Consider the following 72089-nt stretch of genomic DNA (forward strand, 5'->3'; position numbering starts at 1 on the left):
AGGCTGCGGACAGGAGCAGGCTGTGTGAGCGGAGACCTCTTCCTTATGCCTCCTCCCAGCAGCAGGGGTGGTGGTGATGAGATCTCGTCTCCTTCCTCCTACACGGTTATTGCCTTTCCCCGAACACCACGTGACTCACAGGCACTAGCTGGGCGTCCGGAACCAGGCTGCCTAGGTTTCAATTACAATGTGCCATTTTCAGCCATGGGGCCGTCTGCAAGCTCCACGTCTCAGTTTTCCCATCTATGAAAGGATCAAAACCAATACAATCTTTTGGAATGTTTGATTGTTTTTGTGGAGAACGACACTAATAAGTATACAGTTATACTCCCCACAGCTATTGGTCGGGATATTTTCACAAACACCCAGCACCCAGGCCAAGCATCAGAGCTGTCTTATACTGGATGTGTTGTATAGCTTGTAACCCTAGAATCCTGGAGATCAGGGCAGGAGGTGAGTGTTTAAGGCCAGCCTATACTAGAGAGCAAGACCCTGTTTCCCCCTAAAGTCCTCAGCCATCTCCTGCAGCGTGGAGCTGTGCTGAGAATTAGCGAGTTAATATTGGTAATATTAGGACAGTACCTGGCATGCACTCCTCACTTCTCAGCCTGTGCCAGGAAGCTCGGCGGCTTGCTAGCATCTGGGAGAGCACAGCTTCCATACAAGATAGGGTTTCCCCAGCTCTGTGTGTGCAGCGGGCAGGATGAGCTTCCGAATGATCAATGACTTCCTTCCCCCTGAGCGCCAGGTGCAGCATTACAGGGCAAATGGCTCCTGTGGAATGCGACGATTCTCTTTAGAAGAGAAAGAAATACTCAATCAAGCTCCTGTTATCACCTCACAAAGAAGCAGATGCTGCTCAGCCTGGCAGCCAGTGCCATCCGCAAAGGACCGGCATGCCATGACTTTATAAGCTGGGCTAGAAACCAGGCGTCTGGGCTGAGGGTTAGCCGTCCTAGATGTAGCTTCCTGAATCAATTGCGCAGAGCACAGCTGTGCTGAGGAAAGTTAATAGCGAAAGGGGAGCAGGACTGGAAGGGTTAAAATGCATGGACTAACTTTACATGATATGAACAGGGTCTGGAGCGGTGGCTCAGTGGTTGAGAGCATTGGGTGCTCCTTCCGAGGGCCTGGGTTTGGTCAACCAAGTCTGTAACTCTAGTACCAGGACATACATACCCTTTTGCCTCCTCTGGAACCAAGAACCATTTATACATATCCAGGAAAAACACACAAACATAGAATAAAGAAAAATAAAGTTTTTTAAAAAGTCAGGTGGTGTGGGGATGTGGACTTCAACCTTCTGAAGGAAAATGTGAGATGGAGAAGGAGGTGCCACAGGTTCCTGATCTGAAGAGAACTGGTCTATTGCGCTCGGCATTTGATCTAAGATGGCTACCATAACATCACCGAGACAGCAAAAAGGAACGGCCGCCAGGGCAGTGGCTGCTTCCTGCATCTTCATGGAAGTCCTAACAGGTGAGGATGCTTTCCCTACCCTCAGCTCCTTCTGAGTTACCTCATCAGGCAGGGCTTTCACTGGAGCATGGTGACAGCGTGGCAAGATACGATTGGCTGAAGATTTAGGGATTTGGGATTGGCTCAAACACTGTAAATAAGCTTATGTCTTGGGCAATAAACTCAGATCTGTACCCTGATGTCTGTTTCCCAGGATTCCCAGGAGACAGAGACAGAGAGACAGAGATAGAGAGACAGAGACAGAGACACAGAGACAGAGACACAGAGACACAGACAGAGACACAGAGACACAGACAGAGACAGAGACACAGAGACAGAGAAAGGCTGTTCTCCTGGTGTTTGAAACCATCATCCATCTGGATGGAGAAGAACAGACCTGGGTAAAATGTCTCCAGTTAGAGTGCACCAGGGGGTAGGAAGCAGTCCATAGGGCTGTTGGCCATCATATTTTGCCAAAAGACATTCATTCCACTCTCAAACTTTGGAGAGAAATTCTACATGGTAATGTATTAAAGAAAACCACCAAGGGACAGATGTAGAAATCTGTAGCATTCTTTTGATTGCAATGAGATTTTTAAAATTCTTAAGTCATGATGGCTGTAAAGATAGATAAGATTATTTTTTAATCTTTAAAGAAATTTTTTATTTAGTGTGTGTGTTCAGAGGGGAATCCAGGGGAGATGCAACAGCTGGTCCAGCAAGTTGTTGTGGAGTTAAATTAAAATTACTTTATTTAAAAACCACTTCAAAAATTTTAATTTAAACGACAGTTTTGTGACTCTCTCTCTCTCTCTCTCTGTGTGTGTGTGTGTGTGTGAGAGAGAGAGAGAGAGAGAGAGAGAGAGAACCACTAAATGCTTGTGTATATTTAAATTTTAACAGTGCAGGTTTGCTGGGTGATATTGGGATATTGCTCACTGGTAAACTATATGTTTCACATGTATGAGGCTTTGAGTTTGATATCCCCCATCTCCAGGACTGATATTGGCTGGATGTGGTGGTATTTAATGTCAACACTCAGGAGGCAAAAACAGGCAGGCCTGTCTATCCATCTAAACAATCTAAAAACAAACAAAAAAAAAAAAACAAACAACAAAAACAAAAAAACAAAACAAAACCCAGCATCAACAAATCTCAAAATGCACATTTGTGGGTTCAACAATCCACATAGAAAGTTCAAAAATAGTTTCATGAAACCAAGACACCGCCCTGACACTGTTTGTGGGCACTGTCCTTTCAGATCTTGTAGGAATGGACAGCAGGTACAGTGGGTAGCAGGGAAGTTTATGTCACATAAACAGCATAAGGGCTGAAGTCCTTACTGGCTGAAGGGACACCATCCCAAACTGTCCTGCAGACATTGTTAACCTCTCAGTCAGCAGAAATAGCAAATTATTGCATAAACAAACTCACGAAAGTTCACGTTAACTTTGAACTTGTACAAGTTCACTGATTTCTCCAGGTTCCAGTTGGGTTTCAGACACAGGAAAAGCAGTTGAGATGCCTCTTTAACTTATCAAAGTAGACCTGGCTTCCAGTTCTCCCAGGATCCCTCAGTCCCTATGTGTCGCAAGGTGTGGCTGGCATAACCTGCCCTCTACTTTGAACTTTCCAGTCCCAGGGGCTGGGCTTCCCCTACCTCAAAGGCACCCCCCACCTCACGCCCACCCTACCTCCACCCCATTTGATGGTGATTTCACTGGCCCAGTTCCTTGGGACAGTTAATGTATGTAATTTCTCAAGGGGACATCTTGGCCTGGGCCCACAAGGCCCTTGCCCCATTTTATTTCACACAAGGCCCTTGCCCCATTTTATTTCACACTAGGAGGGATTGTATTTGGGTTAAAGCCCCTTACTTGTTAGGTATATTGTATGTAACTGTAGTCTAGAATGGGCAAGCCGGTTACCACACGGCAATTTTACTAGTCGTGAGGGTTCAATGTTCTGTACAGGTATCAGAGAGTCAATAATGTCGCCTGGAAAACAGAGAACACATTAAATTCTCTCCTTGTGGCTACTCAGACCCTTGGTGGCTTTTAGAACCGCTCTCACCCAAACTGAACCTTCTTTGCAGCAGGCTTAGGGTGTAACTTCCTACTCAGAAAGCGTCGTCAGCCATCTGATTGCGGCGTACAGAACAGTTCATGCTATTAACCCTCCACTGTTGAAATTGAGGTCATTTCCTCCCCATACATCCATCTCCAACATTTGGGGGTGGGAAAGGCAGCTATTTTCACAGTCATCCTCCACTCAGTGCTCCTAAGACAACAAAAGAAGTAAGGTTTAAGAAAAAAAATCTATTAGCGAGAAATTGATTAGATGAGAATTTAGACCAACTGTGGGGGTTCATATGCATATGTAGCTGTGATTTTATTTTTTTCCAACTGTATTGCAGCCTCAAAGAACAGTCATGAGTATTCAGCTCGCCGTGGTGAGTGGCCTTTTGCAGCCAGATGGGGTAGGGGAGGCTTCTGAACTATGGTCAGAGAAGGGAGAAAGGCGGGACAGTGGACAGTGCCTTCAGTGGAACAGCTCTCCACACCTCCATACCCTCCATTTCGGGGTATAGTCTTGAGGGTGTTTTGGGGACCCAGTTAGTCCTGATGTTTAGCTGGAGATCAAAATCACACGGTACAGTCCAAGGTCAGCTTCCCGAGATGCAAACAGATCCCAGTGTAGACGTGTGGGTTCTGGAAACAGATACAGCATTGAAGTCCACCCTCTGCCACTGACCGTGGTCTTGCATTGGTTAATTGATGTCTCTGTGTTTGTTATGAATTCCACATCTAAATTTTTTAAAAATTCATTCACTCACTATCTGTTAACTTTTAATTCTTATTTCTTTTACAGAAGAGTTTCTTTGGGCTTATGGTTCCAGAGGGCTAAGAGTTTCTGAGGGCAGGGGCGCATGGAGTGAGTGGCAGGCACAGCTGCAGGAGGCTCATCTAGAAGCGCAAGCACGAAGCAGAGGGAGTGAACTGTAAATGGTATGAGTGCTAAGGCTCTCAAAGCTGCCGTCAGCGGCATGCTTCCTTTTTTATTATGCTATGTGTGTGACTATTTTCCCCTGCCTGCCTGTCTGTGTATGTGCACGCCCGCGCGCGCACGTGTGTGTGTGTGTGTGCCTAGTGCCCACGGAGGTCAGAAGAGGGTGTAAGATCTCCAGGAATGGGAGTTACAGACAGTTCTGACCCACCGAATGGGTGCTGGGAACTGAAGCCAGATCTTGGCGAGAGCAACCACTGCTCTTAAAACCCTTGAGTGAATTAATTTTTTAAGGGTTTATTTATTTTATGTGTACACTGTAGCTGTCTTTAGCCACACCAGAAGAGGGCATCAGACCCCATTTCAGATGGTTGTGAGCCACCATGTGGTTGCTGGGAATTGAACTCAGGACCTCTGGAAGAGTCGTCAGTGCTCTTAACCGCTGAGCCATCTCTCTAGCCTGAATGAATTAATTTTTAACCAAGCTTAGAAACCAAGAGAAAAAAACCAGGAGGAAACAAGTTGCTCTAGACGAGAACAAATGTGAGTAAGGAAAGCTGGTTAGTTTTACTGTTGATGATTTTGTTGTTATTGCTGCCTTGGATTTTTGTTTTGGAGACCAGATCTCAGACTGTAGCACTACTCGGTCTAGAATTCACCACGTTAGCCCAGGCTGGCCTTGACTTCATGACACTCACCTTGCTTCTCTCAAGGGCTGAGACTATAGGCCCGAGCCACCACGCCTGGGCTGAAAATCTGCTTTGAAGAGCATAAATAAAATCAAAAGTGCTAGATAATTGGTCAGAAACAGGGAGAGACGTCAATATTAGAGAGAATACAATATTAGAGACGTCAAAGGGAAGAATCATCAAAACAAGAAACTTTAAAAAAAATCACCGGCGCACTTTGAATAACTCTACGTAAACACATCAGATAGTCTTGATGAAATAATGTGTTTATACAAAAATACGGTTCACCACTTGACTCCAGTGGAGAAGGCTGTATGCATAATCCTTTATGGTAACTGGTTACGCAGAGAGAGTTATTTAAATAAATTGCAGTGTCGAACATCAGAGAGAAATCTTCCCCAAAGCATAATCCATCAGGATTGAGGAAATGCCATCAGCAGCCAACTGAGCAAGAAAGGCTGCTGCAGCTTTATTAATAATCCAAGCAGCGATCAGTCATCTGATGGATGACCCCAGCCTGGAACGAGCATGAGTCAGGTCCAGAATTAATCCTCACTCTGTAGTCACCCAAGTCCACAGGGACTTTATCCCGGCGTTGACAGCTGGCTTTGAGCCTGTTAGGAGCAGTGTCAGAGAATGTCAGTGACGGTCGTGTCTGCGAGGTGTCCAGGCAGGCACTGTGCAGCTGCCCAAGTTACTCAGTGCTGTCCTGTTCCCCTTGGGTTACACCTCCAATCCTAGTGTAACCCACCCACCATACTAAGATTCCCAGTCGCTTTGTGGCTCCTAGCATTAGATCCAGAACTGCTTTGGCTTTGGGTGGGGGAGGGCTTCTCTGTATACCTTGGCTGTTTTGGAATTCGCTCTGTAGATGAGGCTAGCCTCAAACTCAAGATCTGCCTGCCTCTGGCTCTGCCTCTAGAGTGCTGGGATTAAAAGTGTTTACCACCACCACCCAGCTTGTCGCCTGCTTTAAAAAACCCACCTTATAAAACTTTTTGGCACAAACCCAAATGCTATAAGTTTCTTTCGATTCCCTCCACTGGGGTGCCTTTGGTGTGGCCCATCTTCGCTTTTTATCTTCTTCCAGTAGTCTTCGATGGGCAGGCATGGGCAGCTATAGCTGCACCAATGACACATAGTATGAACCTCAAAATCAATTCTCTAACAATGCCCCAGTCACCTAGTACCTTGCCCGAGTATTCAGTGATAGTTACAAAACCACCACCTTCCCTGATGTGTCCCTACTGTGCACCAGGCTAACACTATATGCTTTGTCCAGGACCTCCACAGCTGTGGTACACATGCCAATCGTCACTATATAGCACAGATCATGATTCGTTGTGTTTGGAGAGGACACAGCAGTCCACATTTCAAGCAAACAACTTCTTGGTTAACGCCAGTGCTGCAGATCCAAGGACTACACATGGGGTTCTAAGGCTTCCTGTGTACAACTAATAGCATTTCTCAGCCCAGACTACATGGGAGGATTGAAGCATCTGAGCTCTAGGTGTCATCTGTAACACTAGCGTCCCTGGCAGTGAGACCCAAGTGGCCCACACATGAAGCTAAAATTTACGGTACAGCCTTATTCTATAGTGAAGAAATTTAACATAGAGGGAAATAAGTACCTGTCCCAACCCTACAGCCAGTGTTGGAGGCTGATTTTAAACCAGAGGTACCTAGCTGTGGAACCTATGGTCCGTTCTCCTAGCCACTCTTCTTGAAGCATCCTAAGGAGAAGACAGACCTTATACTCTGTCATTAACTAGGGAAAGCAGACCTTTAACATGCAAGCCATTAGAAAGCAGCCTGGGCCTACAGGTTCTCTCTCCAGCAGCAAGCTTCTCAGCATGGTTTTGCCACCATCACAACTGGAGGTCAGAATGTTGTCTTTGGGGGCACAGATGACTCTTGCTCTGTGAGACTCGATGCCTTTCCCAGGGCTTAAACATCATTGGTTTCCAGACTTTCCTATAAATGCTGACCAGTATTTTTCCAGTCACTGAGGTTTTAAGTGTAAGGGAAAGCCAGGTGCATTAAATCAGTGTAATTACCTCTGAAATGCTGGTGATTGAGGAAGTGGGTTCCGAGAGAAATTCTCCAAGCTTTATCAAGGGAACTGTGAAGCCCCAGGCTGGACAGCAGCCAACCGTCTGCCCCTTTCTGATGGGAAGCAGAGGATTCTCTGAGGAAGGGGCTTGCTGGCAATGGCGGGTTCATCTCCCATCTGGGAATTCATTAATTAGGGCTTAGCTCTGAAGGCAGATAACAAGCTAATCAAAAGGGGAAGTGAAGCCCCACAGATCTCAATGTCTAATGAGTACCGCTGGGGCGAGCAGGCGGAGGGCATCAGACCAGGTGGGGTGTTGGATGGCGGACCATCCTGAAGCCATGGTGCTGGCGGCACATCTCCAGTTTTGAGCAATCCCAAGATAAGAGAGGCATTTAAACCTGTCTGCACCCACCGACCACCTCTCTCAGTCTCTGATATATTGTCACCTCATTGTTCCAGAGAGGAGACAGCACAGTCCCTGCCTAACAGCACAGAGTGAGGAGGCTGGAGTCAGGTCTCCTGCTGCTACACATGGAACCTCACAGAGAACACAGCTCAAAATGCAGGATTGTCCCAGGCACCGCTTGTGTGCAAGGCTTAAAGTCTGGCTTTAAGCCTTAAAACGGGCATTTGGAGGATGTAAGATTGAAGGAAACATTAAACACACAAAGAAAATCACTGGATTTGTTAGCTTTTGCTTTTCCCCGCCATGAAATCCTGGGTTGAAGGTCTGGGTTCCTCTTAGAGCCTTGCTTCCATTCTCAAAACCAGCTGGAACTTACCCTCAGATGCTGTCTTGTGCATTTTCTCTACAAGGGACACTCATGAAGAAGTTAGTTTGGGATCACTTTGGATAGTGGCCTGTCATTTATCTGCATACTTTCCTTGAGCCAATTTTCTCTTTTCTACTCTTTGATTAATAATAATAATGATGATGATGATCATAAATAAATAAATAAATAAATAAATAAATAAATAAATAAATAAATAAGATTCAATACATTCTCTCCCATCCATCAGGGGATAAAGTCCCACTTTTTAAAAACAACCATACTGGACAAATATAGTGGTTCACACCTTTATTTTTTATTTTTATTTTTTAGATTTATTTTTTTATTATATATAAGTACACTGTAACTGTCTTCAGACACACCAGAAGAGGGCTTCAGATCTCATTACAGATGGTTGTGAGCCACTATGTGGTTTCTGGGATTTGAACTAAGGACCTCTGGAAGAGCAGTCAGTGCTCTTAACCAGTGAGCCATCTCTCCAGCCCCCATTGTGGTTTTCTTGACTCTGCAGCTTCCGGTGTGAGCTGGAGCCACCCGGTCTCAGCCAGGTAAATAATCTGGTCATTCTATGTGAAGAGGAAGGCTGGAGAGTGTATGACACCTCTGGGACAGGTAGCAGCCTTCAGTCCCTTGAGGTTCTAACACTCAGATGCAGACTACACTGCTACAGTGGGTCTCAGTAGAAACCCTCAGATCTGCATGACAGGCGTCTGTTCCCAGCTCCCAGCATCACCTCAAAGCCTCTCACTAGACAGATAAAGAAACATCTTATGTTCAGCCACTTCTCTGAACAGACTGCTGTGTTATAAGGCAGGGGAGAGAACGGGTAGAGAAGATGGATAAGAAGGTGAACTTTCCGTGGCTAAACTACATTTGCATTTTATATAATATTGCTTTGCTCTCTCCTTATTAAACCAGTGGCTACCAATCCTGCTACACAACTGGGATCCTGGGGAGCTTACTTGGCTCCTGGTACCCAGGCTGTATCCCAATCCTTTTGCCACTGAATATTTGTGACCGCATTCAGACCTCAGAAGCTGCTCAATGACCATTGCGTAAAATGTGGCTGCAAATTTAGAATTTCTTTAGAGGCTTAAAAAAATACTGATGCCTATTTTGGTCCCCAGAAATTGTAATTAATAAAAGTATGGCATGCATCTTGGCTACCTGGAATTAAAAAACCTCTTCCCAATGCACAGTTGAGGATCCACTCTAACTATCTTCCTCTCCAAACTGATTCACTGCACAAGTCCACACCCAGCATGGACTCTGAGGAGCAGAAAGTGTGTAACTTATTTTACCCTGCTACTCAATCCTTCTAGAGAGTCCCTGCCCAGGAGGCAAAACTCAACAGTAAACAAAGAATACAAACAGTAGGAGGATCTGAGCCACCCCCACCACACTGTTATTGTTTAGAGATTCCTTTCTAAAAATGGTGCTGGAACCAAACAAGACAGGTAATCTACGTCCTTAGCCCCAAATCTCCATCCTTTTTTAAAAATATTTCTTTTTTTATTGAATATTATTTTATTTACATTCCAAATGTTATCCCCTTTCCTGGTTTCCCATCCATAAACTCCCTATCCCACCCCCCTCCCCTTCTTCTATGACGGTGTTCCCCCACCCACCCACATCTTCCTGCCTCCCTGCCCTGACATTCCCTTACACTAGGGGTTCTAGCCTTGCCAGGACCAAGGACTTCTCCTTCCACTGGTGCCTAAAAAGGCCATCCTTGGCTACATGCAGCTGGAGCCATGAGTCTGTCCATGTGTTCTCTTTGGGTAGTGGTTTAGTCCCTGGGAGCTCTGGTTAGTTGGTATTGTTGTTCTTATGAGGTTGCAAACCCCTTCAGCTCCTTCAATCCTTTCTCTAACTCCTCCAATGGGGACCCTGTTCTCAGTTCAATGGTTTGCTGCTAGCATTCTCTTCTGTGTTTGTCCTGCTCTGGCTGAGCCTCTCAGGAGATAGCTATATCAGGCTCCTGTCAGCAATGCGCTTCTTGGCATCAGCAATTTTGTCTGGATTTGGTGACTGTCTATACATGGGCTGGATCCCCAGGTTGGGGCAGGCTCTGAATAGCCACTCCTTTAGTCTCTGCTCCAAACTTTGTCTCCATATTTCCTCCTACGAATATTTTTGTTCCCCCTTTTAAGAAGGACTGAAGCATCCACACTTTAGTCATCCTTCTTGAGCTTCATATGGTCTGTGGATTGTATCTTGAGTAATTCGAGCTTTTGGGCTAATATCCACTTATCAGTGAGTGCATTCCATGTGTGTTCTTTTGTGATTGGGTTACCTCACTCAAGATGATATTTTCCAGTTCCTTCCATTTGCCTATGAATTTCATGAAGTCATTGTTTTTGATAGCTGAGTAATATACCATTGTGTAGATGTACCACATTTTCTGTATCCATTCCTCTGTTGAAGGGCATCTGGGTTCTTTCCAGCTTCTGGCTATTATAAATAAGGCTGCTATGAACATAGTGTAGCATGTGTCCTTATTATATGTAGAGCATCTTTTGGGTATATGCCCAGGAGTGGTATAGCTGGGTCCTCAGGTAGTGCAATGTCCAATTTTCTGAGGAACCTCCAGACTGATTTCCAGAGTGGTTCCAACAATGGAGGAGTGTTCCTCTTTCTCCACATCCTCACCAGCATTGCTGTCACCTGAGTTTTTGATCTTAGCCATTCTCACTGGTGTGAGATAGAATCTCAGGGTTGCTTTGATTTGCATTTCCCTGATGACTAAGGATGTTGAACATTTCTTTAGGTGCTTCTTAGCCATTCGGCATTCCTCAGCTGAGAATTCTTTGTTTAGCTCTGTACCCCATTTTAATAGGGTTATTTGACTCTCTGGAGTCTAACTTCTTGAGTTCTTTATATATATTGGATATTAGCCCTCTATTGGATGTAGGATTGGTAAAAATCTTATCCCAATCTGTTGGTTGCTGCCAAACCTCCATCTTTATTTGACTTCAAATAACTAACTTATCCGAGGAACTCAGTGCAATTTTTAATGGATTTCCACAGAAGAATCCAGTATCTATCACAAATGCTTATGGAAAAATCCACCTGAAACCTGGGATTGCCTGGGTCAGTGACAGAATAGCATCCTTTTGGTACCACGGAGGCATTGTAAACTCACCTCACTATCCCCGAATCCAAGCCAAGAAACAGAAACCACAACTCACATGGCTGTAGCTAATTATGAAAGTACAGGGTAAGTCTTGCAATCCTTCTCATCTCAGGAGTCTCTGTTAGAAACATAACAGTTCGTGTGATTGTCATGTTCGTAGTGAGAGGAAATATTGGAGCCAGGAGGTTTACAAATTCAACCCAGCAGCATACTTATGCATATAACACAGTGCATTCAAGAATGCCTACGTGTGTAGAAAAACATCCAGAGGGATGAGCACGAATCCTTACCCCATCTCTAACCACATGCTATAAAGATAGGTTATTAAGAAAGGATATTTTAGAGGCTGGGTAGATAGATGGCTCAATGTTTAAGAGCATTAGCTGCTCTTCCCGAGGACCCAGGTTCAATTCCAAGCACCCACATGGCAAATCATAACTGTCTATAACTCCAGATCTAGAGGACCCAACATCCTCACACAGACATACATGTAGGCCAAACACCAAACGTACATAAAAATAAAATAAATAAATTATATAAAAAAGAAAGGATATTTTAAATTTAAAGTGATGGATTTAGGTCTCGGATTGCTGACACCTACATTTAGTGGTTTGCTTAGACAATTCTAGGAGACATCATTACTGTCTCAACATTACTACAATATTTGGTTATTACTGAAGCAAGACATTGGTTATGCAGTAAATAAACATATATAGTATAATGTCTGCCTTAATATTCTGTGGTTGAGTCATGTTGAGAAGCTACATAGTTAGTAAGCCAGCCTGGGAATTGTAGTCAGAAGGATTTGGTCAAGGAGCCACCAAACCTGCTAGAGTAGATAACATGGCTTCCTCTCCTTCACAGTCCTCGGTCCTCACAGGTGAGTGTGCCAATTAGGTTGCTAAAAATTAGAAGGTAGGAAACAGAGCTGAGTTCCAAAGGCTTGGAGAATCCCGGAGGATCAATTGTTATCTTCTGCGTAATTGCCACTAACAAGGAGGGAATCCCAAATGTCCAGTCTTCTTTCAGCAGGACATCAGGTAAGTCTGTGAACCAATCAGCTGAGATGGTGTCTTAGGGTTATTATTGCTGTGATAAAACGCTATGATCAAAAACAACGTGGGAGGAAAGGGTTTATTTCAGCTTTAGCTTGAAGTCCATCATCCAAGTCAAGGCAAGAACTCAAGGCAGGAGCTGGAGGTAGGAGGTAATGCAAGGGCCATGGAGTAGTACTGCTCGCTGGGTGGCTACCTGTGGCTTGCTCAGGCTCCTCCCTCCCTCCCTCCCTCCCTCCCTCCCTCCTTCCCTCCCTCCTTTCCTTCTTTCCTTCTTTCCTTCTTTCCTTCCTTCCTTCCTTCCTCTTTTTAAAATTAATTTATTTTTCCTTATTCACTGTAGATCCTGCTCACTCCTGGTCACCCCCCTCCTACAATCCTTCCCTCTCCTCCTTCCCTTCTCCTCTGAGCAGGTACAGCAGAGACTGAGGGACTGCCCAACCAATAACCAGCCCAGCTTGAGACCCATCCGGTGAGCAAGAACCAATTCCTAACACTATTAATAACACTCTGTTATGCTTGCAGACAGGAGCATGCTGTCCTCTGAGAGGCTCCACCTGGCAGCTGACTCAGACAGATACAGACACCCACGGCCAAGCAGTAGATGGGGGCTGGAGACTTGAATGGAAGAATAGGTGTAAGGATTGCAAACCCTGAAGGGGATAGGAACTCCACAGGAAGATCAACAGAGTCCACTAACCTGAACCCTTGGGGCTCTCAGAGTCTGAACCACCAACCAAAGAACATACAAGGGCTGGACTTAGGCCTTTCAGGCTGTTTCCTTATGTCATCCGGGATGACAGGGCCAGAGATGGTACCACCCACAGGGGCTGGGCCTTCCCACATCAATCACCATTAAGGAAACTCCCTGAAGGCTTGCTTGCCTCCAGACCAATCTGGTGGGGTGTTTTCTCTCCTTCCAAATGACCCTAGCCTGTGTCAAGTTGACATAAAAACTAGCCAGCACAGATGGCTTCATGGTACATCAAGCCAATTAAAGCACAGAAAATGAGACTCTTTGGGTTAGTCACGACAAGTTAGTTTATTGCAAAGACCAATGTAGGAAGAGGGGTAACTAACTGGCTCCCGCGACTACCCCATATTCCAGCAACAGAGGGCACACACTGTGTAGAGCAGTTTTCCCGTTCTTCTGCAGTTAGAACCCAGATGAGGAGAGGCTGAACTGGACTCTGTGAAGTCAGGACCACACATTTGCCATTCACAGTTAAACTTCAGCACCTAGCACAACAGACACTGAACAAGCGTATGATTTATTACAGTTACCACTTTTAGGAACAACCACCACTTATGCTCACGATTACTTGTGAGACTTAGAGTCCATTGCACTCAAGAGAGAAAAAAAGATACCCCAGTGGTCTTACAAGCATTGTTCCTAAACAACGATGTGGCCTTAGTCAAGCTGTCTGAACTTTGAGAGCTCAGTGCCACTTGTGCATCTTGAATCCTACATACAATTGTCTCTCTGTGGTCTATCTTACAAAAGACAAAGGAAATGCCAGAGCACCGTTTTTTTGTATTGTTTCCATAATTTTCCTTTTTTCATTCATTCATTCATTCATTCATTCATTCATTCATTCATTCATTCATTAATATACTTTACATCCTGATCACAGCTTCCTCTCCCAGTCCTTCCCTCTCACCTTCTCTCCTCCCATATTCCCGTCTCTTTCTCTTCAGAGAAGGGGAGGCCTCCCATGGATAACGACCCTATTTGGCATTCCAAGATGCAGTAAGACTAGATGCATCTTCTCCTACTGAGGCTAGACAAGGCAGCCCAGTTAGGGGAAAGGGATTCAGAGCTAGGCAGCAGAGTCAGAGACAGCCCCTACTCCTACTGCTCGGACCCCACATGAAGACCAAGCTGCCAAGCATGCTCTTCGGTAGGTGGTTCAGTTTCTGTGGGCCCCTGTGGGCCTGGGTTAGTTGATTCTGTGCACTTCTCGTCACAGATGAAGCTGTCACCTGTGCGGTATAATATACCAGTATTTCTCTGTTAAAAGCTCTACCCTGCTCTGACTGTGGCCACTGGCCTAAATGGACTGGGTCCATAGGCTTCCCCAATGCCTGGCTTTGCATTTAGTTCATGAGAACACGGACAAGAGATCAAAGAGAGATGAGAAGGGCATTGGTTGATGGTTTTGTTTGGCTCTGTGCTGGCTGATCTGGTGCTCTGGATTTTCTCCCTGACTTCTGTAGGACTCCTCCTCTGGCTTCCACTGCCACCCTTTCTTGATTATTGTGGTGAGAGGTAGTGAGGTAGAACCAGGTCACTGCCCTCTCCCAGGCTCTCCAATTTGAATGTGCCATCTGCTTCTTCTGAGCTCAGGATCGGGGACTAATATCGCTATGCATTCACATCCTCATTTCCTTGCTCCAGTAGCATCATAACCCCACCTTGTCCTATTTAGAAATTGCCTTACACCCAAGCCCATCTACACGGGAAGAGCATGCTGGTCATGTTTCTATGAGCTTCCTGTTCTGCCTGATGTTTGGAGTTTTCATTGTTAATTAAGAGGCTCTCATTCTTAATTTATTCCTTTTAAAATTGAAATCAGCTTTGTTAGAGCTACTTGGTCTGCCTGGGATTAATGAATTAGAGGTCTGGGCTGAATTTTCTCAGATGTTATTGCTTGTGGCAGTCTCTAGTGTCCATCTGCTCTCCCCTGGACCCCTCCCCTTCCAAGATACCTGGTACTCACAGCCAACAATTTCTGTCTCATAGACCTGATAGCCCCCCACCCTGTGCCATGCTTCTGAGATTTTTAATCAAAGCCATAGTCTGTCTGTCTCTGTCTGTCTCTGTCTGTCTGTCTCTCTCTCTCACACACACATATGTCTCTGTCTGTCTGTCTGTCTGTCTGTCTAGCTACCTACCATGGATCTTTCTATTGATCTAGATCCTCCTGTATATCCTCCAGTCTTTCTTTCTCCCACTCTTTCAGGGCAACTATTCAGACAACACTTCCTCTATGGAGTTATCTTTTCCACCTTAACAGAGACATGCAAAGGATACCATGGGAACACAAGGATGGCGGAGTGACCAGATAGGTATCAGGGGAGGAGGGTAAGTAAAAGAGATGGCATGTGACTTGAGTGACAGGAAAAGAAGATGATGCAGAAGAAAGAAGCCCGTGTTTTCACAGCAAGGACCCTGTCTGGGTCTGCCAAGTTCAGAGGCACCTTTGGTAGTTGCTCATACACGAGAGACCATGTTCACCCGCTGTGGCTTCAGAACCTGAAACGGAGCTCGCTATAAGATCAGATGGCAACCACTGCATGACGGTATCCTGATATCTCGAGTTAGAGAACCTCGCTGTGGTTTTACCTCTTGATTGTTTCTTCAAAATAGTCTGAGACTTGCTAGCTCAAATCTCTATGGGTATTACATAAATGATAATAATAAATCATATATAAGTGTTATGCATGAAAGCCCCCAAAGTACATTGCTAACCAAGAGTAACCACCTTTGCAGCCCCCATGAAGCTATACTTAGATATGCTCATGTGGGCAACACAAAGCTTTGTAATTGTAAGATCTCAAGCCATTTCTTTTTTTTCTTTTTTCTTTTTTTTCTTTCTCAGTCCTTTTTTTTAAACGAATAATGGTATTTTTCCATCTTTATTAAGTTGGGTATTTCTTATTTACATTTCGATTGTTAATCCCTTTCCCGGTTTCTGGGCCAACATCCTCCTAATCCTTCCCCCTCCCCTTCTCTATGGGTGTTCCCTTCTCCATCCTCCCCCCATTACCGTCCTCCCCCCAACTGGGGGTTCAGTCTTGGCAGGACCAAGGGCTTCCCCTTCCACTGGTGCTCTTACTAGGCTATTCATTGCTACTTATTAGGTTGGAGCCCAGGGTCAGTCCATGTATAGTCTTTCTCAAGCCATTTCTAACCTCTGGAGATCTCTGACCCCGGGACTCCATTGTGCTACTGGGATGTGTTGTTGGCTTAGATGCTTAAGCTTCCTCTTCAGTCTTCTACCCTCTTCCGCTTCTGGAAGCCTCAGACAGGGTCTTATTATGAGAGACTGCCCTTCTTATCTAGCTTTGTTCAAGAGCTGACCAAGAAATGTTTAGAGTTATTGGCTCTTTTTCTTGGTCTCCCTCCACATCTCATACCCGCTCCAAGTCAACATGCTGACTTTTAGGGGACAGTGTGTATGTGTTTGTGTCTGTCTATCTATCTATGTATGTGTGCATGATCCTGTAGATGCATGTGATGTGTGTGTGTGTGTGTCTGTCTGTCTGTCTGTCTGTCTGTGTACGTGTACATGATTTTGTGGATGCATTGTTTGGTGGTGTATGCATGTGTCTGTCTGTCTGAATGATGCATCTGTGTAAATGTATGAGTAAAAGTCAGAGGATATTGTTGGGTATCTCTCCTTAGGTTTTTGTTGTTATGAGAGAAAGACTCTGTCACAGGTCTGAAGCTTGTTGCTTAGGAGAGTAAACCCCAGGAATCTTTCTGTTTCCCCTCCTCTTCATCCCTAAGATTAAAAGTATAAACCACGGTGCCTAGGTTGTTATTTTTTTTTAACTTGCCTCTAGGCATTGAAATAGGTCTTCATTCTTGTGTATATGCAAAGGACTTTACCAACTGAACTCTCCTGAACTCTTTGGGAGATTTTTAATTCTCAGCAACAAAATAATGAGCCGTTGACAGCAGAGAACATCAGACAAAGATTGTGCAGGAAAACGGGGACAACAGAAGCTGGGAGCAGTGAGAAAGAGGCAGTGTGTGTGTGCTAAGTAATTGTGCCCCGAGAAGATTCTCTGGGGGTAGCCAGGTGGCTTTTCAGCTCCTGAACACCGTGCTAGATCTACAAGGCCATCCTGGATCCCACGGGGACCCATGAGGCCACGGTGAGCTCCTTAAGACCATGCTAGGTCCCACAGGCCATTCTAGATTCTGGTTTCCATTTGGCCCCGAGGACCAGCCGCTCAGGGTAAAATCCATTCGGATAAACAAGGCAAACCCAGCATGTCTCTGAATCTAAAGGAGTTGCAGGAATCCAGGCCAAGTCTGTAGTGTGGTGTTTGGGAGAATCATAGGGAACAACAAGTTGGAGAGTTAAGTGGAAATGAGACCGGAAGGTGAGTGGGGTCAAGTGGCAGGGGCCTTGTAAAAGCTCTGCTGAGTGCCCAGGGAGCCAGAGAGGCTTTAAAGGTAAAAGCAATGAGTCAAGTGTCAGTCACAGTGTGGAGGAGTTTGCAACGGTAAAGTAAAGTCTGGGCAAGAATAATGGGGACGCAGGAGAAATGGAGAGGAAGGATGTAGTCAATAAGAGACAGCAACAGGCGTTGGTGACATAGCTTTTTCAGTGACTCCATTTGTCACCTTTGTACTCTGGATGAACGGGATGTCACAGCCTGAGATGTGGGTTGGCATGAGGTACGTACCATAGGACATTCAGGTGGACAACTGCAACAAGCAGTGGGCTCAGTGCCTCTGACCCTAAGTCACCTCAGTACCTCATTGTCACTCAGATTCATTTTTATACTGTCATGTCTGTCCCTAATAAGGACAAGTTTCTCCTCCTTAAGCCTTCCTATGTGTGCTGGAGATACTGCCAAATTCCTGATGTCATCAATGCCTTCCCAGGATGCTCCTCTCCCTTCTGGACTTAAGTGGACCCCCTCCCCCGTAGGATACTCTGAGACAGGTCTCTCAGGGGACCCTCCTCTAAGATACCTCATGACAGCCCTCTCAAGGAACCCTCCTGTATGAATAATGCCTCGTGATAACCCTCTTGGGTGGCAGCTAGTTTTCCTGTCTTTTCTCCTTTAAAAGAACACGGTCTTAAAGATCCAGAAAGTGAGTTTGGTGTTCTTTTTGTCCCCACCGACACATTCCAATCTTTTCTTCTAGAAAGCTCCTATTCCACTGAGAGTCACTTCCTTTCTTCCCTCTCCCTCATTGCCGTTTGCCAATATCTTCACCAGAACATTTCACCCACAGTTCTGTTCTGTCCCCCAAACGTGTGCTGCAGTCTGGGTGATTCCCACACCCTATGGGTAGGCCATCAACCACTCCTTATTTTATTGACAGAATCACCTCCAGTGGCTTCAGCTCTGATGTTCATTCCCAGGGTCAAGCCCTACACCATGACTTTGGAAGCAGAAACTCCGAACAGCCCATTCTCCTGCGGCCACTTCTTAATAACTGAGATGACCTTTTGCCTTATTGAAGCCTTTGACCTCAGCTTTTGAACTTCATGATTATCCCTAGTCAGACCAAGGATGTCAGACTAACCTATGAGGAAGGTTAAAATGATGCTGAAACACCATTTTAAAGGCTGAATCTTTTCTGGTGTGGTGGTACACACCTACACATCCAGGAGCCTGAGACCAAATTACTCTACATAGGGAGCTCTTGTCCAGGGGTACAGATGAGAATTTCAAAACAAATAAATAAGCACCAACAAAACCTAACCAAACCAAACAAATACAAAATGGAATCCAAATTCTAGAGTTCATCTTTCAGACTGGGACATGAACTTGTCTGTGGTTACCACCGTAAGCATAGAGAAATGCAGGAGAAATTCTGGAATTACCCTTCACACTATTCCCCCCCCCTTTTTTGTCTGTCTACAATGCTGTTCAGCTTAGCCACATATCGCTTAATTACATTCTCTTTAATTTTTCACATCTGGCTGTCTGAAGCCTGAAATGTGGCTCTGAAAAGCCCCCTGGGTCTGCACTCAGATACATGGATTCCAGACACAGCTTAGTTCCAAAATATGACCAGCTCGTTTAAACTCCTCTGAGTATGCAGATTTCGGTCTTGACTTCATCGGTCTGTGGCCACAAATGAGATAATAGATACAAAACATCTGTAAGCTTTAAAACTCTCAAATAACATCAGTTACATCAAAAGTTGTTAAATAACACGTTACATCATCTCTCAATTATATTTAAGAATTGAATTTTGCATTTCTTGTACGGTTCATCCAACATAGTGTTCCAAGTGGTAGTTGTTGAATGGAGGCACGAAGTAATGAATGGATAAGTAGGCAGACGCAGGGCAACCATTAAGGGGACCCCTGTGAGGAATGAAAGGAGAAAATGGCCATTGTCAAATGATAGCTTAACTATAAAACACATTTTTCTAAGCCGGGTTAAAGTCCACCAGGCTTAGTTTGAGAATGGCAATATTCTTAGACCATGTTTTCCTGAAAATCAGCTCTGAGACAAGAATTATTGCTAGAAGGTCAGCACCGAGGACAGATCAAAAAGGCAGGTTAATGATGCTGAGTGCTGATGCATTTGTAGCAGCCGATGTCTCAGCCAAAGTCCCCGAGGGAGACAACCTTCGTGGTGAGTTAAGATAAGGGGAGAGTTTTAAATCTCTGCACCTAGCAGTCTTTGGGAGTCAGATGTGCTGGAAGAGAGGATAGTGCCAGTGAAGCAGCTTTCCTAGGTGGCCTCAGTAGCTTGTTATTATTTTGGAGGTAGAGTTGTGTTTGGAATTACAGAAACCATTACAGTGCTACTAATGTTTCATGGCAGGTGTGCTCAGCCAGGCTAGAGATTTAGATGAAGACGAGGACATAGTGAAAAGCAAAACTCCAATAGGGCTGGCAGTATCCATGGGAGATGAGCCTGTCAGTATCAATGGGAGATGGGGCTGACTGATGGGGCTGGCAGTATCCATGGGAGATGGGGCTGACAGTATCCATGGGAGATGGGCCTGACAGTATCCATGGGAGATGGGGCTGACAGTATCCATGGGAGAGGGGGCTGACAGTATCCATGGGAGACGGGGCTGACAGTATCCATGGGAGATGGGCCCGACAGTATCCATGGGAGATGGGCCTGACAGTATCCATGGGAGATGGGGCTGACAGTATCCATGGGAGATGAGCCTGACAGTATCCATGGGAGATGGACCTGACAGTATCCATGGGAGATGGGCCTGACAGTATCCATGGGAGATGGGCCTGACAGTATCCATGGGAGATGAGCCTGACAGTATCCATGGGAGATGGGCCTGATAGTATCCATGGGAGATGGGCCTGACAGTATCCATGGGAGATGGGGCTGACAGTATCCATGGGAGATGGGGCTGACAGTATCCATGGGAGATGGGGCTGACAGTATCCATGGGAGATGGGCCTGACAGTATCCATGGGAGATGGGCCTGACAGTATCCATGGGAGATGGGCCTGACAGTAGCCATGGGAGATGGGCCTGACAGTATCCATGGGAGATGGCTGCAGGGGCCACTTCAACTTAGCTAGAAGGACTTCTGATTGTCTAGATCTAACTCCTGGCTCTTGGACCAAGCTCCCCAGAGGACATTTGAATCTACCATGATGCCAACTGACAACAAATACCAAGTGAATGTGGTGGCATTCCATCCTGGGAGGTCAGGCACTCTGGTCTTTGTGAGCATCGGTCCTGATGCCCTCTGAACAATGATAAAATGAAATTTCTGGGCTGAAGGCCTTGGGCCAGTCTAGTAAAATGACTGCATTGTGGAAAGCTGTTGGAGAGACCAACAGACTTAAATATACCTCTACCATGCACATGGGTATCCGCCAAGCTTCCAGGCCCTGCAATGGGCGGAACTAGGGAGAAAACAGAGATCACGGGAAAGCGCTGAGAAATAAGTGTCCACACAAAGAAATGTCCATGAAACTCCATGTGAGCTGGGGTGGCCCTGCGAGGTATGTCATCGTGGCTGAAGGCAGGCTGTTTCCATTGTGTCAGTTGGACCAGGTATGATAAAGGTGAAGGGGCTCAAGTTTTCAATGAGGAAGAATAGATAAATTTATATTGAAGAAATTAGCTCGTTTCGTCTTTCTTCTGTATTAAGGATAGCCAGGAACCAAACAGAACAAAACTCAGAAAAGTTAATTTAGTAATCTAGTAAAGAGATGATACCATCAGAAGGTGCTTGGGACTTTTTAAAAAGTCCAGAAGCAAAAGGGCCCCACCCATGAGTACTAAGAGAAGGGATGTGAAACACCTAGGGAGGTCCCATCAGAGGAGAGGGGGAATTTACAAGCCTTCCTGATAAGGAACATGTGCTTGGTCCCTCTTGCTGATACCTATGGGGACATGATGAAGCAATGGCAAGACAAGTTCACAAATACTCTTAATGAATGCTCCATTTTAGAAACTTAGGAAAGAGTCATGAACATTTCCCTCTCGCAGGCTTCTGGAGCACAGATTTTCAAATATCAAAGTGTAACAGAAAGCCGAGAAAAGCTTAACTGAAAGATGAAAACTTCACATGCATTAGTGCTATGGCAACCAGCCAGACCCTCTCCAATTATGTCCCTAATTGGGTCCATAAATAATTTATAACCCACCATTTGTGTCTGGGGCAGAGGATTCCTAACAGCAAATGCTTAAGTAGCTGTTAAGGGGACCGAATGGTTCCCATTCTGAACTCGTCAGAACTCTTGCAGACTGTGATCCCTCGGCCCTTCTTGAAGTAATTTGCTAGGGATTACTCAAGGGAGGAGAGGGACTGTCTTCAGTGTTCGTGGGGACAGATTGCAGGAGAAGCAATGAGCTCACCTGTCTGTGCTGTTAACTTTGACACCAGCTTTCAATTAAGGCCAAAGCCAAAGCTGTGAACACCCACAGTGTAAGTGGAAGCAGAGCTCTGACCAACTCTAGATTTTCTCACTTCCTCTGAAGCCACGAGTTATTTTCCTCCCTCAGATATCCTGCTCCAATTGTCTTAGTTGCCTGCATGTGCCTGCTGACTTTCTCCTCTAGGTCTTCTTATGTTTCCTTAAAAATGTAATTCAAGTGAAGTAATGTATGTTCAAAAAGAGAACCTTGAAGTGTGCCCATCATAAGACAGAACGAAAGATATTCTTGTGAGTGAGTTTAATCGTGTGGCCATGGCTAGGTTGAGACACAAGTCTTTCCGACTTCCCCCACAGGCTTTGCTCTTTCTTCCCAGGCTACTTTGCCTCTCAGTGGTGACAGCTGAAGAATGAAATAAAACCCCTCAGGCTGGTTACCAGAGGGTTCATGTAGAATCCACCTCACATGGACATGAACAAATGGAGAACTCTGAGCAATTTTTAAAACTCAATGCTCCACAGTGTGTGAGTCACGAGAAGTAAGTGAGGCCAGCGATGGGAAGGGTCTTGTCTACATCGGGTCTAGAGCATGGTTTGCAAACCTCATTCTTCTATGTCCCCACCCAGAGGACAGCAGGACTAGCCAGGGGCTCACCTGGGAATTCTGTGATCCTTGGAGGGACCCGAGGAATCATGCAGAGCAAGTGGCTACTTGAATGTTTGGTTTAGCTGAGGGACACGTGGAGGTCATCTGCCACCACTCTCTTCTGAGGAAGGATGACATTCAGGCTCTGCAAAGGATCTCCCCTGTCAAAGACGTGCATGTCCCCCAAGATTTTCATCCTTCCAGCCAGCCTCCACCCACGCCGGTACATGCCAGAGATAGCCATTTTCTCTTTTTACACAGAGGTTTTACATTGAGGGGAGGGATATTAAGTAGCATGTGCTAACTGTACCTTTATTAGGAGCTAACAAACTCATTCGAATGCAGCCATCTCAGCCACCATGGAACGGAGCAGCAGACAGAGCTAGTGAACAATAAATACAACAGACAATGTCCCTCGTAATCCTGCCCCAGGGCCTCATTAATACACAGCAAGCCCCTCCCTACTAGCAGAGAGACTGGCCCTCAGACTAGGGAAAGAAACACAGCTCACCCGAGCTGTAATTTGATGAAATCCCAGAGCCACAGCTCTAGCTCAGGTCTTCATAAACTGCCCTTCAGTTTCTGAAGACACTGAGCTAGCAGTCAGAACTCTGTCTTTGGAAATCCCTTTTGCCTCACGAAAATGTAAGACCATTGCACAAAAATAAAACAAGAGTCACACCCATTCGCAAGGGTGGTGACGTGGAAAAGAGCTAATGACATGAAGACTAAATAGACGTCATAGGTGTTAACCTTGGAGGACTCCCCCACAAGGCTGTGCCCTTTGGGCAACACGGGTTAAATGAGATTTAGAGTACAGGTGTTTCCCACACCTTGGAGTAGAAATTACCTGGGGTGAGGCTAGGCCTTCTCCCTGTTCCGAAGATGTTCGGTTGGAGCCAAAGAATCAGTGGCATCCTACTCAAATAATTTCATCACACAAAGGCACCTGAATCCTTGCTCAGTGCCACTTCACAGCCACTGTGCTAGGAAATGTTGCGGGATTTTAGGTGTGAGTTTGGTTGCCATAGCAAGGATCTCACTATGAGGCCAATGCAGCGATGGATGGGACAGATCCTGAAGTGGAAAGACAGGGGTCAGTTGATCCATCAGTTGGGTTGACACAAGGAAGCTTTGGGAACAGCCCCCTGTCCTTGTTCCTGTGAGGGCACCACCCATCATAGGTGTCATAGGATGGATGAGGGGCAGGATCTCAGGTCATAGGGTTGGGTTGGCATGGAGACTCAAGGATGGGGTGGGGTAATGAAGAGAAACAGAAGGAGTAGTTTCTAGCCTGTGAAGTTCCCCCCAATAGTCTGTCTATGATAGTTAATTCTAATTAATTTATCTGGGGTATGGAGTGCCCAGATATGGAGACATTTGGGTCAAACATTTTTCTGAGTATTTCTGTTAGATATCTATCTATCTATCTATCTATCTATCTATCTATCTATCTATCTATCCATCTATTTATCTATCTCTGGTTTTTTTTTTTTGGTTTTGTTTTGTTTTTGTTTGTTTGTTTTTGGTTTGGTTTTTTTTTTTTATGACAGGGTTTCTCTGTGCAGCCCTGGCTGTCCTGGAACTCTCTCTGTAGACCAGGCTGGTCTCTAACTCACATGCATTTAACATTTAAGTTGATAGACCGAGTGAAGAGTAGTGTCTACCGAGGGTGGTTGAGCCCCAGTCAAACCGCTGAAGCCTGACTAGAAGAAAAGAGCTGAGCCAACCACAAATGCCAAGGACTTCCTGTCCTTTCTTGAGATGGGACTTGCTTTTGATTTCTCTGACTTAGGACTCAAACTAACTGAGCATCTCAGCCCACATCTGCAAGTTTAGCACTCAGGAGACTAAGGAGGATTGTGAGTCTGAGGATAGCTTGGTTTACATAATGAGTTCCAGGACACCCAATCTCCAGAGAGATACTTTGTCTTTACACAAACAAACAAACAAACAAACAAACAAACGGCAATCAGACAAACAAAAATACTCTCAAACTAAAATGCTGTCTCTTCCCAGGACTCAAGCCCACTAGCTAGCAGACTGAGACAAGAACCACGCCGTCAGCTCTTCTGTGGCTCCAGCGTGCAGATTTTAATGTTTATTACCCTCAATAACTGCACATGCCAGTTCCCCTGAATATGTCTTCTGTATGTGCACGTCCCACCAGCTCTCTTCCTCTGGAACTCTAATAAACTGCCAAAAGCAATTGAAACTGAAAGCAATCATCGCTGGTGACCGATGCAGACATTCTCAGGGCAATCACTGGAGAGCTACTGGAGTAGCTCTTGAGTTGACAGCGAGGATGGGGTGAGGGGAGGTGCGTGGGGACCCGGGTGGTCCTATGGTTCTCTACCATTTGCAGCTTCCAGATGATGCCAGGAGCGCTGATGATACCTGGGGCACAGGGGGTGACAGATCAACAGTCCCAGAGCAGTTTGTTCTGCACAACCTTTGCCAGATAATGCTTGCTGTGGATTCCTATGCAGAAGCACTTAACCCTGGGCCAGTGGGACTTTGGCCTTGGAAACTGCATTTGGTCATAGCCAATATTTTAAGGTTTCTGTGAGCCAATATATTAGTCAATTCAATAGTGTAAGCCTCTGTGAACCAAAATAGAGTAAGGCTTTTAAACAGGGCTTTGTTGAAACCCCCAGGGTTCTGACGCAAAAAGCTTTTTCTGAAACTTTCCCCAGTCCCAATTTCCAGAAATCTCCCCCTCTCTCCATTTCATTCTTTACTCCTTGGCTACAAGGGTTTTTTTTTTTTTTTTTTTTTTTTTTTTTTTTTTTTTTTTTACAAACAAATTATTTATTCTTGATGGCTTTACTCATATAAGGGTTCATTTCTGTAACCCAGATGCTGAGCAATCCAAAGGCTTAACTACAGGGTTTTCTTCCTCATAAATTAGTTCATCTAACAAAAAGCAAGCATGTAGGCTTGAAATCAAAGAATCAACCCTTCTCAATTGGTGATATCCTTTGGGAATATTTAGTGCATGCTCCCCTGATGAAGGAAATATGTCACTGGGTGATGTGGAAACCTTTGGCTTTTCTACCTGGCCCCAAATCCTGAACAACAGCTTAGTGGCTTATTATTTATTAACAAATGCTAAGGCCTTCAGCTAGGCTTGCCCCCGGTAGCTCATAACATATTATCTCATTTGAAGTAAGTTTTTGCCACATGGCTGATGGCTGGTTCCTCTCCTCTACTTCATACCTCCAGATCCCTGGACTACAAGGGTTTTTATAACTCATGAAAGTGTCCAGGGTTCATCTGTCTCTCTTCCCCATTGTTAATTTTGAAGAGCGATCCGTGCTGGCAACTTCATGCTATTTTGGATGTGCAGGAAGTGACAAGTGGATGAGTGAGATCCACGGTGTAGATCAGACGAGGTCCTGTGGCTGGGAAACCACGCTTGAGAGAAATACGTGAGTAAGAAGCTGCAGACCACCCCTGACACTCGGCTCGGGAAGAGGTTACACACGGAGGCCCGCCAGCTGTTTGCCTAAATGCTTAATTTGTCAAACCGAAGGAAGAAGCTTCAAGTAAAACATCCTGTTTTATGCCATGACGTGGATACTTCATGATCGTGTGCAATCACCAAGTTAATTATGAACGTTCTTGCATTCCTTGCACTTGGAAGTCGGTGGTGCTAAGATCATCAGCCATTGGCTGTTACTAATGTTCTCTCCCTTTCTCTTCCATTCCTACCTGTGGTCAAGAATGAGAGGAACCTTGCCTTGAGTCTTATAACCACCATGTGTGGTTGCAGCTTCTTCTTCACACCTCCAAGCAGCCCGTGGCTACCTCTCCGGCTTAGAGGAGGCACACAGAGGCATGGTCTGTCTGCTGGGACGATGGATCAAACCCCACTTCACTCCTCAGGTGCTGCTGGATGTCAAGCCGTGAAAGAGGAAGGATGTGTTATGTTTTCATGATGAGCCATTATAAAGGGAGACCTCACCAAAGATTCAAAGCCATGGCATTGACTCTCCTGGAACACCCCACTGCCCCTGAACTGCATGGCGAGGTCTGCTTTGTGAGCTGTGCCCGACCTATTAGGCAAAATCATACACGGATCCTCCAGTTTACTCTGTAACATTGGCAATTAGATATTTAATTACTGCTGTGGCACAGATCACAGTGCAAAGTGGGGCAGGAGCCTTCCCTGTAATTTGATTCATTTTCTTTTTGAGAGAAACACCACCAAGTGCAGGCTAGAAGCAGGGGCTGATGGCATAATTGCCACATGCATCTTGTGGGAGCACTTCCTTGGCATCCCTCTGTCCCACTCCCTGGCACTGGGAAGCAGCTGACACCTGGAGGGTGAGGAGGGAGTTGAAAGGACTGGTGGCTGACACCCAACAATGAAGGAATCAGAAGAACCATTTCCCCCGTTTAAAATGTCTCTTTATTTTATTTTTAAGGACTATATAGTCTGATGACATTTTGGCTGTCATGGACTGCACTTTAAGTGACCATATAGGGTATTCTCAGTACATGGTGACTGCCTGGCATGGGCCACGGGCTCAACAATATATGGTAGGGACATCTTGGCTCCCACATGGCTCCTTTTGAATTGCCACTCATTTCCAATATATGTCCACATCCTCTCCCATGCCACTCTCTTGGTAGGTTCTGTCTATGGTGGAGGGGGTTTCCCACAACAAAGATGTTAGAGTTGGATCTTGTTGCTTACTACGGGCATAAGACATGTAAACTGCACGTACAGGCAGAGAATTTAAATGTGGTTTTGCGTAGTCTTTTTAATCCTGTTCTTGGACCTGAAAAGAATGTATTTCAGGTCACTGCTTCCTCTAGAACGAGAAGGCCCCTGAGAAGTCTGAGCTGGCTTGATCTTGAATTTGATCAAACTATCTAGTACATTTCAGTCAAATCCAGCAGCCGTGGTGTGATCTGTAAGGAGTTTAAGTGTGTGTTATTGCAGGCTTCTGAGGTGAGATGCTGTTTGTTACAGAGCATTATTACAGCAACACCCCAACAAACCGATGCATATCACCTCCCGTGGTGGACCTTGATGTCTGGTTCAGAGCAGTAGCAAAGAATGCTGGGACTATTCATGAAAACCAGCAAAAGACGGCATGGCTGATCTCATTATAATCATATGGTTTCCGGCATTAATGTAGCAGTTACAAAATACCTAACAGAAAGAATATAAAGGCATAGAGGTTTATTTTGTGGATCATACCTTCAAGGAATAGGAGTCCACACTGGCTGAGAAGGTAAGGTGTTTGGGGTGGCTCCATTCATGGTGGTGGGGACTTGCGATGTGGCTTATTATATCTCAGAGGACCAGGAAGCAGAGATCCAGGTCAGACCCAGAAGCAAATATCACCTCCAAACAGTACCTGCAAGTGACCCACTTCTGCTATGCAGGACACAGTCTCCATGGTTCTACCACATCCCAAATCACCTGGGGACCAGGTATTCCAACACATCAGCTTGTAAGAATATTCTATATCACAACATCCAGGAACTCCTGGTTCCCTAAAATCGTGCTCATTTCATGATCAAATTCAGTCTTCACAGTCTCCACGAGACAGATGAGAAGGACCCATTCACCACTGGGGCACCAAGCAGGTGTTAAGTGTGGGGAGGAGAGGAAGTCCTGACTGAATGCGATTACTGGCATGGCCATGTCGAAGACCCAGGGGAATGTCAAAGGCATCCAACTATGGATGTTGGCAAATGGTTGACCTTTTGATGATGATGATAATGATAATGATGGTGGTGGTGGTGATAAAACTGCAGAAAGTACCAACTGCCACTTCCTCCTCCCAGATACTGATGATGTTTGCAGAAACTCCTAACAGCAGTAGCAGCTCCCTTCTCCTGGATGACTGCTCCCCATCTACCTCCTGCATGGACTAGCTCACCTCGTTACTGCCATTTATAGGACGTGAGCTGAGCTTCTGGACTGTTGCCGATGTGTCTTCATCAAAAAGCACTACTCCCAGCTGTTCTCTATGTCTGACATTTTCTCATTCCGTGTTGCCCCAGTTATGTCCATCTCCAAGCTATGTCGGTCTCCACACTGCTGTCAGTCAAATAGCCAGAGGGACTAAGATAAACCAGCGTGAGTCATCTGAAACACTCCACAGATGCCTCGAGGGAACTGTACCACCGTCACAGCTGATTCTTCTAACTCCTGAGAGCCCAGCATCAACCAAGGCTGTTTAAAACACTGTGTGTCTGGTTTTGTTTGTTCTTGTTTGTTCCCTTTGTTTGCTATCTAGATGGTTCTGCAGTCGTTTCCAGTTAGACCAGAAGGGGACATTACTTCCCCTGGTAGTCTAGCAAAGAGACTGTGGATAATGCCAAAGAGGCAAGACTGTCTTCAGCTCAAGGCAAATGGCTATGATTGGCCCAAACACCCCTCCTTGGGCTGTGTAAAAATGCTGTTTGGGCTCACTTAGTTACTGGGACTGTGCCTCCCAGGGGTTAACGGTCAATAAAGGATTCTCTCAAGTGGTCTATTTTTTTCTACTTCCAGTATTGCAAGCTGAGCTGCTAACACTGAGGGAAAGACAGTAGGAGCAGTGGAGTAGCAGCTGAGGTGCTGGCAGGATGAACTATGAAAGGGATAAGGCAGCCAGTTGTTTGACAGCTGAAGCAACTGAACAGTTTGAGAGCAGCCAGGGCTGGCAGGAAGGTCGAGGAAGTAGAGAGATACTAAGAGAGCTGAGGCAAACGAACTAAGGTTATAAAGAGCCAAAGAAGGGAAACCTCAGGCTTTCGTCCTAAAAGAGTTCCAGAGAGTTGTCAAAACTTTTGAGACAAGGATCTCAGACACTCCAGGACAAGAGCTAGCTGCTATCAAGAACCGAGGAGTCCCTGCTACTCAGGTCTGCCCAGAAGTCTCAGTTAGGGGCTGAAGAACCTGTAGGGGTGTAGGTTTGGGTATCTGAGGCTTGCATGTGAACTGTAGCAACAGAGGGCCCCTCCTGCTGTAGCTCCCACTGGCCTACTGTGGCCTCTCACTAAAGCCAAACACTGAAGGAAACAAGTGGACAAGGACCCGTGCTTGAAGTGTGTCTCCTTACCTACACACGATTCTATCTGGATAAGGCAAAGGGTCCAGGCCACCAGATCGGAAGCACCCACACATTCAACATCTCCTCTGATACCTAAGGCAATCCCTTAATTTGAATCCTCTATTTTCTTTTTAAAAAAAAAGCCAAGTATTGTGGGGTATGATTATAAAACCACACTTGGAAGATAGAAGAGGCAAGAGAATGAGTCTCTCAAAGCCAGTATCAGCTAAAAAACCAATTCCATACTGACTGGGGCGACATAAGACCATGTCTCAAAAGAATAGCAACAGATATTTTTAATTAAAGATTGGAAGTGTTACATACTTCCAATGACAAGGTAGATTCTCATTCCAAAATGGAGGAATGAAAGCATATGAATGAATTATCAGACCAAAGCAAACTAGAAACCCAGCAAAGCAAAACACTAAGCCTGCAGCTTCAGGTCTAGCACTCTGGACATGTGGTGGTTTGAGGTGCTGTGACTGCACAGCTCTGGGATTGACCTGACTAGGCAGCTGGGGATGAAGAAGGAACGGATACAGAAAAACTGGGATCCGGTGGGATCTGTCCTTGAATAGAGAAGCATTGGCAGCCTGGAAACTCAGCACGTTTATTTGGCATATGGAGCTGAATGAAGAGGCAGGCTAGCTAATTACGGGAGTGTGTGTGGGTCCCTGTAGGGAAGCCGTCTCAGGCTGTATTCTTTGGGAAAGACGAAGCTGTGGTTGATGCTTTCTGCAAACACAAATCCACACCCATATTTGGACTTGGGAAAGGCCCTGCTATTCCCATGGATCTGAGGCATTGAGTCCTTGGCATGGTTGTGCTCACATCTACAAAACACATTTACTCAGGATTTCATTGTCTCCCTACAAATGTAAACTCCACTAGGCTTGATTAGCTGATGATTAGCTGATTGGAGCAGGTTCTGTGGAGGATCCCACAGCATATGGGATCTTTGTTGGGCTCCATTCACATGAGCAAGAAGAAACAAAGAAGAGAGGTGAATTCCCTCTCCGACACAGCCTCCCCAATGCAATGGGTCTACTGGGTCTGCCCTGTAGACCAGGATGGAGATAGACCAAGGTTATAGAGTGCACTGCAGCAGAACAGTGGGCAGGGAACACCACGAGGGTGATGATGTGCTGAGGAATCTCCGACTTTTAAGAGTCTTCATTTGATTAGGGTGGGCTACCCAGGGTGCCGTTTTCCAGCATCTAATTTCCATAATGTAGATTCATCCTAATTGAGCCAAATTCCACTCTAGGCAGTGTGGGTATTCCTCTATGCATGTAGTTTCCTGTTGTATAATTTCCATCCTGCAAACAAAGGCATTTCTGTGGTATTGAGTTGCATCTAATTTTGATTAGCCACTGTTCTGCCATTTGGGTAGGACAGAGCCTCTTCTGGGAGGCCTTTATGAAGGAGACTTCCACTGGAGATCCATTTATCTCCTTTGGTCTCTGAGACATGACTTTATCTCCACAGATGTCAAGGGAAAGACCTGGCTCTGGTAAGAGAGGGCAGTCCACTAGAGCACAGAAAATCACTCTCCATGAGCATCCCACTCTGCCATTTGCCTGATGGCCTTGGACAAAATAGAAAAGCTTGTCAGAGTTAAACACACACACATGCACACACACACACACACACACACACACACACACACACACACACACACACACCAGAAATGTAAGTGACATGCTCCTTAGTGTCCCTGCCTCTGTCTGAAGATTAAAGTCCCTGTACAGCAGGTCTCAGTTACTTAATCAGATCTCAGTGTTACTAATTAGCATTCCTAGGTGATAACTACCTCTCCTTGAGGGTAATTTTTTAAATTAAAGATTTAAACAGATGAGTAAACTAAAGAGAGGCAAGATAAGAAGATGATGTGGAAAAAAAGAGAAGAAATTGAGTAATTTAACAGTTTCAGAATTCAACTACAGGAGTAAAACAGCCCTGTGCCACTCCTGAAGCATAGTTTATAGTGAGTGCACAACACTGGTGTAGGTAAAAGCTTGGATCTGTCTCTGTCTCTGTTTCTCTGTCTCTCTGTGTCTGTGAGTGTGTGTGTCACCACACTGGTGTGTGTGTGTGTGTGTGTGTGTGTGTGTGTGTGTGTGTGTGTGTTCATTCACAAGCCTTATCATCCTTCTCTAGTCCTTGTTTTGGGAGGACAGGCAGAATTGGAGGCTCAGAAAACAGCACTGTATCCCTGATGCTGATATGAGAAGAGTCTTAGAGTCAAGTGCTCTCTGACCTCCCTGTGGCCCTATCCTGAGAAACACTTGGTACTCCTTCTTTCTCAGTGCAAGGAGAAACTTTCTCCCAGGTTACCTCAGGGGACAAGGGATGTTTCTTTCCCAGAAGGAATGTAACTGTTACAAAATCTCAGTCACTGGGAAATGTTAATTAGCCCTTAGAGAAGAAACAGACAGCATGCATACAGCCAGGAGGAACTATGTTTTCTCTGGATTCACCCATTGGGCCTCAAAATCATCCACTAATTAAAAAATGTCTAGAGCCACTTCCCTCCTCCTTAAAAGAATGCTACGGTTTGTATCTAGAGCAGACAGACTGACTGATCAGTGAACTCCCAGGATCCTCTTCTCTCTTTCCTCCAACAGACCCATGTGACTGTGTCTGCCTTTTTTATGTGAATACTGGGGATTCCCACTCAGGCCTTCATGCTTACAGGGAGAAGTTCTTTCCTCCTGGGCTACCTCAAAGCTCCTCCTCTGTGACTTTTTTTGATATATGTATAATCTTTCTTTTGAATTCTTTGTCTGGAATGTCAACTAAGTTACTCTCATTAGGGGGTCATTGCTATGGGACTGGTCATTTTGGGAGGAGGCACCTTTCCTGGAATTCTCATATCACTTGTATTTTTGTTTTGGGACTTTTGCATCTGGAGTCATTGGTTAAATTTTTTGAAAGTTACCTTTCTTCTTTGTTTACAATTTTTAAAAATTATTTTATTTTATGCAAATGGTGTTCTGTCAGAATGTAAGTCTGTGCACCATGTCTGTACCTTGTGCCTGGTGCCTGTGGATGCCAGAAGAGAGCATTAGATGCAGTGGAACTGGGGTTACAGACTCCAAACATAATCTTCCTTACCTCCATTGTGGAGAAGCAACCTAACTTCTCCATGGTAATCTGGACTAATCACCCCCTTCTAACACCTATTCCTTTCTTAGCCTATTGGTTTAAGAATATCAGAAACCCAAAGTAGCCAGGAAGAGTTTCCAATTCAACAGAATTTTTGTGGTATCTCCGGGCAGGAACAATTCCCCCTCTGGAATCAAACCCAGCAGATACCAGCAGAACGTAAGGTTCTAGGAACTGGAAGCAAGAAAATATGTCTAGGGGTCACTGGGGGTGATAGTAGAACCATTTCCAATTCTCTCCTCTGATTCCTGGACCCACGAATCCTGGCTCTAGGAGAAACCAAACCATACAGTGGACGCTGATTCAAAGGACATATTGATTTCTGGCAAAGCTATCACCACCTAATTGGTGCTGTAACTGTTTTTAGGAGGCCATTCCACCTGTCAGGTCAACTGCTCCACGGTTGGCACTCAGCAGCAGCTGCGGCCATGTCAGTAGCAAGAAGGAACACTTCCTAGGTCAGAGGGGAAGGGCGAAGGTGAAGATATAGATGGTCATGTAGGCAGACAGCAAGGCAATGGCTGTAAAAAGCCTTCAGAGCCTTGGTGAGCAGGTCCGGCAGATTAACTAAAGGTCTCTTCACTCACTGAAACCCAGATTCAGCTAAACGTGATAACAAAAACCTGTACTGTGAAATACTTGGCTTGATAACTCACTTGGTCATACAAAAGGGTGAATAGTTGGCCTTCGCTAATTTTACAGTTCTCCTCCCTCATCCCCTGGGGAGAGTGCCTAGACTTTCCATTAAGAAACCAGTTGTCTATGGAGAAATGATTTCCCAATCTCAGCCTTGAGGCTTAGAGGGAGATCACCACACCTCCCAGCTCCGAGGTGACTACATGGTCCAGGCATGATCTATGGGAGAATTCTGGTCTCCTGGGCTGTCGTGAAGAAGGACAGCTCCCAGTTATCATTACACTATGACAAATAGAACCTGTGACCAGACAAGGGGAAGCTCCTCTAATATCGGTAATCCTAGGCTTTTGAGTTTCTGTCCCCTAAGAAAGTTAGAGCTCTAAGGCCTGAGAGCCAGGGGTCTATTGCTCCAGATTTTAGAAACTAGTGTTACCAGAGATTTAGGTTCACAGCCTGGGCTCTAGGCTTAGTCATCTGTTCCAAATAGATCAATTAAATATACAAGTAGCAGTGAAAAACAGAGAAAGATTTATTCAATGTGGTCATACTTGAAACAGAAACAAATGAAGGGTTCAGTGATCCCCCCAGTATCCCAACTTCATCTTTGGAATATTGGGATGAAGTTTGGTAAGAGGGTCTTAAATCCAAGTAGAAAGTAGCTGGTTGCTCCTATGACATTCACACCATTATTGCACCAATGGGCCTGTCCAGTTGCATGTCCGTCATGAACCATCACCAGAAGTTATTCTTGTGGCAGGCAGCATAACGATGCTGCAAGGATGTCATCACCTAAATCGCTGGAACCTGGGACCAGGTCACCTTACTTGGCAAAGGAGGCTTTGCAGAGCTATGGATTTGCAGATGGAGATTGCCTTCTTCCAGGCCACCAGGGGATGTCCTCCCTCTCTGGCCTGAGTGGAGACAGTGACAGGATTATCTGGTAGTCCCTGAGGCTTATCTTATTTGGAGTGTCACTTTCCAAGGCCAGTGACATCCGTCTGGAGCAGGGCAGCCTAGTTGAAGTGTATCTTCAACTGTTGTAGTGTCTTCTGTAGCTACTCAGGTCTCCACGGAGTGCTAGGTAAGAGTCTAAAACACCCAGACTGCCATGAAGATGCTTGGCTGACAGTTCCCCATCAGAACAAATACAACCCTTCATTTGTTATCCTGTGATGGGTCTATAGACACCCTTCCTGGCTTTATAATTAGGGAATCCACTGGAATGTGATTGACCTACTAAGGGCCGTGTGCTTAAAGGAAACGGACCTTCCTCTTCCAGCGGCTGGCAATTGCTATTGGCCCTTCTGCCAGCTGTGGGTGGGGCTCTATGCCCACCTCCCCTCTTCATGCTGGGATCTTGTTTGGCTCGACCGTGTGCATGCTGCCACAATTGCTGGGAGTTCAAAATGTACAGCTGCCCAGTTATGCCCAGAAAACAGTTTTCCTGTAATCATCCACGTTCTCTGACTCTTACAACATTTCTGCCCCTTTATTGGCCGTGATCCCTAAGCCTTGGGAGGAGGGATGTCCCATTTAGGGCAGAGTAGTAAGAAGTCTCTTAGTCTCTGCATCCTGACCAATTGTGAGTCTCTCTATTACTATCCAGAGTAACGTTCTGGATAGCAGTAAAGAAGGTACTCTGAGAGGCTGAGAGATCTGGTAATCTATGCTTATAATGATGAGTACTTAGGACATGGTTTAATACTGTCCATCAGCAGAATAGTCATTTCTTGTCTAGAGTCTATGAACTTTGTATCCACAGGTTCCCGGCGCTGATATTAGTGATAGATATGGGTACACACATGCAATATGCTTTATTAAAGTTTAAACTGAGTTGCACCTTAACGAGGTGACAATGCCCCGGCTAGATACCACAGACTGACAAATAGAGGAACAGGAAACAGAATGTGTTGCCTTTTTTGACGTTGTCGGCCAGTGGATTCTCACAGACCCCCAAACACTACAGGTTACCACCAATACTCTTGGTTATCATCCAGAACTTGAAAGTAAAACCCTCTTGGTGAAGACATGCATAGCTTAGTCAGAGAACGAGGAGAAATCAAACTGGTACTCACCTGGAAGCTTCATCCCTATTGGATAGCTTTCATACTGTTCACGAGTCTGGCAGGAAAAAGAATAATCACCAATCACCCATGGCCAACTGCTAACATGGGGACAATCTGCACACAGAAAATGTATCTCCGAGTGTCACGTGAGAAGCAAGCCTCTGAGTAATGCATGCACACTGGTGACCATAGTAACAGCAATAGGGTCAACCCTTGGTCCTTCCAACTCTGCGTGTCCTGAAGACCTTGAGCAAGATCCTTGGAATAGACCTGTTCTCCCAGATGTTTGGGCCATAAAGAACAAAGATCAAAGGCTCAACGTCTGCCTGGGCTACCGAGCTGCCAACGGCCAGCTTGGGAAGCTGAGTGAAATAAAAAGGTGAAAAGAGGGCTGGGCCGCAGCTGGGTGGCAGTGTGTGCTGGGCATGGATAGAGCCTGGGTTAATGCACTGCAATGAAACAAAGGAAAACGAAGCAGGGATCCTCCTGGAGACGGTGTCTGTATCTGTTGGGGTCATGGCATATTTAAAAGGAGGGTGGCAACCACTGTATCAGAAAGCTTCAGGAGAGGAAAATGCCCTCACTCTGAAGCCTTTGCCATGAGCAATATTAGAAAGCAGTAACTGGCCAGGTGTGGTGGCACATGGCTGCAATCCCGTCACTCAGGAGGCATCTTAGACTACATGGGGAGACCCTGTTTGTAAACTGCCCTCTCCCACAAAAACCAAATCACAACAATGTGATTGCATGGAGCTGGGGAGATGGCTCAGCAGTTAAGAGCACTGGCTGCTCTTCTAGAGGACCTGGTTTCAATTCCTAGCACCCACGTGGTGGCTACCTTCATCTGTAACTCCAGTTCCAAGGGATTTGATGCCCTCTGCTGGCCTCTGTGGGCACTGCATGCATGTGGTATGCAGACGTACAAGGAGGCAAAACACACAAACAGGTAAAAGAAAGCAAACAACTTTTTTTGTTATTTCTAACAAAACAAAAACATGGCCTTCCACCTTAGAAGTGTTTGGTAGGGTGGCAAAGCTAGCTCTTTAGTCAGCCAGACAGGAAATGGTTAACATTTACCACAAAGAACCTCTAACTCATGGCTCCGTTTGGAAAGCATACTATTTAGGAAAATGTAGAAGGCATTTTTGCAGTTACAGAAAAACATTTTTAAAAGTGAAAAGCGGGTGTCCTTAGCACGACCTGGATGTAGAAAGTGCTGCTTTTTAAATTGTATTTTGGTATTCAGCATTTTATTTAAAGCCAGACTTTTAAAAAAAAAAACCACAAAAATCCAGATCTATTCTTAGGGTGGGGTTGTGGAAATATGATGACTGAGTATCAGACAGATCGTTTAAGAGCATCCTTGGTATAATTTCAACTGGTTTGCAAGAAGAGCACAAGAAATACAGACAGAGAAAACCCAACCTTTTATTGTAATGCACAGAAATTGAAATTGCATGTGGGTGAACGTCCAAGACGATTCCCTACTCTCCAGACTCAGCACAAAGAAGCAGTTAAGTCAATTTTAAAGACAAACATCGTATCACTCCTTTATGCTTCTATCAGCACGAACCACCTTCATGTAGGCAGAATTAATTAGAAACTTTCACTGAAGTTTACTGTCATATATACAAGTCTGCGGATTCACTCCAGACTACAGGCAGAATCCGACTTTAACCAACCCTGCTAAATGTCCAGGCCTTGTCTCATGGCGGATCTGAGCCCAGACCTGTGCTAAAGGACATGAGTTTATTGCCCGAAGTCACAGCAGCCTCCCTGTGACTATGTGACATCAGTGTCAGCAGAGGCCATGAGTGCCTTGAATGTCCTCAAGGCCCAGCTCGCCGGTGCCTAACTCATTTCTCCATGTTAGAGCCCATCCCCCAGGAGACCCACATGAACGAATGGACCTAGGGGAACAGATTTGTTATAACTTGCTAGCTTGACCCTTCCTATGGGTCCGGTGCAGTGGGCTAGCAGAAGGAGAAACTTCAGGAGAGTGAGGAGCGTAAGAAGTCCTGCGTGTGCGATCCTGGAGCTGAGCATCCTTGTATGGGGCCAAGGGGCATTGTAAATGCTGCCAGCCCTATCTCTGTCACTAGGGAAACAGGAGAGGTGGGTGGACCATTTTGGTGAATATAAAGTGGGTGATATAGAAGGGTTACAACCTGCTGGGTCACCTGAAATGTTCACTTCCATTTAAATGCTTTGAAGCAGCCTCAGCCATAAATGTAAAGTGCTAATAGTGTATTCAAAGCAGGCTGTCATGAAGTGAGTGAAATAAGACGTAGGCTGTGAATTAAGGCAGAGACATTAATGAGAGCACACTCCTACAATTTCCAACAAGGTACAGATAACCTGACCTACACCTATGTGCTTGTTAGTTTTCTGTTTGTTTGTTTGGTTGGTTGTTTGGTTGGTTTTGTTTTTTATTAACTCGACATAAGTTACAATCATCTGGGAAGAAAAAACCTCAATTGAGAAAATGCCTCCATCGAATTGATTATAGGCAAGTCTGGGGGAGCATGTCCTGGATTAATGATTAATGTGGGAAGGTCCAGCCCGCTGTGGGCGGGGCCACCCCTTGGTAGGCATAAGGTATAAGGTCCTGGGTGGTATAAGAAAGCAGACTGAGCAAGCCACGAGGAACAACTCAGTAAGGGGTGTTCCTCCGTGTTCTCTGCTTCAGTGTCTGCCTCCAGGATCCTGCCTCTGGGTCCCTGAACTTGCTTCATGACAGGCTTTAAGAAGAAACATGAGATAACTTCCTCTCGTGTGGTTATCACAGCAATAGAAGCTGATAAAGCCATGTCACCATCCTTTTTAAAGATGCTGAAGCTCCCACAGCAAAGGCCTCCCCACCCTGAAGGACTTCCCTGAGAAAACGTTCCGATGCTCCTGAAGTATTCTCCAGGAGCCCCCTCACCAGACTGCACCACAGCACTTACCATTTGGTCTTACAGTAATGTGTTTATTGACCCGCTTGGACTGAGGGATTTATTCAAACATTTCAGAATAAGTGAATGAAAGAATCGAAGTTCTGTGACATTTACTATTTCCCTCAAACGCAGGGCTTAACGAATGTGCAGAGCATATAAATTTGCTTGCCTTGTCAATCCAGCCCTTCGGTGATATATCTGAAACTATAAAATACTAATACTTGGCTGGCTGTTTGGCCTGCTTGTGCTATTAGATTTTTCATTAGAAAGAATACAAACATTTCTTCTGTCTGATAAAAAAAGAGGTCCAAGATTATCTGAGATTTTCAAGGGTAAAATGCACTGTGGATTAATTCCACAATCCTCTTCAGAAACTTTATTCCAGGCTGGTATGGACCACTGTGGCTCTCCATTGCTGTCTCCTAACAACCGGGATGCACTGGGACCCCGATTTGAGGATAACCATGCCTACAGTGGGCCGAGCTCTACAGTAAGTGTTTACCACATGATATGGCTTAAACTCATCCTACAGAGCTCACATGTTAGAACTTAGTCCCCAAATCACTAGTCATAGTATTTGGAAGCAAGGGCTGTTGTTGATGATAGGATTAGATGTGGTCACGGAGTAGAGCTGAGGCAAAAAGGCCATGAGTGTGAGCCCAGCCAGGGCTATATAGTCTCAAAAAAAAAAAATCAGAGAGAAAAAGGAACCACAAGTTCTAAAGAACAACATCATCACATTTAATAATTGATCACATGTAATCGTCACAGTGTGGAGCTCAGTCCTGAGCTACAGTCCTTTCACACTCTCAGGAGGCACTCATGACGATAACGAGCTCTTTAGAACCAAATTTAAGGAAACACAAACGCTAAAGGGCAATTAGCTGGTTTTATCAGCCTGCCCCCATCCCAGCTAATATCATGGCTTTTTCTGAATTCTCAGAAAAACAGGACATTTAAATTTATCTTACACTCTTTTAAACAAAAACCATCTGAGGACGCGGGTCGGATCAATAAGGATGCTCTGAGACTGGGGCACCACAGGTCACTTCACTCATCGTCTGCATTGTCCTTCAGGAGCCAGCGTTTAACGGATCAAGGAGAAGGAAGAAGTTAGGGTGCTGCTCTTCAAGATTGTGAGAAAAGGAAAGGAAAATGTGCCCCCTTCTGCCTTGATTCTTTTTATATGACACAGGAAAAGGTATCACATTATAGCCAGACCCTCCGATGAGAAGGAACCTCTCACTCCTGTGAAGGTGTGGTTTCCTTAGGCTCCTTCTCAGACAGCCCCCTCTCCACCCATGCTCTCTAGGGAGCAGCCCTCTATCTGCCACCAACAGGACCTTGAGTGGCAGTGGCACACACACCAATGGGACAGAAGAAAAGATCCAGACTGGACAAAGATGCCAAAAATACACACTGACACAAACAAACAAACAGACAAACAAAACCAGCCTCTTCAGCCAATGGTGCTTCAGAACCTGGATAGTCACAGAGAACAACAAGAATAGCACCTTAGCTCTCACCTGCAGGAGTCAGCTCCAAGCCATTCAAGACTTTCACTGAAGACCTGAAGGCAGGGAAAACGCTTTTAGGAAATAAGGGCAACTGGCAAATGGCCCCTGTGGGATTAAATAGACTCTGAACAGCAGAGGAAGCAGCCTCACTAGTCACCAGAGAAATGCAAACCGAGGCTACACTGAGGGGCCTAGAGAGATGGCTCAGTGGTTAAGAACATTGGCTGTCTTCCAGAGAACCTGGGTTGGATTCCCAGCACCCAGATGGCAGCTTACAACCATCTGTAACGCCTGATCCAGGGGATCTAATCCCTTCTTCTGGCCTCCTCAGGCACCAGGCACACATGTGGTACATAGACATACATGCAGGCAAAATACCCATATGTATATAAAACAACAGCTAACCTACATTGAGATTCCACCTTTCCCCAGTCACAAAGGCTGGTGAGGATGTGGATAAAAGGGAGCACCTTGTGCACGGCTCCTGGGCATGTAAACTAGTCCAGCCACCATGGAAACCAGTACGGAAATTTCTTAGAAAATTAACAGTAGATCTTCCATATGGCCCAGCTATATGACTAATGGATATTAACTTAAAGGACTTTAAAGTACACAGGGACATTTGCACATCAATGTCTGAGTCCCGCTGTTCATACCAGTGAAGCTCGGTATCCAGTAATAGAAGACTGGATAAAATGTGCCATGAATTCAATGGGAAAGTTCTCAGTCACACAAAGAATAAGTTAGGTTGTTTGCATGACAATAGGTTAAATGGTAATAATAGTATTGAGTTAATTAAACTAGTTTTAGTTGTGGTCTCATGCACATATATATAAAATGAAAACAGAAATAAAATTGTTTAGAACAATGGTGAGAGTCAGGAGTAGAGAGAAAGAGAGGGTAGGAGAGTTGGAGAAATGTTCTTGGAATCTATGAGAATGGAAAATTCAGTAACTAAGAATTAAGCCAACTGGAAAGATGGCTCAGTGGTTAAGGGCATTCGTCCTCCTCCAGAAAATACAGGGTTCAGTTCCTAGCACCCACACAGCAGTTCATAACCATCCTATACACTCTTTTAGTTTCCTCAGACATGAAGCATTCAAGTAATACACAGACTTACATGCAGGCAAAACACAAATATACACAAAATAATAAATAAGTAAATACTTTAAAAAGATGTATTTAAAGATACAACATCTACAATGTACATTCTCTTAGACAATTATTTGTATGGTGCTGAGGATAAATTTTACATTTTAATTTAGCCAACCTAGTATGGTGGTACCTTGCTGTCATGACAGCACTTGGGAAGCTGGAGTCCAGGGAATCATGAGTTCGAAGTCATCTTCAACTACAGCGTGAATTTGAGGCCAGCTTGAGCACATGAGGCTCTGTCTCAAAAATAAATAAAATAAAATAAAAATAAAGAAATTAAATTTTAACAAAACAAAGTAAGTCACAGTTTGCTTGTGGACCTGTTGGTTTTGTAGACTCTAAGGAGTAGGGGAGATTTTACTGGTATATACTCCATCTCATAAATAGAAACCCTCTGAATATTGGTGAAAAGTCTTCAAAGGGCAACAGCAGACCTTTAGCTCACAGATTGCGTTCTTCTACTGCCGTGCTAAGAATAACTCTGGAGGTGTCTAGGTCTTCCCTAGGGAGCTATGGCTCCCAAGGTGCCAATTTTCCAAGGCGAAAGAGAAGAGTGAGGTGGGCCAGCTGGGGAGAAGCTCCCCTTGATGACTATAGCCCTTCTCGGGCTTCTAGACAATGAGATCTACAAAAGGAGCCTGTTTTAGACTCATTAGACCTCACTTCACAGACACTGAGGGTCACCAAGAGTGACAGTGGTAACTGAAAAATGTGGTTATCAAGGACCAACCTACTGTGTGTGAGCTAGGGTGCAAGCACTAGGCTGGGCAGATACTTTCTTTATGATACCATGACTGTGGGAAATGAACGCTTCCAGAAATTTAATAATGCCTCAAACTAAAGAACCAGGATTCACACCTCCATCTGCAAACCCACCTCCACTGTGCTACTTCCTCAGAATCAGGAAAGGCACTGGTGTCATTTAGTTTAAGTACGGAGGTCTAACGATTAGGGCACTGATGGTGTAAGTCCCTGATCTGTGGGCCAATGGGCACAAAAATATCAGGGCTCAAAGATAAGATGGCTTCTTAGCTCAAACAGAGAGAGAGCAAATGTCCTCCTCCAGCACCATTTGTGGCAGGATATTTATTTGACTGTGAAGCCTGAGATTGGGTTATTTACTGAAACTAACAAAAAACAAACAAAAACTAAAAAACAGCAGCTTGTTCTAGCTGTGGTGGGGCTCAGCCTTAGCACAGACCTCTGGCTGGAATGTAGACATGTCCCTCGTACACAACTTTAACCCCAAACATAGTTTGTAGAAGGAATCACCACATTTGAAAGTGACAGACAAAGAGACAAATCAGAGAAAGATTTGACAGAATAGGATCTGCCCAACTCTCATAAGAGAGAGGAAAGGAAGAAGTGATGGGAAAAAAAAAAGGAAGGAGACAGTTTTACCAGGAGAGTTGTACAGAGACAGGGTGCAGAGAGAACAAGCTAGACACAGGACGAGCCAGAGAAGGAGAAGGAGCCAGAAGGTTAGAACAGGTTGACAGAGATAGTCTGCGGTCAAGCAGAGCAATTCAGGAGAAGCCCAGAGAAACCAGATTGAATCAGTCAGCATGGAGAGAAATTTAAGCCAAAACAGCTGAGCTGAAGCAGCCGGCTGGAGTCCAGAAAGAACTAGAAAGGGTGAGCTTATTCAGCAGTAAGTCTCAGAGGCAGAAAACGTTCTAGGCCTAGATAAGGTTGTAGAGAGGCTAGAAGCTTCCAGGACTAGGCCTAGGTTAGCAGACTGAAGCAGTCTGAGACAACAATTATTATAGGAGGATAAAGGCCCCCTTTACAACGGTTTTCTTCTCTTCAGGCTTTCAGTGGATTGGACGATTCCTACACTCTAGAAAATACAGAGAGCAGAGCTGGTGCATACCTTTCATCCGAGTGTTCCAGAGGCAGAGGCTGACAGATGTCTGTGTCTGAGGCCGGCCTGGACTACAGAGTGAATTCCAGGGCAACCAGGGCTACACAGATAAACTCTCCCACCAAAAAGGATGTAGACAGCCTTTACTTACTTTTCCAGTTCAAACACTGATCTCTTCTAAAAGCACAGGCACACACACTGCAGAATATCAGCTACCTAGGCACCCCTTAGCCCAATGATCTAACATAAAATTGAACCTGAGCTGCTCACGATGCTGACACGCCTTTGCCGCTTCGGAGGCTGTCGTGAGCCACACAAGAAAGCTCCCTAGCCCTTACTCTGGGCCCCAGGTCTTTTTCTCCAGTCGGCGGAAGAAAAAGAGAAAAACGTGCACCCAAATCTGAGAGAAGGCGTCGTAAGTTTCTCTCACAGGGAACTGTATCAAGAGTTCCTGTCATCCTGTCATTATTCCATATCTACGACTCCAACTTAAAACCCAGACAGAAGCCTCTGTCTGCTACATAGCCCCTCGGCTGCTACACACAGACCTTAGCCATCTGTTGGGCAGTTTGCCCGAGTCTTGTCGTGCTGTGGCAGCCTGTGTTTACTTACAATAGGACTCTGTAATGCAAGCGCCGACTTTACTGGAGACCAAAGCAACAGAATAGTCATCGAGCTTTGTCTCCCTTTTGATAAACCGAGATGCTTTCACAGAGAATCCTCATTGTCAGACACTTGATGTCTATGAGGAACTTCGCTTTTCCTTACTGTGTTTACAAACACCAGATGGGGAAGAATGGGAAGCTTGAGAAAGAGTCTCTGGTAACTGGTGGGAAGGGGGGCACTCACCCTGTCTACCCTGTGATGGTACACACTTATCACAGCCCTAAAAGCAAAAGAAAGCTCCCTCCAGACGCTGACATGCATTGCCAAAGCACGAGTAATCAACCTGTGGGTCACGATCCCTTTTGGAGGGCAAATGACCCTTTCATAAGGGTCATGTATCAGCTATCCTGCATATCAGGTATTTACACTACAATTCATAATCGTAGCAAAATTACAGTTATGATGTAGCAATAAAATCATTTCATGGTTGGGGGGTCACCACGACATGAGGAACTATATTAAAGGGTTGCAGTGCTAGGAAGGCTGAGAACCACTGTGCTAAAAGTTTAAAAGGAACTTCCATGAAATTCTCCATCTTTCCTCTTGGCATTTACTCTATTGAGACAGGATCTATAACTGGCCTGGAAAACAAAACGAACAAACAAGCAAACAAAAAGCAATGTTGGGAGCATTCACTGGGCAACATCGGGACCATTTCTGTTCTCACCAGGGTGTCACTAGAGTATTAGGGGCAGGATTTCCACTTTACCCCCCTTTCTGGACAGAGACAGACACTCCGCATGGCTGTTTCTATCTAGCCCAGCTGACTTCCCTATCCTAGGCCAACCACCGAATATCTCTTGTCCAAATGCCTCACCGTCACCAGACCTACCACTGCCTGTCCAAACGATATAAAATGAAAGAGATGGAACTTCCTGTCTCACGGCATTCTCCTGAACAACGTAGAAGAGAACTAACCCAAGGAAAAGACCTTGATGAGGTGACACGACTGTTGGACTCCAGGAAAGCTGACACTAACCATATACATTTCTTGTACTCAATGATAAAAGATCAAAACACGGAGCCCAGGAATGGCGCCTGGACACTTCTTTCCCAAACCATACAGGTACAGGGCTCATCCTTCGAGACTGTAAAAATTCAAGGACAGTTTTCTTCAATTTTGTACTCCTCCAGCCTTATCATCCCTATAGAAGGTGGAAATTGCTAACAATTTCCCTTTCTGGGGGTAGACATAAAATTGTTCAGTCTTTGAGTTTTGCCACTTGGTCTGAATGTCAGGTTTATGTTACTAAAGAGCTTTTGTCAGACTGATTCATAGACAGACTTTCCTCCCCCAGGACTGTATCTAGGAATGGCTAGGATCAGCAACTCCGTAAACCCCTACACCTTAATATAGACTCACGGAATGCTAAGACAGCAGTGAGGGAGGCTAAAAAGACAGGGAAGAGTAAGGGTCATGGGAAAAGGAGAAAACCCACTCCAGAATCTTTTACCTTACATTGTGTAAGGGTGTGTCTCTGTACATTCATTTGTTAATTCTGTACTGGGAGGAGCTAAACACTGGCAGCATCTTGGTATTGTTCCTCCCTCACTTGCCTACTGCAATCTAGAATTGTATCGAATTGGCTGTCATAAAGAGCTGACAGCCATATCTGGACAGGAAGTAGAGGGTGGAAGACAGAGAGAGAGAGAGAGAGAGAGAGAGAGAGAGAGAGAGAGAGAGAGAGAGAGAGAGAGAATGAGAAGCAGGAGATTCAGGCAGCAGACACAAGGTGAACAGGTGGACCAGAGAAGAGCAGAGGTAGCCCTGGACCTGTGGTGGGATGTAGTGTCAGGTTACTGGAGATAGAATAGTCGGGGTGGGGTGGGGGGACGGCCCAGCTAAGACCTAAGCTTTAAGATATCAGTAGCCTCTGTGTCATTATTTATATAGCTGAGAGTCCCACAATAGAATCTGGTTATATTCCCTGATGCCTAGGCATCAGAAACTTCAACACAAAGACTGTCCACAGAGAAAATGCAGTTTTCCTAAAGATGTCAAAAACAAGGATGCTAATTGCAACAACGATGATGACGATGACGACAAACCCCAATGTTTCCTAGGGCCAGAATGCTTGTGATCTTAGTTGTGCCTGTATGCCTCTCTCTCATTCCTAAATCTAAAGAATGTGCCTCATAAACCCATCTTAAAATTTCACTTACAGGAGGACATTCTTCTAGAGGAATATGTCTATCTGGTTGTGGTGGCTTGTTTGTTTTTTTGTTTTTGTTATTGTTGTTCTGTTGTTTTTTGCTTTATTTTAAAATTTGCTTAGTCTCTACTTGTAAGTTATATCCTTTGAACAGCATACCCTAGAAAACCATAGATTCATATATTAGTATACAGCCATTTTGAAGGTATCCGTGGCTCACTCTCCCTCTCTCCTTCTCCCCCTTCTCTCTTCCTAGCTTAAAGTTTTTGTACTTAAAAAAAAACAAAAACAAACCCAAGACAAACAAACAAACAAACAAAACCCCACATCACTATCTTTACTCTGACTTTTCCCTTGTCCTGAAATTCTTTTCTGAGATAAAACCAGTCAACATGGGTTGAGATGGGTGAAAGAGGCTCATGAAGCCCTACCCCTAACTGAGAAGATATTGAGGGATGCTGAAAGAGAAGTCACTTTCTTTAAGAGTGTGGTCACTGTTATGTTGCCCAAACTCTGGTAGCCCATGTGTGTGAAGGCAGCATTAAAGAGGATCTTAAGGGAGGGGGCCGTATTAGGGGACCAGAGGAAGTGGGAAGGGAGAGGTGAAGATAGATATGATCAAGGTAGATTGTATACATATATAAAATTATCAAAGAATAAATTTTAAAATCCTAAAATAACAAATAATGGGATTTTATTTTTTTATAACTAGTCAAAATACCTAAATAAAATATTTCATGTTAAAATAATTCTAAACTTTTCACTCACATTGACACACATAAAACCATTAATAAATGTAACTCAATGATCCAAGCTCGTAATTAGTTGTTGTGGGAGAGTTTTCCTAAGGAGTCACAATCAGATGCACGTTTGCTATGAATCGGACACCAAAGTAATAATTACTCCAAAATCCAACTTGGTAAACCAATGAGGTATTGGGATTATTTATAAGAGTATGGGTAAGGGATTTCTTACAGAAGCATATCAAAGACAGCTACATCCACAACTCACCCAGTGTAGACCAAGTGGTCAGAGAATCTCCTCCTTTAGCAGGAATTTATCACATCTATAACCTGGGAGTAGACTTTGTAAATCTTGATAATTTCAGGAACTTCCTGAGATTTGTGAGTTGTTCACCTCTAGAAATTCATAATCCTTCCTTCCTAGAGAAAAGTTTTCAATTAGGAGAAAAATGTTACATAACAGTAGGATGGGCACTTTTATTTTTCTATTTATAATTAAAGATTAATTATTAATTGTTAAAGAAAAAGGAAAAATACTAATATAAAATCCAATCAGTAAGCTTTCCATACCCCAAATATTAAAAAAATGATGCTTGCCCAATATTGTTCATATAATCATTCAACTGTGATCCATGTTAAGACTTATCTCCTAGGGGAATTTTTGGTTTCTGACAACTGTTTTTGCAACTTTCCATTGTTTTTTCTGGGTAAATATAACTTTGGACATTTGAACCACACTGATCATACCCTACCACCTCTAGTAATCCTCACTAAATATTTTTTTTTCTTTTTTCTTTTTTTCGGAGCTGGGGACCGCTCACTAAATATTTTCAGCTGGCTTAATCTTATCTATGTTTCTTTCTGTGTGTGTGTATTGCTTTTCGAAATTCACACATTAAACTAAAAATTTCCCACCCTTTCCCCTACATTTACATAACTACAGTAATGTCAACCACAATTCTACAAATCTCATTCAATCCAAATAGTAAGATCATTGCGGACCTTTTAATAAAATCGGATTGGAAAACACACATCATTGCGCTTGCCTGTCACCTCAACACCTGGAAGCCGTGGGCAGGAGGTTTGCTAATTCCATGCCTGGGCTCCATGGTTGGACCTTTTTTTTTTTTTTAAACAAAAGAATAAAAATTATATTGGGGAACTCCAGTATATATCAGAGCCATAAGGTCAAACTTCAGATATAGTTATCTCCGAGCTGGGTATATGCTTGCAATCCCAGCACTTGAGAGACTGAGGGAGACGGGTCTCCAATTCAAGGGTATTCCTTTTGGAAGGAAGGAAGGAAGGAAGGAAGGAAGGAAGGAAGGAAGGAAGGAAGGAAGGAGGGTAGGCAAGAAGAGGAGAGAAAGAAAGGACAGAAGGAAAGGGGGAATTTTTTTTTACGTCCTAACAGCTAAACAAAATGAAACTTTAAATGAATTGAATTTTAAAAGCCATCCCTCTGATTTCCAGGAATAATAAGGATTTTCCCTGAGAAGAGATGTTGTGAGGTTGCACGCAAGTATTCTTGAAAACATTCCTTACGTCTCTAAGACACGGACAAACCATCCTTGCAGGTTGCAAGCTACCTCTGCTCTTTGCAAGTGGATTTCTGAGGACATTTTCATGAAGTGGCAATTTTGCAGATAATAGGAGATTCAAAAACACCAAAGACGTGCTTGGTACAAACATGCCAACCACATAAAACAGCTCTGGCACTTTCCCCTTGGAGGCCTCCTGTGCCAGCGTTTCACTTAGATAAGAAAAAGGTCCCCTTTCCAGCAATCTCCTTCAACACACTAATTTGACGCTATCTGCAAGTGATACTTAAGCTGTGCTAAATCACAGTTAATTGCAGCAGCCTGCTCTCTGCCATTCGCTATCTCTTCCACTTCCCCTTAAGCTCTCAGACCCCCAAAGAAAACAAAATATTCCTTAATTCAAGTGCTTCCCTCCCCAGTGACTTTTTACCCATGTCTGTCAATTATTCTGATATATGCAAAAGCAGTAGCAGCCACGTTAAAATGTCAAGGAAAGCTAACACTGAAACTGGATTCTAAGAACTCGGCATTGGGGTGTCTGTCCTCATCGTGCCCAAGTCACTCTGCGTCCACAAGCAGCGGGATTTGGGTAATGGGTTCCTAGAGTGGCTGTGACCCATGTGGAGTTGGTCTAGTGGCTGAGGGAAAGACAGAGGAGACAGCAGACAGTTAAAAGAAAGACAGGGAGCTCACCAAGTCACAAGCAGTTGGCCAGGCTACAGGGGCTCCTGGTTTGTTGAGGGACTTTGTGCTGGAGCCTGTGTGGCTCCTGTGCATTCATTATCTACCCCACCCCTGTGTGTGTGTGTGTGCGCGCGCGCGCGCGTGCGCGCGCACGCGTTTTAGTTGGGTTAAACCCAGGTCATTGCATGGAAATAGTAATTGTTCTAAAATTGAACTATATCCTTAACCCCTTCAAAAATTGCCTTTAAAGTTTTAAGACAGGGACACACTAAGTTACCCAGTCTGGTGCCCTCCAAAATCTGATGTAGCTGTTATGAGTCTCCCTTCTCCTGGCTGTAGGATGCTTTCCCTCTGCTTAGGTATTCCAGGAGTTCCGGAGTTTCTAACATCAAGAACTTTGGAGGGAGCATGGCCTCTTACCCAGAGCACTTTTATCCCTTTACAGTCCTCGGTTCTAACCACTTTGAAAATGCAAGCAGTCTGATTTCCAGCCAAGTCCGTGGGCAGCATTTCTGAGAAAAATACACACCTTCCACAGCTACCTTATATGAGGTCCAGCTGCCTCTGGAGGGGAGAGAATTCTATCTCTGAAATTCCTAGTGCCAGGTCAGACTTGGTAAAGGGTAGATGGCCCTTTCCTTTGGCACATTTATGGATCTTCCAACTTTTCAGCCCTTACCTCACCCCCATACACACATATACACGGACCCCATTGGCACCATCTGTGTGACACTTTTCTGGTAGAAGCCCTGGGTGAGGGATGCCTTCCAGTCAGTAGAAAATCTAGCTTTTGCCTACGTGTCTGTTTCGTTTTATCATGTGCTAAGCATAACCTTTGTAAACCTTCCATTGAAACTATTTGTGTCCAAGATTGTTACCCTCTCTGGAAGAGGACTTGCTTTGCTTTGGGGAATAATTTTGGGGGAATTAGATATCTAGGATTGAATTAATCTAATTTTTCACAAGCAGCCCAGAAATATTTAACACCTGCTATAGCTGTGTAGTTTCCAAAGAGTATTGCCCCTGAGTGCGTCAGATTCCCTTGTTAATATATATATAAGACATTTTACCCCAAAATTTAGGTTTCAAAACAACGATATCAGTCTCTCATAGTTTGAGTAGGTTGGCAGTCCAGCTAGTTGGCTCAAAGGGGGCATGGGTCATTGTGGGTCATGATCCGGGTTCATCTGATGGCAAAGCTCTCATAGTGATGGAGAAGAAAGTGAGAATAATAATTGAGGCTGTAGAGGATTAACTACACTTGCTTAGGAAATATTCGGTTATGCAAAATGGAATTTAGCTGAAGAAGTGGGCCCTGGTTGGGATCTGTGGGATCACGCCAGGCAGACAGGACCACTCCGATAACAACTGCCTGAGAAGGCGAGCCCTGGTCTCTGGATAACCACGATCAGATTCTACATCATAAATCCCCCATCTGTCCAAGCAACCAAACTCTGGGATTCCTGTCTCTATGAAATGTTCAGTTGTTCCAAGTGTAACCCAGGGCTGTGAAACCACATCAGCTAATTAGGATTTCTGTTTAGAGCTGGTTCCTTTTGGCGCACCAGCCAGAACTACAAGCACGCTATCATCGAACAGCTCTTCCTTTCTGAATCTCCAAGTGGTGGAGTGATGTCTCACTGTGAAGGTGTATGAATTCTATACCAATACCACACTGAGCTCCTCTGCCTTCCAAGCCAAGCCACATTTTTTTTAATTTGGTGGTGGTTCTGAAATGTTGAGTCTGTTGGTGGCTTTGAGTAGATGAGCAGAGACACGTAAAGCCGGGACCTTTGAGCATGGTAAGAGGTGTGGAATCTGGGTCAGTGAGCAAAGGGTGGGACCAAGGTCAGCCGTGGGAGGGCCAGGTTAACTGCTACAATCATTGTGCATTTGGTTTGCTAGCCCTGGCACCAGCAACCAGAAAGTCTCAGTGGGTGAACTTCTGAGTACTCTTTTATGCTGTTAACAACCCTCCCACAAAGCTTCCATTGGACCTAGCTAGGTTTTTTCTTAGGCAGTGTGAGGTTGGGAGAATAGAAATTGACTTGTTCCTGTCCCAGAAAGGCTGCAGCCTACTGAGTTTAACCTGAAGCTCAAGTAGCTATCCAATCCTAGCGGCTCCCCCAGGGTTTGTAGAACAGAGTCTCTGTGGGAGTCTCTGCTGCGAGGAAACACTGTGCAGCTCCTTGCTTTCTCAAAGCTGATTCCGTACTGATATTTAATAAGTGCCTCTTCGCCTTGTCTTCGTGTCCATTATTTAAACCTTGAAAATAAAAGCTCTGTGTCTTCTGTGGAAAGAGCCTTTGACTCGCCATGGGAAGCCACATCAATATTGATTGACATTCCAATGGCAATGACCACAGGGGTTGCTTTTCACAAAGTTCAATTTCTATTACTTCGAAAGACTTCCCACAACTGAGGCTCTGGGAAGTGCAACTATTCTTCTGACTGCCTGCAGTCCAGTTCCTCTCTCTCTCTCTCTCTCTCTCTCTCTCTCTCTCTCTCTCTCTCTCTCTCTCTCTCTCTCTCCTCCCTCCCCTCTCTCTTTTCTGTTTATTTCCTTCCTCCCTCCCTTCCTCTCTCTCTTTCTTTCTTTCTTTCTTTTTCCTCTTCTTTATCCACCCTCCTCTTTCTTTTTGATGCTACTGATATTGCTAATAAATACTCATATCTCAACAATAACCCCTACCAATTTGCACCTTTTTGTTGTTTTTAAGCTGTTTTCTTAAATGTCGCCTAATTTGATGCAAGTTACAACTTCAAGGAGCAGACAGGATGAGCTTCTCCCCAAAGAGGAGAAAACATAGCCCCCCACCCAGAACAGTCCCCTCTCCCCTTAAGAAGTACCTTACACATATGGAGGACATTTAAATCTGCTTTATGGACACAGCCCTTTTATTTATGGAAAGCCCTGTAAATAAAGAAGCTGCTGTAAGGTCCAGTAGCAGAGTGCTGATCTAACTTGCAGAAGGCTCTAAGTTTGAACTCAGCACCAAATGGGAAAGGAGTGGGGAGGGTGGGAGGGATGAATTACCATAGACAAAACTGGTGCTGAAAAAGCCTGGCTTTTCTTTTCAATTAAATGATCAACACAATGCTCAAACACAGAGATTGCAGAAAATAACTTAGGAACCAATCAGCATGGAGAATTTGGTTGGCATGGTTGCCAACCAATCAGCATGGAGAATTTGGTTGGCATGGTTGTGGTAACACATGTATGAAGTCCATCTGTGTCTGTCCTGTGAAAAGTCACAGAAACAGTTGGGCCTCCTCTTCCTCCTCCTTTGTCTCTACAACAAGACTGTCCGCTCTGAATGACATCTCCTAGAAGGAGATAAAGAGATTTAGGGAGTGGTGCTCACAGAGCACGATTCCACCCAGCTAAGTTTATTTTCTGTGCTTACAAAGGCAGGCAGATTCTGGAGTTCAAGGACAGCCTGAGACAGAGCCAATTTAGGTCTATAAATTGTGGGAATGGTAATCTCAGACTGAGATCCCACCCAGCTAGCTTATTGTCTGTGCTTCCAAAGGCAGGCAGATCTCTGAATTCATTTGTCATGTTTTGTGTTGTTTTAAACGTACTTGCTGTCTTTTTCCCAAGAATCAAGCGGCTAAGGTCATAAAATGCTGATTTGTGGGATAATCAAAAGGGAATAAATGACTGAACTGATATGTAAATAAGACTGGGTGTTACTATGCAGGAGAGATACCCAGAGAGAACTGATGGAAGAATGAACACAGCTCTTTTAAGAATTTTCTAGCAGCCTTTCTGGCTTTGGTTGGAAAATCCAAGAATCTTTTCTAGCAGCCTTTTTGACTTTGGTCGGAAGACCGGTGTGCTATCAAGTGAGATTTTACAATTTTTTTCTAGCAAGAGAGAGCTGTCTCAACCAGAGAGGTCTGTCTTGAGCAGAGAGCTATCTCCAGCATAAAGCTATTCTCGAGCAGACTATAGAGCCAAGAGCTATCTACAGAGAGCTGTCTAGGGAGCCATCTTGAGCAGACTACAGAGCTGTCAGCTTGCACCCACAACTGACTTCAAGTCATTCTTTCACCACTCCAAACATCCCTTCCCCTTCCTGAGGAACCCTAAGTGGAGGCTGGCCCTTGGCACAGCACAAGAGAGCCCGTACTACCTTCTATTGCTGCAACAAAATGCCTGAAGAAGCAGCTTCAGTAAGGAAGGGCGTGTCTAGGCTCACAGTCCAGTCAATCATGACAAGGAAGGCATGGCAGCAGGAACGTGAGGTGGCTGGTCATACGGTCAGGAAGCCGACAGAAGGGGATGCTGGGGCTCAGTCTGCCCTCTCCTCTTATTCATCCCAGGCAATGATACCACCCACATTTAGGGGTGGGTCTTCCTACCCCAATAAACCCAAATCTAGACACATCCAAAAGTCCTAGGTGATTCTAGATCCTGTCAAGTTGACAGTCTCAACGATCACAATTGTACAGTGAAAGTACAGGTTCCCAGGGTCCACCTGTCCCAGACTGAGTTGCCTGTGTGCAGCTGGGGCCCATGAGCCTGCATTTCCAGATTCCATCTTCACTTCCTACCCCCGTGCTCCTTCCACACATGGGAACTGACTACTTAGCAGTGAGGCTAGTACTATCCCTAAGATGGCCACGGTTGCATGAAGTTGTTTCCTAGCACTAGTGTTATATCCAAAAATACTCGCTATAAATTAAAAGTATCATGGGTCAAAATGCATTTAATACACCTAATGAATGCATTAAGCATCCTGTCTCAGTAATTCATATGTCACATGGGAGTAATGACCATCACTACCCAGAGACAGGACAAAATACAAAGTATCAATCTGGCTTTTGGTATTTTATTTTATTTTATTTTTTATGACAGGGCCTCATCTGTAGCCCAGGCCAGTATCTAGCTTGTAGTAATTCTTCTTCACAGATTCTTTTTTTTTATTACTAGATATATTTCTTTACTGACATTTCAAATGTTATTCCCTTTCCCGGTTTCCTGTCCATAAGCACCCATCCTCTCCCCCTTCCCCATACAGGTGTTCCCCCTATCCATCCCCCTTACTGCCCCCTCCCCACATTTCCCTGAGCTGGGGGTTCAACCATGGCAGGATCAAGGGCTTCCCCTTCTACTGGTGCCCCAGCAAGGTTATTCTCTGCTACATATGCAGTTGGAGCCCTGGGTCAGTCCGTGTATATTCTTTCAGTAGTGGAAGCTCTGGTTGGTTGGCATTGTTGTTCTTATGGGGTTGCAAGCTCCTTCAGCTCATTCAATCCTTCTTCTAATTCCCCCAAAGGGGATCCTGTTCTCAGTTCAGTGGTTTGCTGCTATCATTGACCTTTGTATTGGACATGCTCTGGATGTATCTCTCAGGAGAGATCTACCCTTTCAGCAGGCACTGTTTAGCTTCATCAATCTTATCTACTTTTGGTATATATATATATATATATATGCACATGTGGGACAGGCTCTGAATGGCCAGTCCTTCAGTCGCTGCTCTTAACTTTGCTTGCATATCCTCTCCTATGGATATTTTTCCCCCTTTTAAGAAGGAGTGGGAACATCCGCATTTTGGTCATCCTTCTTCTTGAGCTTCCTGTGATCTGTGGATTGCATCTTGGGTAATTCAAGCTTTTGGGCTAATATCCACTTATCAATGAGTGCATACCAAGTGTGTTTTTCTGTGATTGGATTACCTTACTCAGGATGATATTTTCTAGTTTATTCCATTTGCCTATGAATTTCATGAAGTCATTGTTTTTGATAGCTGAGTAGTCCTCCATTGTGCATATGTACCACATTTTTTTTAATCCACTCCTCTGTTGAAGGGCATCTGGGTTCTTTCCAGCTTCTGGCTATTATAAATAAGGATGCTATGAACATAGTGGAGCATGTGTCTTTGTTGTATGTTGGAGCATCTTTTGGGTATCTGCCCAGGAGAAGTATAGCTGGGTCTTCAGGTAGTAGAATGTCCAATTTTCTGAGGAACCTCTGGACTGATTTCCAGAATGGTTGTACCAGTCTGCAATCCCACCAACAATGGAGGAGTGTTCCTCTTTCTCCACATGCTCGCCAGCATCTGCTGTCACCTGAGTTTTTTATCTTAGCCATTCTGACTGGTGCGAGGTGGAATCTCAGGGTTGTTTTGATTTGCATTTCCCTGATGACTAAGGATGTTGAACATTTCTTTAGGTGCTTTTTGGCCATTCGATATTCCTCAGCTGAGAATGTTTTGTTTAGCTCTGTACCCCATTTTTAATAGGGTTATTTGGCTCTCTGGAGTCTAAGTTCTTGAGTTCTTTGCATATTTTGGATATTAGCCCTCTATTGGATGTAGGATTGGTAAAGAACTTTTCCCAATCTGTTGGTTGCCGTTTTGTCCTAATGACAGTGTCTTTTGCCTAACAGAAGCTTTGCAGTTTTATGAGGTCCCATTTGTTGATTCTTGATCTTAGAGCATAAGGTGTTTTGTTCAGGAAATTTTCTCCAGTGCCCATGTGTTCAAAACTCTTCCCTACTTTTTCTTCTATTAGTTTGAGTGTATCTGGTTTTACATGGAGGTCCTTGATCCACTTTGATTTAAACTTTGTACAGGGTGATAAGAATGCATAGATTTGCATTCTTCTACATACTGACCTCCAGTTGAACCAGCACCATTTGTTGAAAATGCTATCTTTCTTCCATTGGATGGTTTTAGCTCCTTTGTCAAAGATCAAGTGACCATAGGTGTATGGGTTCATTTCTGGGTCTTCAAGTCTATTCCACTGGTCTATCTGTCTGTCTCTGTACCAATACCATACAGTTTTTATCACTATTGCTCTGTAATACTGCTTGAAGTCAGGGATGGTGATTCCCCCCAGAAGTTCTTTTATTGTTGAATATAGTTTTCGCTATCCTAGGTTTTTTGTTATTCCAAATGAATTTGCAAATTGCTCTTTCTATCTCTATAAAGAATGGAGTAGGAATTTTGATGGTGATTGCATTGAATCAGTAGATTGCTTTTGGCAAAATGGCCATCTTTACTATATTAATCCTGCCAATCCATGAGCATGAGAGATCTTTCCATCTTCTGAGATCTTCCTCAATTTCTTTCTTCAGAGACTGGAAGTTCTTGTCATACAGATCTTTCACTCGCTTGAATAAAGTCACATTGAGATATTTTATATTATTTGGGACTATTGTGAAAGGTGTCATTTCCCTAATTTCTTTCTCAGCCTATTTAACCTTTGATTGGAGGAAGGCTACTGATTTGTTTGAGTTAATTTTATACCCTGACACTTTGCTGAAGTTGTTTATCAGGTTAAATAGTTCTCTGGTGGAACTTTTGGGGTCACTTAAGTACACTATCATATCATCTGCAAATAGTGATATTTTGATTTCTTCCCTTCCAATTTGTATCCCTTTAACCTCCTTTTGTTGTCTGATTGCTCTGGCTAAGTAGGGAGAGAGTAGGCAGCCTTGTCTAGTTCCTGATTCTAGTGGGATTGCTTCAAGTTTCTCTCCATTTAGTTTGATGTTAGCTACTGGTTTGCTGTATATTGCTTTTACTATGTTTAGATATGGGCCTTGAATTCCTGATCTTTCCAGGACTTTTATCATGAAGGGGTGTTGAATTTTGTCAAATGCTTTCTCAGCATCTAATGAAATGATCACGAGGTTTTAATCTTTGAGTTTGTTTATATAGTGGATTACGTTGCTGGATTTCCATATATTAAACCATCCCTGCATGCCTGGGATGAAGCCTACTTGATCATGATGGACGATTATTTTGATGTGTTCTTGGATTTGGTTTGCAAGAATTTTATTGAGTATTTTTGCATTAATATTCTTTAGGGAAATTGGTCTTAAGTTCTCTTTCTTTGTTGGGTCTTTTGTGTGGTATTGGTATAAGCGTAATTGTGGCTTCATAGAAGGAATTTGGTAGGGCTCCGTCTGTTTCTATTTTGTGGGATAGTTTGGATAGTATTGGTATGAGGTCGTCTATGAAGGTCTGATAGAATTCTGCATTAAACCCATTTGGTTCTGGGCTCTTTTTGTTTGGGAGTCTTTTAATAATTGCTTCTATTTCTTTAGGAATTATGGGGTTGTTTATATGGTTTATTTGTTCCTGATTTAACTTTGGTACCTGGTATCTGTCTTGAAAATTGTCCATTTCCTCCAGATTTTCCAGTTTTGTTGAGTATAGGCTTTTAAAGTAGGATCTGATGATTTTTTTTAATTTCCTCAGATTCTGTTGTTATGTCTCTCTTTTCATTTCTGATTTTGTTAATTTGGGTACCCTCTCTGTGATCTCTGGTTAGTCTGGCTAAGGGTTTAACTATCTTGATGATTTTCTCAAAGAACCAGTTCTTGGTTTTGTTGATTCTTTGTATAGTCCTTTTCGTTTATACTTGGTTGATTTCAGCCCTGAGTTTGATTATTTCCTGTCTTCTACTACTCTTGAGTTTGTATATTTATTTATTTTTTGTTGTTGTTGTTGCTGCTGTTCTAGAGCTTTTAGGTGTGCTGTCAAGCTGCTGACATATGCTCTCTCCTGTTTCTTTTTGCAGGCACTCAGAGCTATGAGTTTTCATCTCTTTTCATTGTGTCCCATACATTTGGGAATGTTGTACCTTCATTTGAATTAAATTCTAAGAAGTCTTTAATTTCTTTCTTTATTTCTTCCTTTACCAAGTTGTCATTGAGTAAAGCATTGTTCAACTTCCATGTATATGTGGGCTTTCTGTCATTATTGTTTTTATTGAAAACCAGTATGGTGATCTGATAGGATGTATGGGATTATTTCTATCTTTCAGTATCTGTTGAGGCCTGTTTTGTGACCGATTATGTTGTCAGTTTTGGAGAAGGTACCATGAGGTGCTGAGAAGAAGGTATATCTTTTTGGTTTAGGATGGAATGTTCTACAAATATCTGTTAAATCCATTTGGTTCATAACTTCTGTTAGTTCCTCTGTTTAATTTCTGTTTCCATGATCTGCCCATTGATGAGAGTGGTGTGTTGAAATCTCCTACTATTATTGTGTAAGGACCAATGTGTGCTTTGAGCTTTAGTAAGTTTCTTTTATGAATGTAGGTGCCCTTGCATTTGGAGCATAGATATTTAGGATTGAGAGTTCATCTTGGTGGATTCTTCCTTGGATCAATATGAAGTGTCCTTCCTTATCTATTTTGATGACTTTTAGTTGAAAATTGATTTTATTTGATATTAGAATGGCAACTCCAGCTTGTTTCTTCAGGCCATTTGCTTGGAAAGTTGTTTTCCAGCCATTTATTCTGAGGTAGTGTCTGTCTTTATCTCTGAGGTGTGTTTTCTGCATGCAGCAAAATGCTGGGTCCTCTTTATGTATCCCGTCTGTTAGTCTATGTCTTTTTATTGGGGAATTGAGAGATATTAAGTAATAGTGATTGTCGCTTCCTGTTATTTTCATTGTTAGAGGTCGAATTATATTTGTGTGCCTTTCTTTTGGTTTCATTGCAAGGAGATTATATTCTTGCTTTCTGTACAGTGTAGTTTCTCGCCTTGTGTTGGAGTTTTCCATCTATTATCCTTTGTAGGGCTGGATTTGTGTAAAGATATTGTTTAAATTTGGTTTTGTCATGGAATATCTTGGTTTCTCCATCTATGTTAATTGAGAGTTTTGCTGGATACAGTAGCTTGGGCTGGCATTTGTGTTCTCTCAGAGTCTGTATGACATCTGTCCAGGATCTTCTGGCTTTCATAGTCTCTGGTGAGAAGTCTGATGTAATTCCTATGGGTCTGCCTTCATATGTCACTTGACTTTTTTCCTGTACTACTTTTAATATTCTTTTTTTGTTTTGTGCATTTGGTGTTTTAACTATTATGTGATGGGAGGAATTTCTCTTCTGGTCCAATCTATTTGGAGTTCTGTAGGCTTCTTGTATGTTTATGGGCGTCTCTTTCTTTAGGTTAAGGAAGTTTTCTTCTATAATTTTGTTGAATATATTTACTGGCCCTTTAAGTTGGGAGTCTTCACTTTCTTCTATACCTATTATCCTTAGGTTTGATCTTCTCATTGTGTCCTGGATTTCCTGGATATTTTGGGCTAGGAGCTTTTTGAGTTTTACATTATCTTTGACAGTTGTGTCTATGTTTTCTATGGTATCTTCTGCACCTGAGAGTCTCTCTTCTATCTCTTGTATTCTATTGGTGATGCTTGTGTCTCCAACTCCTTGTCTCTTCCTTAGGTTTTCTATATCCAGGGTTGTCTCCCTTTGTGCTTTCTTTATTGTTTCTATTTCCATTTCCTCTCTAAGGGCTTCTACTTGTTTGCTTGTATTTTCCTGCATTTCTTTAAGGGAGTTCTTTATGCCCTTCTTAAAGTTTTCCATCATTATCCTAAAATGTGATTTAAATCTAAATCTTGCTTTTCTGGTGTGTCTGTATATCCAGTGTTTTCTTTGGTGGGAGAACTGGGCTCTGATGCTGCCAAGTAGTCTTGGTTTCTGTTTCTTAGGTTCCTGCGCTTGCCTCTAGCCATTGGGCTGTCTCTGGTGTTTGCTTGTCTTGCTGTTTCTGAGAGTGACTTGACCCTGCTGTAGGCCTCTGTGTCAGCACTCCTGTAGAACTGTTTTCCTGTTTTCTTTCAGCCTTTCCTGAGAACAGGTGCTCTGATTTCAGGTTTATGGCACTCCTGGAGACTGTCTTTCAGCTCTAGGCCCAGGCAGGAATCAGAGGGTCCTGATTGTTCCTAGGTCCCTGCACCCAGGGAGCACAGTTGGCACTGGGCAATTTCCTCTTGGGTCTGGAATATGGGCAGAGGGTATTCTCCTCTGACTTCTCAGGAGTGTTCATGCTTCTAAGGGTCCAGCTTTCTCCTCCACGGGATTCAGTTTGGCCAGTTCAATTCAGTCCTGGGCGCAGACCAGAACCACAGGTACCGGTGGATGTCTGTTCCTATATTCCTGTGTCCAGAGGCACTGTGCAATTTCCCCTTGGACCAGGATGTGGGTAGAGGTGTGCAGAAGTGTCAGCCTGTCCTGCGGTCTCGGGATGTCTGCACTTCTGGGTGTTCAGCTCTCTTCCCCATGGAATTTGGATGCAAGGAACTCCTTACCACAGATTCTTGAGTGTTGAAATTATATGTGTGTTCCTCCATGCTCAACCTGCCTACCTCCACTCTATTCTGCAAAGGATGAAGTATGTCTTAGTTAGGGTCTTATTGCTGTGAACAAACACCATGAGCACTGTAAGTTTTATAAAGGACAGCATTTAATTGGGGCTGGCTTATAGGTTTAGAGGTTCAAGGTGGGAGCATGGCAGCATCAAGGCAGTCATGGTGCAGGAAGAGCTGATTTCAACATCTTCACCCAAAGGAAGCCAGGAACAGACTAAACATCCCCAGGCAGCTAGGAGGAGGGTCTCCAAGCCCACCCTCACAGTGACACACTTCCTCCAACAAGGCCATATCTTCTAATAGTGCCACTTCCTGGGTCAGGCATATGCAAACCATCACAAAGTATATGCAATATCTGGTTTTCTTTTCTCTTCTCATCTTCTATTGTTTCCCTTTCCTCTCTTTTTGTGTGCATGCAACACACACACACACACACACAAAATACACACACACACATACACACACACACACATACACACACACACACACACACACACACACACACACACGTCTAGATTCCACAGAGGAGAGAAAACTGGTGATATTGGATTCTTTAGGTGTGGATCATTTTCATGACATGGTAATCTCAGTTCATCTACTTCCCAACAAGTGACATAATCGTCGGTGAGTCTGCTTCTACTATGTCTGTTTTACATTTCTCTTTGCTATCATCTAATTTTTACTGCATTTTGCAAAACCATCAGCCCATGAGCACCAATGCAATAAATGACTGTTACAGACAAAAAAAAAAAGTCCATTGTGTGTGCATACCACATTTTTTTTGCCTAGTTATCTCTGAATAGTTGTATTGTGACACTCTGAGAAGCCTCTATGCTGATTTCAGTGACAGCTATGCTAGCTGGGGATTCCCACTGACAGGAATACCCGTCCTCACAGCATTTGTTGCTCTTTGTTTTCTTGTTGAAAGTCCTTCTGACAGGGGGAGGGGGAATCTCAAAGTACAGTTTCATTTTGTTTCAAAACAGCATCTCACTCTGTACCCCTGGCTGGTCTGGAACTGGCTTTGTAGACCAAGGTAGCCTTGAACTGAGATCTACCTGAGTGCTGTGATTAAAGGCATGCACCTCTGCTTAGAGTCACAAAGTGGTTTTACTTTGCATTTTCCCCAGGGTTAACAATGCTGACCACTTATTAAAATATCTATTGTCCATTAGCATTTCAACTCAGCTGAGGACAGACTGGTCAGTTCTTAGTTTGGGTTGTTGCAGCTCTTGATGCTGTCTTGATATTCACACTCTATCTGGGGTATAAGGGATAGAAATTTTCTCCCCTCTTGTTCATTCTGGTGATATTTTCTTTGCTGTACAGAAGCCTTTTAATTTCATATAACACTATTTCTCATTCTTGAAAGGGGGGCAATTTCCTGAGCTATTGGAGTCCTGATCGGAAACTTGTGCTATGCCTACATCTTAAAGTGTTTCAGCACGTCAGCTTCTAGATTAAGGTCTCTGATCCATTTTGAGTTGTTTTTGTGGGGCTAGGGATGTGGACATAATGTCATTCCTCAGGTCACTGCTCAGTCTTGTTGCATTTGTTGAATAGACTTTTTCTGGCATGTTTCTGACACCTTGTTTGACATTAGGTAGCCGTATCTATGCGGGTTTAATTCTGGGTCCTCTATTCTGTTCCTCTCGTGTTTGGGTCTGTCTCGTGCTAGTGCCATGATGTTTGGTCAGTGTAGCTTGGGGTGGTAGTTTGAAACCAGGCATTTAAGTGCCTGTAGGGGCAGCTCCTTCGCCTGGGATTGCTTTGTTGTTTGGGCCTTTTGTGTTTCCACAAAGTTTAGGATTGCTATTTTAATGAAGAATAGTGTCTTAGTATGGTTTACCATTACTGTGATAAAGGAAGCGGTTTGTTTGTCTCCCTCTTCCATATCATCATCACAGGAAGTCAGGACAGGAACTCAAACAGGGCAGGAACTTGGAGGCAGGAAGTGATGCAGAGGCCATGGAGGGTGCTGCTTAGTGGCTTGTTCCTTGTGACTTGCTCACCTTGCTTTCTTATAGAACTCAGGAACACCACCAGCCCAGGGATGGCACCACCCACAATGGGCTGAGCCCTCCCCCATGATCACGAATTAAGAGAGTTTCCTACAGGCTTTCATATAGCCCAGTCTTACGGAGGCATTTTCTTAATTGAGGTTCCCTTCTCTCAGATGACTTTAGCTTGTGTCAAGTTGACACATAACTGTCCAGCACAAATACTATTCACATTTGTATTCGGATTGCATGGAACCTGTAGATCGCTTGGGGATAGTACAGCTCTTGTCTCACTAATTCTACTAATCATGGGCAGTCCCCCATCTCCTTGTGTGTTCTTCGATGTCCTTCTGGCATGTCTTAAAGTTTTCATGTAAAGGCTCCTCACCTCCTTGAGTTCACTCCTACCTACTATATTTCTTTAAGCCTACCATAAATAAGATTTTTTTCTATACAGCAACCTTATTATTGGTATATTTTTTAAAACTAAGTTTTGTTTATTTTGTATCCTTTTACTATGCTGAGGGTATGTGCCACATCTAAGGCATTTCTTTCCTTTAGGAAAAAAAAATGATCTGACATTCTCTGGTCCTCATTCATTTGATCATTCAATTTTAAAGATGATATTTTCTTTTAATATTCTGTCCAAAAATACATGGTCAGATTTTAATAGAAATCTGCCAGAACACAGTATTCTAAATTATAAGACTACCTCTCTGAAGCAGCAAAAAAAAAAAAAAAAAAAAAAAATCAAAGTTTTAAAGCAAAAGGCAGTTATTTGAGAAGGTCGCTGCACTCTTTGAATTACACAATAAACTAATTTCCACAAACATGAGATCACTGTTAGCCACTAATAGACCACATTTTTCCTCAGGCACTTTCCTCACAGTGGCTGTAGGGGAGAGAAACTTGAATTTTAGCTACAAAGCAAAACATTGCACAAATCCAATTAGGGCTGCTGGGGTAAGTTTCTTAAGTTGGTAAGTGGTACCGAGGAGAATGATTTTTATTTGGTAGAAGGAGAAGATTCTTTGTTGGAACAGCAAATAACTATGACAGCAAAGAACTCTTCATCTCTGGAAAGAAAAAAGCTCATTGCTGGCCACACCCTCTAACCGCACCACACGCTCTACCATATCTTCTGACCACGAATGCCTATGCTTCTCGCCTATAAGTGTGGATCCTTTCACGAGACTCAGAGCGTGCCTCACGGGCAGGAGGCAAAGCCTATTTGTGTTTCGTGTAGTGTTTCAATACCCTTGTTTACAGTATGTCCTGTGAGGAGGTTTGGCAACATGGCGGCTTTTGACAGATGGTTCTAGAAGTACCATGATGAAGGAGAATAATGTGCAAATATGGATTTGTCACTTGGATTATGATGCTTAATTTAATTCTGATATGCACTCGCTGTGATCTTGTCCAAATTCTTGGGACTTGCATCCTACCTCAGTTTCTACATAACGAACCTCTACTTCATTTTAGTCTCCAGCAAGATCCATTTTCTCACTATTTACCATGATTTATTGAAATGTTTTCAAAGCTCAAAATGGTTTATGATATCTATAGTTTGACACATGATTCATCGTTTGTTATCATTCTCAGCATCTAATAATACAAAACCAATAAAGGATGTCTTTAGAAAAAAATGATGAAATAGTCCTTTGGTATTAAAATTATTAAAAAGCATTAGACCAAAGAGAATTTATCAATGCATAAATGAATTTATTCATTCATGAATGAAATGAATTGTTTTTGGCTTTATTAACAAAATCAAATATTTGAGATCCCGCCTCTTACAGTAAATAAATCCAAATACTTGAAATCCTAAGGATTCAGTTTGTCGCAGGTCAGTTGTAAACAGCACATCCAGAGTTTCTCACTGCTCCGCAATTTCTGATAATGGAACATTGAAAACCACATGCAACCTGGGAGAGAAGCAGCACACCGTGCACTTACCAGGCAATTTTTATGCTGTTTTGGTGAATGCGGGGTTTATTGCTTGAGTATCGATTGCTCTCTACCTATTGTTTTGTTTATAAAATAGAAAAAAAATTTTTTTAACCTGGTCCATTTCTCGTGGCTGACTTCCTCAAGACCTTCTGTGGTTTGGGTGCAGGGGAAGGAGTAAGTGATGGAGTGATGGCTTTCTCAGAATTAGGGGTATAGCAGATGGGTGCTGGAAGTTTAAGACATGGGGAATTGGCCTGTTCTTTGATCTTCGTTGTGCTGGAGGCCATTGTGCCCCTGGAGTGACTGTTAAGCATGTCTGTTTTGGAGCTCTCACTCATCTTAACCTGTGGGTCAGAGGTCAGGGTATCAATCTGGTTGACTACCTCTTTAAGTTCTTTGACCACACCCAGAACTAATTCCAGACCTCTGACAATGATCTTGGCCTATCCCTTCACCTTGGTTTTACAGGACGATAGTGTACCCTGAAGCAGAGACGGTGAGGAAGGGTTGCCTTGGACTTGGCTGACATTCTTTAGGATTGTTAGGGAGATCAGGACAGGCAGATGGTCATAGGCTGTCATGTGACTCTATCCCTGTCTCTGTTCAGGTTGCTTCACTGGGGATTCCTACAACCTTGGCAGCTTTCTGGGCAGTGGCCATGCAGTCTTCTCAGATCTCTAAGACTTTTCTGGTGGAGTGTTGAGGTTTTAAGTGTGTGATCACATACCCTGCAGATGAAGATGATTTCATTTTTCCCTTTCTCATTTGCATCCCTTCTACATCTTTCTCTTGCTAAACATTCACTTGTGACGTTGAATGAGAAGTGGGAGTCCTGATTTTAGGGACATGATTTCAGTGCCTTCTACACTTGGTAGAATGTAGGCTATACATTTGGTTTGTACATCTCTCATTATGTTAAGAAATGTTCCTTCTACTCCTAGTTTCTGTAGAGGATTTAGTCAAGAAAGGATTTGAACTTTATTAAAACCCTTTTCTGATCAATCATGGCGATCACCATGTGATTTCTGGGCCTACCTCTATATTTAAGTGCAATTTGTCTTAGTTTGGGCTTCCTTGCTGTGAAGAGACACCATGACCAAGGCAACTCTTGTAAAGGCAAACATTCAATTGCATCCGCCTTACTGTTTCAGAGACACCATCCATTGTTATCATGGTGGGAAGTGTGGCATCATCAGGCAGACATGGTGCTGGAGGAGCTGAGAGTCCTACGTCTTGATACAAAGGCAGCCAGGAAGAGACTGTTTGGGGCACAGTGTGGAGCCTGAGCAAACGAGACCTCAACGCCCTCCTATACAATGACACACCTCCTCCAAGAAGGCCACACCTTTTCCAATAAGGCCATATCTCCTAAGAATGCCACTCAGTATGGCCGAGCATTCAAACACATAATCTATGGGAGCCAAACCTATTCAGACCACCACATTATTACACTGGTTCGTTTACATGTGCTGAAACACCCTTGCTTCTCTGGAATGAGAATAGCCCGTTCATGGCCTGTCACACTTCCGGTGTGCTGCTGAATTCAGTTTGCCACCACTTGACTGAGAGTGTCTGTATCTCTGCTTATCAGGGAAGACAATCTATAGTTTTTGTCTTTATCCAGCTTTGGTCTCGGAAACACCAGCTTCATAGGCTGAGCTTGGAGTGTCCCTTCCCTTTGTATTTCACGACATAGCTCGGAGAGCATTGGTGTTAGGTCTTATTTGGGGCTTGGTAGAATTTGGCTGTGAACGGAGCCAGCCTGAGCTGTTTGTTGAGAGTCATGTTACTGCTTTAATTTCGTTGTTCACTGTAGATCTGCATGGTTCGTATCTTCTCGATGTGGGAGGTGATACGTGTCCTGGAAGCTGTCCATTTCTTTTGAGTCGCCAGGTTTGGAATATGTGTTAGTTTGGGTGAGAAACATGCTATATAGGTTCAGGCATTTGAATGCTTGATCCTCAGTCAGTGGGGAACTACTTGGGGTAGTTTAGGGGACACAGCCTTGCTGGAGGAAGTGTGTCACCTGGGGTGGGCTTTGAGAGCTCAGAGCCTCACCCTACTTCCAGTTCACTCTTTGTTTAGAACTTGCTTTTCAAGGTGTCAGTTCTCAGCATCCTGTTCTGGCCCCCAGGCCTGTGACTTGCTGTCATGTTTCACTGTTACTATGGATTCTGCTGTAACCCTCTGAGACTGGAAGCCTAAATTAACTCTCTTCTATAAGTTACTCTGGTCATGGTGTTTCATCACAGCAGCAGAAACTTGACCAATACAGTATTATACAGCCCAGCCCCCAATGGGTAGGACAGACTACCAGCCTCTTTTGAATCAGAGCAGGCCTGGCTACACTGTGGAAGTCTTTGGCTCTCCTATGATCTCTCTTGTGCTATCAGACCCTTTCCTCTCTTTCTGCTTTTGGTATAGACTCTGTTCACTGTTTCTCTGATTTTTATCAACCCCATGCACCACACAGTCATACAAAGGATGCTTCTAATCTGCCATCCTAGCATGGACCCCGTGTTGGTTTGAATACAGAATGTCCTTCACAGGCACATGTGTTTGAACACTTGGTCTCAAGCCGATAGCACCATTTTGAGAGGCTGTGGTACCTTTGGGATGCAGGACCTGCCTTGCTGGTATAAACATCTAGGAAGGCTACCTTCCCTCCAGTTCAGTCTAGATCTTCGCCTCCAGATCTGCTGAGGCGTGAGCAGCCCAGGCACAGGCTTCCACAGCTGTGAGGCAAGCTGCTCCAACCACGTCTTCCTGCTAGCGATGCAATGAAGCTATGAGCCAAAAAGTCCTCTTTCCCTTAGGCTATTGCTATCCAGTATTTTTATCACGGCTTTGGGAGAAGTAACTAATACATCCCCTCTCAAAGTATGGTTTTTAAACGTGTGTTGTTTTTAAAAATTATTTTTATCATACAGTTTTCCAAAGGTGTCTCTGGAACCATTGTAATCCAGAGGTGATCTGAGTGTATTTCCCTCTGGCTCCTAAGGGAGCTGCGCTCTGCCTGTGGCACCGTCGTCTTCTGCTGCCCTCTAGTGGTGACTCCTTCGGCTTCCCCATCCCTCATTAGCATCCCAGGGACTAACACTGCAGGGATGCGTCGCTTTGCTTCCCATTGCTACTTTTGGATGTTCCCTGGACCAATTAGTTTAGGACATTTATATGAGCGAAGAAAAACAAAATAAAGCAGAAATAGGATCTCAAATGTGGCAGTTCCCAGAATCAGCACAAGTTCTGAGAACCCTAGACAGCAATGTGCTCAGACAACGTTTTAGAAAATTGGAGGTGAGAAGCAGAACGTAACTTAATGGAGCACGCCTTAGTCAGCCACTCAGATGGCCCTATTCAGCTGATCACCAACCGGCGTGCAATGGCTGTGGTTAAACAACGTCAATTGGGTCTTTTGTTGCTTAGGTGGGAACCTAGGCCAAACCCAAGGACTCATGCAGACTTTTTGTAACACTAATAACTTGTTTATATAGTGTCTTACTTTTAGCCCAGGCTGGCCTTGAACTCTTAGAAATCCTCCTGCCTCTGCTTCCCAAATACTGGCATTAGGTGTGTATACTCAATCCCAGGAATATTTTTCTGCCTTGTTCCTAAAATCCCCAACTTTGTATATTCACAATGTGTGTTAGTCAGGCCTTTCATTGATATGACAAAAACTTCATCAAAATAACTTAAGGTATTTTTCAGTTTTAGAGTATTAAACCCAGGGCCTTGTATATACAAGCCAGACACTCTACCGTTGGGCACTAGGCACCAGGGAGACTAAGTTTCTAGATTTCTTCTTAGGGAGAACATCATGGTAGTGGGAGCTCGTGGAGGAGCAGGCTGCTTACCTTGTGGCGATCAGGAAGCAGGTGCAGCCTTCAAAAGCCTCCTGTGACATGCTAGGTCCCATCTTCTCAAGTTTCCAATCACATCTCAAATGGCATCAGCGAGTGAAGACAAATCATTCAACACCAGAGCATACAGAAAATATTCTGTATGAAATCCACATCAGAATATATCAAACCAAACCTACCTGGCCATCACCTACCCCTGGAGCATCATTCTTTGTGGGGGACAACTCTGTTCTCGATATTCTCCATGACACTTTTCCTGTTTGGCTGTTTGGATTCTCATATACATAACACCTTCCCTATATCTTAGGCCTCTTATTCCCTCCTCTGATTTTGGCTTTTGCCTTTTCTTAGCCAGGCTCACTTTTGGTCGTGCCAGAGAACTTGTTTCCATGACCACAGATCCCTCAAAGCTTCTGCTCTGAAAGCCTCCCTCGTGATAGCAGGTGGGTGCCAAACCACTGTTGCACACAGAGGAGAATGAGCCTTTAGCTTGCTGGGGGAAGAGCTTCAGCTGATAGGTCAGGCATGGTGCTGCACACCTTTAATCCCAGCACGTGGGAGGCAGAGACGGAAAGATCTCTGTAAGTTCCACATGAGCCAGAGCCACACCTCAAATAAATAAATACGAAAGCTTAAAGGAGTTAGCTCTAACCAAAAAGGTGGCTGTGCTGTGCTCCATAGAAGGACTCTGTTTTATTTGGGGGAAGAGGCTAATCCTTTGGTGATTGTCAATTGGTCAGAGGCATGGCTTCAAAAAAAATGTTTTCTCAGGCTTTGAGATGCTCTATGGATAAAGGCGCTTGATGATTTGAGTTTGATCCTGGGAATCCATTGGCAAAAGGAAAGAACTGACTCAAAGTTGTCTTCTGACCTTCACATGTATGCCTCAGCATGTATGTACACACACACACACACACACACACACACACACACACACACACACATGCACACACTTTTGTGCTTTAAAAAATGGTTTCATTCTTCTAAGACCTTGAGGCTTGCAGACATGTGAATGGCAGCTCAATTCAAGCATTGCCAGATCCTTCCAGTTGCTATTACCATCTTATGTGTGCATCCTGTGTCATAATTTGGTCTGGGCATTGTGAGGAACCATTGGTGCTTGTGTTAATGAGAAAGCACTAGACAGTGTGGAAGAAACCTGTTCATTGCAGTGGGCAATAGTCCAAATTAACGTCTTGAACAAAACGTTTCTCAAAAAGAGGCCTAGGATATTGGGAAGGTTAGCTCTACATGCAGAATTAAGCAGGGCGTGAGTCAGGTGCTGAGGAAGAAAACATGCAGATCTGATGAGTAAGTGGACGCCAAGTCTTCTGTTGACTGATCTCATGCATCAGAGGTCTGTAAGTGCCGCTCAAGAGTACTGGCTTTAAGTTTCTCCAGTTGTCAGAGCCAAGACATCAGCGCTGCCGTCAGAGTTGGTGGGGAGTGTATGAGGTACTACTCAGCTGTAGGTCCTCCCAGAGCAGTTGTTTCATAAAGAGTTAATCAAGAGCAAGCAAAGGGAGAGGGTTTCTTTGGTAATGATTCTCCCTTGTCACTCATCACCACCTGCATAGCTATGCTAGCTTTAGCTTAGCTCGTGCATGAAGGCCCCTACCCTATAAATGCTGTGACCTGACCTGCTATTTCATGACAGGGCCATTGAGAGTGCAAGGGAGGACAGGGAGGAAAACCAGCGAGCTGTCTTGTGTTAAGGGACTTCCGTTCACTTGCACCTGTCTCCTTCCTGGCACACAAGCTCGCACACTTCTTGGTCCTGAACCCCAAGAGTTCTCTAAGGAGACTTGAGAGCTTGAGCCTCCCATCTTCCTAGGGTGCATGACTCCTCTACTCAGTTCTTTGTCCACCTTGCACTTCACTGTCTTTCACTCTGGTCACCTCAGTCAGAAGACTGGCAGGAGGCCAGGGAACAGCTCAAGGCAAAATGGAGGGAAGACCCACTTGCTGTGTGTGGGTAACACACAATAGGAGTACCGCTTTGATTTTGCCCTTGGAAGCTTCAGAACCTGGAAATCCCCTTTATCAATGCTGGCAACAACCCATAGCACAATCCAAGAGACCTTGGGGGATCTACCTGTGCCCCTCATCTGTGTCTTCCAGTTCACACTGCCTCACCTTTGCCCTTCTTCCTCTCAGTAAGTGCCACTGCCAGGTGACACTGCTTCCCGTTTCTGAGACTGCAGAAGCATGGACCTTCCTCCCACCCAATTCAGTGCCTCCCAGGAAGTGGCAGAGACCTGTTCCCTGGGGAAATACAAGCTCCTTCTTATGGGGCATACATTCTAGAGCTGGGTTATGTTCTAAGGCCAGCCTTCCACTTGGTCTGGTGTTTTCTCTGGCCCTTCATTCCTCTCTACTCAGCCACATACAATCATATAGTTAGCTCTCTCACAAGGCAAGAAGAAGAGGAGGGGGGAAGAAGAAGAAAGAAGAAGAAGAAGAAGAAGAAGAAGAAGAAGAAGAAGAAGAAGAAGAAGAAGAAGAAGAAGAAGAAGAAGAGGAGGAGGAGGAGGAGGAGGAGGAGGAGGAGAAGAAGGAGGAAGAAGAAGAAGAAGAAGAAGAAGAAGAAGAAGAAGAAGAAGAAGAAGAAGAAGAAGAAGAAGAAGAAGAAGAAAGGTTAGAAAGAGGAAGAAAGAATAGTAGTGTAGTAAAAAGGGGCTGGGAAAATGGCTCAGTGGTTGAAGCACTTGATGTACAAGTATGAAGACTGGAATTCGGATCTCCAGAACCTAGGTAAACTCTGGTTGGGCATGGGAGCCCACCTGACTTTCTGGCTCTCTGGGGGTGGAAACAAGAGATCCTAAAGCAAGCTGACTAACCACACTAGCCATATTTGGGTTCACTTAAGAAACCCTGCCTCAATAAATAAGACGGAAAATCAGCCAAGAGCCCTGACATCAATCTCAGCCTTCCATATACATGGGTAACAACACATACATGTATGTACACACAAGCTAACACATACACACATGCATGCAGACTCCACAGTTACACACAAGAAAAGGAAGCCTATGTCACTGTGATTTTCCCAATGACAACCGACCTCATCTCTCTGTCCTTTTGAAATTATGTGTATTTGTCTGTTTCTCCTCATCCTAGTTCTTGTTGACAAGGTATTTTTAACTTTTATTGAGATATTATATATGTGATTCACATATAATAACATTGTCCCTGTCAGTTATAATGATGATCTTAATGGACTCTCAGAAAGTTAAGCCAATCCATATAACCAGAACTAGATTGTTAAAAAATGTACAAGAAGCCACTTTCCCAAACTCTACAACAGAAAACCCAACAGCTCTATTAAAAACCAGGCAAGAACCTGGATATTTTACTAAAGAGTATAAAAATGGCCAAACAACACAAGCACTGGAGCTCAGTAAGCTTTGGGAAAATGCAAATCAAAGCTAATGAGGCCAGACTCAGTGACACAAGCTTGCAGGAGGAGGATCGCCAGCACAAGGGACATAGTGTGAGCTCTGTGGGAAGCAAGCAAAGGTTCCTCTTCCCTACATGCCCATGGGTACACCACCCTCTCCTGCCATTCATACCGTGCCAGCCTTGGTCTTGGCCTGAGCTAAGATGCAGCCATTCCCTTCTGGGAGGCCTCAGACACTTGAAGGGAGTCCTGTTCCTAAGAGCAGCCGCCGTGGCGGGGGAGGAGCTTAGGGAAGGTTACCAGGCACCGGAAGCACAGCACCACCTGGATCCCACCCTTCCTCCCTGACAGTCCATTCCCAGGCCGTCCATGCCTTCTCTGCCTGAGGTGCCTTTAAGCCACCTTTTTTTCTTAGAGCAGGAGTGCGATGAGGTTCATTGAGATTCCAGCACCTTCCTGAATGTCTAATACCCAAGGAGTAATACCCAATATTTAAAAACTCTTCAGTTGGTCCTTTGTGAGGACTGGGTAATTCCTGGTATGTGGCTTACACCGAGGTGGAGCATGGTGGTTTATGTGGCGCTCCACATGAAGAAGCTTCTAGAGATGGCTGTGGCTCTGAATCCTGAAGGACCTTGCAGAGAAGAGCTGCACGTAAGTCCAGAGACAAGTCTATCAGACACGCCCCAGACAGCTTCCCATCCCTTCTCTTCCTCAGGCAGCCCTTATAGGCCTTTCAGACAGGCAGCTGGTGACCAGCTGCTGAGCCAATCAGAATCATCTGCCAGTTGGTTCCTTGGAAACAGAATCAGTTCAACTGTCAGAGCCCCTATCAGACTGACTAGTGAATCTGGACAAGATGTCCCTCCCGAGCCAGTCTGGACCCCAGATTGAGCTGTACTAGTGAGTCAGGGAGAAGTTGATGGAAAGTTGGAGGTTAGGAAGGTGACCAGTGATCGACAGCCTCAAGCTTTCCAGACACACCATGTGAGTGTGCCCAGCACCCCGGGGAATGAAATGGCTTCTAGTAGAGAGACTTCTTTGGATGGAAAGCCACCGGGCATGGTAAGGGTGACACATAACGCTAAGACTGCAGTGTGCCAGCATCTCCTGGTTCCCGCCATGTCGCAGGGATGGATGTTTCTGAGCAGTTTGCCTTTTTT

This window comes from Rattus rattus, chromosome 5 (genome assembly GCF_011064425.1).
Source record: "Rattus rattus isolate New Zealand chromosome 5, Rrattus_CSIRO_v1, whole genome shotgun sequence".
Taxonomy (NCBI): Eukaryota; Metazoa; Chordata; class Mammalia; order Rodentia; family Muridae; genus Rattus; species Rattus rattus.